Consider the following 60,948-nt stretch of genomic DNA (forward strand, 5'->3'; position numbering starts at 1 on the left):
AGCTGTTAGGAGTGTGGTTAGGGGACAGCCTTCAACTGTTAACACTTCCAAACACATCTCAGTTTTGTTACGGAGGTTGTATTTTTCTTGATGTGGCTCCAGCCAATGACTGAGCAAGACTGTGTTACAAGGGCCAGGCCAAGCCAATTTATTCCAGTGTGGGACTCTTCATCTTCGCTCTGGAGTTAACCATGGCCCATCCAGTTTCCTCCCTTTTCCTTTTACCATTTTAAATTCTGAGCCCTATTTCACAGTCTGCTTCCTGGAAGAAGCAAATTCCAAAACGACAAACCTAATCTTTTCCAGCTCCATTTAGCTCGCCTAGCTTCAACTCTAACATTCCTACCTCTATCGAAAATTGTAGAGGTGGTAGTGTGCTTTTTTTTCAGATATGGATACAAATGTTTACCAGATTCCTCTCCTATGCCCTGTATCTATCCGCTTAAATATTTAAAGACACTAAAAAGTACCTTTAACTATGGTCAAATATCTTAAATATGAAAAAGAATAGCTAATACTGTGGGACGCCTGGATGGCTCAGCGGTTGAGCGTCTGCCTTTGAATCAGGGCGTGACCCCCAGGTCCTGGGATCAAGTCCCACATTGGGCTCCCCACAGGGAGCCTGCTTCTCCTTCTCCCTCTGTGTCTCTCATAAATAAATAAATAAATAAATAAATAAATAAATAAATAAATAAATAAATAAAATCTTTAAAAAAAATAGGTAATACTGCTGTGTGGTAGGAATTACATCACATACATCAAGTATATCAACTAATTCACTTCTTAAATTCACAACTTAATCCACAACTATTCACTTCTTAAAAGTATCCTATGGGGTGGGTACTAATATTTTCCTCAATTTAACAGACAATGGGCACACGGTGTTAAGTAATGGGCCCAAGAAAAGTCATCCAGGGGTATTTCGATAGTTTCAAGAGCTAAATCTGCTCCAGTGTCTTTTATCTGTAATCACTACACTCTGCTGCCCCAAAGAGAGGGTTAGTAGCATGATTACTCGAAAATTCTAATATAAAAAAAATGTTTGGGGAAACCAGGCCTGCTATATAGAGAAGGTTGGGGAACATGATGGATACAGTTGCTTTATGAAAAGATAGTTTCCAAAACAGTAACAAGTAGTTGAACTTCTGGGTTTTGTTACTATTAAGTAAAGAATAAGAAAACTGTTCCACTGATTACCTCTGATCTCTGCATAGTCTGCTATTTCCAAGTTGGCCAATCTCCTTATCCTGAGGATGTCCTGCCAGCTGGTGCCTTATACTCAAATAGACGCATCCTCTTCTCCACAAAATTAGCTTCTCCTCATTACTTCATTTTGTGGTCCAATATCCTCCCATTCCCGTAGGCTTGAAATCTTGGAACTTAGTAGGCACTTAAGGTTTCAGGACATTTTTGCTTATATAGGTTCTTTATATAACTACTGAAAAGAATCTGGAAAAAGCGTCTGCCCTTCTTAAGCTTTTTCGCGGATAAGTGACTGCCAAGGCCTATTTTTGCCAACTGCAGAGAAAGAGTTTTGGAGTAAATTTTGCCCAAGCCTCATCACTACCAGGCTTCAGACGAGCCGCCAAGGATTCTCCGCCGCCTACGCAGAAGAACTACAATTCCCGTCGGACATTGCGACCCACTCAGCCCGAATTACAATTGTTACGCCACTTCCGTCCTCACCGGCGGCGGACGCCGGACTATGTAGTTTTAAACCGACTTCTCTTTTGTCGCCGTCTTGGAAAGAGAAAAATTGAGTCCGGACCACCTGCTCTAAATCTGGTATTACGAGAGGGTATTTAAAGTAAATTAGCAGGCTAGCATTATAAAGTGAATTTAGCGTCAGTTTTTTTATCCATTTCACGTACCGCCTTCCTCGCACTGCCGGGCCGGGAAGGGGAAGTGACGCACATCCGGTGTAATGGCGGCGCGGTGGCGCTCCAGGTAACTACCGGACTCCGTGGACTCGCCTCAGGCGGCGAGCCGGGGTGGGGGTGGCGGGCTGCCGGGCCGGGTGGGCCCCGCAGGGGGGACCAGGCGTGGGGGCCGTGAGACGGCCGCGGGCAGCGCTGGGGGTGCGCGGCTCCCCTTCCGGAGCCCGCCGGCCGGCGAGGCCGCGGCGGGAGAGCCGCTCGGCGGCGGAGTCTGCGCGGGTGGGAGGCTGCGTCCCCGCGGACGGACCTAGCTCGGGGAGGGGGGGGTGCCCGGGAGGACCTCGCCGTGTCCCCGCGCGGAGGGACCTAGTTCCCGGGGGGGGGGAAGGGTGCACGGGGAGGACCTCGCCGTGTCCCCGCGGAGGGACCTAGTTCCCGGGGGGGGGGGGAAGGGTGCACGGGGAGGACCTCGCCGTGTCCCCGCGGAGGGACCTAGCTCCCGGGGGGGGGGGGAAGGGTGCACGGGGAGGACCTCGCCGTGTACCCGCGGAGGGACCTAGCTCCCGGGGGGGGGGGGGTGCCTGGGAGGACCTCGCCGTGTCCCCGCGCGGAGGGACCTAGCTCCCGGGGGGGGGGGTGCAAGGGGAGGACCTCGCCGTGTACCCGCGGAGGGACCTAGCTCCCGGGGGGGGGGGGGTGGGGAAGGGTGCACGGGGAGGACCTCGCCGTGTCCCCGCGCGGAGGGACCTAGCTCCCGGGGGGGGGGTGGGGAAGGGTGCACGGGGAGGACCTCGCCGTGTCCCCGCGCGGAGGGACCTACTCCCGGGGGGGAGGGTGTGCACGGGGAGAACCTCGCCGTGTCCCCGCGCGGAGGGACCTAGCTCCCGGGGGGGGGGTGCAAGGGGAGGACCTCGCCGTGTCCCCGCGCGGAGGGACCTAGCTCCCGGGGGGGGGGGTGGGGAAGGGTGCACGGGGAGGACCTCGCCGTGTCCCCGCGCGGAGGGACCTACTCCCGGGGGGAGGGTGTGCACGGGGAGAACCTCGCCGTGTCCCCGCGCGGAGGGACCTACTCCCGGGGGGCGGGGTGCACGGGGAGGACCTCGCCGTGTCCCCGCGCGGAGGGACCTAACTCCCGGGCCCCTGCGCCGTGTCCCGGGCGTGGACTGACCTAGCTCCCGGCGGAGTGCCCGGGGCCCCCTGCACCGTGTCCCGGCCCGCCGTCGCAGGGCCCGGACCCGGGCCGTGGAAGCGGGACTCCCCGCCTGTAGCTGCAAGTTCCTCTCCTGCGTCTTTGCAGCGTCGTAGCCCTGTTGCATAGCTTCTTCAGACTTCATTAGTTGCTGCTCTTTTCATTCATCTGCCCGTAAATGAAGAGGTTTCCTGGTGCTCATTCCTCATCCAGGGAGCTCGCGGTCCTCTTGGCTCCTTCCGCGAGTGGGTGTCCTTACTCCCCAGCGCGGGTCTCCTCCGGTGCGAGCCCCGGATCCTCCCCATACACCTGTACCGGTCGGCAGTGCAGTAGCTGGCTTCGCTGAGTCTGCCTGCAACAACCGCCTTAACTTACTTTGACTTGATGCTCGCAGCGACTTTTTAGGTGAACAGGAGGGGAAAAATGGAGAACCGATATGCCAGATGCCAGAGAGAAGTGATGGGACGCGTAGTAAGAGCCCCTTTACGTTTGTAGGTAACTGCAGACTATAGCGATAGCGGATGGAAAAACGAGCAGATCTGGCCTTCAGAAAACCCGGTTAACCTGCTGCCTCCTTACCGCGTGTACATTTGTTTCAGGATCGCCAGTAAACTCGGGAGTTGACCTCGATTATCATCCAGCGGTGGAAAAGCGAATTTAGAATCGGCATTAAAAAAAAGTGTGACTTTGTTCGCAGAGGTGTGACAAGCAGCATCCGTAGGAGCAGGAGATGCTGGGTGATGGACTAGTAAGCCAAAGGTGCCCGTCCCGGTTCAGCACTGACTAGGTCTGTCCCTTGGGGCAGGTTACCTGACATCTCTAGTCTCAGCTTCTTCACCTGAAAAATGTGGGTGATGATATCTAACTTAGTGAGTTGTTTCAAGGATAAAGAAAAATCACGCATATTAGACCCCTGTGCACACCCACCGCCCGGCGTGAAAGGTTAGTTAGCTCTTGTTACCGCTGTGATACAGTTGATGAGTTCTCTTGCCTCAGTGCTTTTCTTGTCCTTTGGTTTGGAATGTTGCCCTTGCACTTTAAGCTCCTGTGCCACTTTCCTGGAGCATCTCCCACTTCATTTGGCCGGCATCTGGTTAACTCCCCCCCCACCCCACCCCCCCAGTGTTTGTCCGTTGCCAGGTGTTGTACCTGAGACCATCTAAGAGAGGACTCATTTATAACGCCACTACCGTAACTGAGACTTTATTTTCTGTTTATTACCCACATGTATCTAGACCGAGTTTTGTACGACCCGGTGTATCGCTAACTTGGTATAAGTTCCGGCTGGTCTAGAGCAGGTTTAAGAAAGAGGTGGTTGTCGGTAATGTAGCTGATCCCACTGATGACCCTGTGGGCTTCTTTGTTGCATGTCTCTACCATTTAAATTTGAACATTTTAGCACGGGATGTGACAAAACAGACCTCAGGCATATCAGTCTCCACAAACTTCTGGACTAAACCTGTAGCCTAAGTATTTTATCTCAGCATATACATTTCCTAAGGGAACATTGGAAGAGGTAATTCATTACCTACAACAAGTGCAAATTTTCAAAGCATTTTTCTTCGAAAATAGTAGATCAGGAGAGGAAGCAATAGATTAATGCAAACTTTTGCTATTTGTAGCTTAGTAAGTCAGAGAACAGATACCAAAAAGATGGTAAAGGCTGCCTTGGCCTGGAGACATTAGGACTCCTGTGATTATAGAAGCTAATGGGAGCCAAATTATGCAAAGAGCCCAAGTGTCCATTGAGCGATGAATGAATAAAGATGTGGTATCCGTATATAATGGAATATTATTCAGCCATCAAAAAGAATGAAATCTTGCCATTTGCGATGACAGGATAGAGCTAGAGGGTATTTTGCAAAGTGAATAAAATCGGGAAAAATACCATATGATTTCATCTGTGTGGAATTTAAAAAACAAAACAAATGAACATAGGGGAAGGAAAGGAAAAATAAGATAAAAACAGACAAACCATAAGAGACTCTTAGCTATAGAAAAAAACTGAAGGTTGCTGGAGGGGTGGTGGGTGGGGAATGGGCTAAATGGGTGATGGGTATGAAGGAAGGCAGTTGTGATGAGCACTGGGTGTTTGTTAAGTTATGAACCACTAAATTCTGTTGCTGAAACCATTACTACACTTTATGTTAACCAACTTGAATTTAAATAAAAACTTGGAGGATAAAAAATAAAATTCATCTTGGGAAAAAAAAAAAAAAGCAACTAAGGGAGGAAGAAACTCTGTGAAGATTCCTATATTTTTCTTAACTTTGGACCTAACTCAAATGGATCCGGATAGACAGGAGTTCAGCCTTTCCATGTGAAAGATCACCCTTTGAGTCCTTCTCTCAATTTATCAGTTTTATTGTAGATTTGGTGACAGGTGCCCTGTCAGTTGTATTGTAGATTTGGTGACAGGTGCCCCTGTAGTGGAATATAGTGCAGTATATCTAGGGGCTACTTCATCATTTCTCTGGAAGCCACTTCCAAGTTTTCTTTAGAACTTCGAATGTGGTTTACTAAACAGCTCTATAATTATCAGAAAGGCCACTTTCAAAGCTCTGCTGTTAGTGTTGGCAGAATGTATTCAGCCCATAAACTTATTTACACAGCGGAGGAATACAGTTTTTGGGTGGTATGAATGTTTGAAGGCATGAAGTATACTCAATAATTAGACCCGGTTTTATAAATTGAAGTAACTGCACCTTCAGGGTCAGATTTCCTCTTGCGATGCCTTTAAAGGAACTTTTTAAAATTTTTTTAATTATTTTTTTAAATTTATTTATTTATGATAGTCACAGAGAGAGAGAGGCAGAGACACAGGCAGAGGGAGAAGCAGGCTCCATGCACCAGGAGCCCGATATGGGATTCGATCCCGGGTCTCCAGGATCGCGCCCTGAGCCAAAGGCAGGCGCCAAACCGCTGCGCCACCCAGGGATCCCTAAAGGAACTTTTTTTAAAAATATGTATCAATAGGGAAGTCTATTCAGGCAGCTATCCAGGTTAACATGGGGTGAAGACGGAGGATGACGCTTGATGGTAGTGCTGTCTTGACAGAGTTGATGACAAGCAGCTTGGGGGTTCCCAGAAGTTAGGGTTGATAGGTGATATAAGTCTATAGGTGATATAAGTCTACCTTGATAAAGCAGCTGTCAAAATATCGTTATAGGGAGTTCTTTGTAGGAAGAAATAGGAATAATCATTAGAATTGTACACTCCCCCCCCCCTATTTAATTTTAGAATTGGAACCTATGAAGTGGCAAGCACTGTCCTATGTTCTTGATACACACTAGTGACCAAGAATCTCGAGAACCCAGTGTCTCATACAAGGTCTTTCATGCATTAGCTTCATGAGTCTCCTGTTCCATTCCAGTACTGCTCAATCTTTTGTGCACATGCTGCACGCTACACAAACAGCTGAGAATCCCCTAAACCCTTTTATATTTCAAGTCTTTACACATGCTGATTTCATTGCCTGAATGACCTTTTTCCCCTTTCCATATGGGAAGTGACCTTTCCCCCTTTCCTACTTGTTCTTCCGGATTCAGCTTCTAGACCCACTTCTTTCTGTGTGCTCCAGACTTTGTACTTCCTCTTTTCTGGAAGTAGTATGTCTAGAACATTGCTACAGCTCCTAGACTTCTCTGAGAATAGGAACTTTTCATCTCTTAGTCATCAGTGACTTGCATGTAACATGTATATTTCACCTCACTATACAGACACCACCTTTAACCCTCTAAATTTGTTTCCAAATAGGGGATAAAGTTAAAAAAAAAACTGGAAAAAAAATAAAAACATGACCATACTGCTCTTTTTTTTTTTTAACCTTATATATTTTTTTTCTATAAGTTCTGTACAACTTCTTTTTTTTTTTTTTTTTTCCGATGCAAACACACGAGGGTTTATTTACAAGCTCGGGCTTGGGTCCAAGTGCACCCGACACAGCGGAGCAGAGACTTAGGCCCCCAGACTAAGAGGCGAAGCAGCTTTCTAGGGGCCACTGGCCCATGGGATACGCAGAAAGTTGCACAGTCATGTTGGTCCACACGCAGGTGGCCGATTGAATTACACCTTAGCCTATAGTATCCACTTGAGCTGGCCTAGTCTGTACAACTTCTTAATGTAAGTATCAGTTTTGGTTCCATCCTCATGTTTTTAGTTCCATTTACCTGTTTGTGTTGAACAAAATTTCTGCATTTTTATGACCTCACAAAAGACTCTTCTGCACAAATTCAAACTTTAGCACCAATGAAAAAGGAAGCATTCAGTGGGTAATAAGCACTAGAGCTCTTTCTTTACTGCAAGGCTGTTCCTTTACTCTTATGTGGTGAGGGTTATCGTGTAGATTTGAAATTTAAGATTTTATCTCTTCTTGTGATGGGGAAAATGGATGTAAGTTTAGCTTGATCACTAGACCAAGGAAACCCATTATGATAATATTTGTTCAATGAATGAAGATGCTAGAGTTAATGAGGAAAGTAAAATCCTGTTGCCATGGGGTTGAATTGTTAACCAAAGGGTATATGGACAAGATGAGGTGGGCTTAGGAGGATGTAAATATACAAGTGATCAAGGGTGTACCAGTAGCGGAGTTCTCCCTTAGGATTTGTTTTTATTCAGTAATTAGAGGGAGTGCTATTGAACAACAATCATGTGGAAACAGTTTATTGATACTTGAGCCATTGAGACAATTTCCATTTTAAAAACTTAGAAGATAACTTGGAAAGCATGAGATAATATTGAATATATTGTAGTTGGGTGTGCTTTTAATTTAAGGACTAGGTTTCCCTGTGGACAGCTTTGCAGATATTTAAAGGACTCTTTTATCCTGTATAGGTGGAATATGATGGAACTTGACCAATTAGAAGTATACATAGGTAATTAATATTTTAGAGACAAGTTGGGAAAGTTCTTAGAAACTAGACATAAAGAAGACCTTGTGAGAAATCTTATTAGAGAGGTCGAAAACAATTTGCCTTCCTCCTAAATGGAATTAAGGTGTCTCATTGTGGAAACTTTTGAAACTGAGAGCTATTCCCCCCTGCTTTCTATATACAGTGGCAGAGAGAATGAAGAGGAGCAGTAGATTTGATTCTGTGTCCTGTTTATAAACTTGAAGGTAGAATTAATAGGATTTGGTGACTGATTGAGAGGAAGGAAAAGGAAATTGTCACTCAGCTGGCTTTGTAGGTAATATCTTAGAGGAAGAGGTGGTTTGAGGAGAAGAGGAAATGATGAGTACCAGTTGGACTTCCCTAGTTCTGAGGGCCTTTGGGGCATCTACATGAATGTTTTTTCCTATAGGCATTTGGACATAAAGATTTGGAACTCTGTAGAGAAGCAGAAGTAAGAGTCATTCTTGTAAATGTTAGTTGGAAGTGTGAGGGTGGAAATGATGTCCCAGAGAGAATATGGAGAAAGGAAAGATAAAGACTATTCATTGTTCATTTTATAAATATGTATTGAGAGTTGTCTCTGTTGGGAAAATGACAAAGAACAAAACAGACAACATGAATAAGCAAACATTAAACTCTACAGGATAGTAAATGTTAGAGAGGTGGACAGGAGAAGGGAGAGCAGGAAAATCAGATGAATGTGGTGTCCCTTTAAGTTGAGTTTCGAGAACTTCAAGAAGAGGGATTTAGCAGTACTGATTGCTAGACCAATGTCAGGTAAAAGAAGGAAGTGGTCCTTGGGTTTAGCAACAAGGAAGTTGTTGTGTAACTTTAATAAGTACTATGGAGTGGTGGAGTGGAGAACTGAATTGTGGAGTGTTAAGAGAGTAAGTAGTTAATGGAAGGTTAAGAATTGCAGGCATCAAGTGTAGACTCATCTATCAAAAATAACTTCATAAACATTTGACTGTGTAGGGAAAGAGAATGGAACTTAGGGGACAGGATAAAGGGAATTTGCCCCATAAAATGTCATAATTTATATTTGAGTCAGGAAAATAGTTCAATATCTAGAATTTTTTTTGAAAACCAACTAGATTGGAAATCAATACTATGAGTCAAAAAGTGGACAGAAATTTTGAAACAAACCAAATTGACAAATTCCTGCTCTTTCAGAGCCTACATTCTGGTGAAAAGGAGCACACTGTAGAGGTCCTTCCTATGTACCAACAAAACATTTTTTTTTTTAATGAAGTAGCATACTGAAATGATCATATCACATTTCAATTTCTTTAAGTACAGAACAATATGGATCAGCTTCATGGTACAGGAAATGAATGAGGGACAATAACTCCCCTCAGTTTATAATGATTAATTTTTAGTATGGCTGTTGGTATCACTGACTTCATTAAAACGTTAAGAACTTTTAGATTTGTCATCTAAGTCTCACTGTCTTAAGATGTCCCCAAATTGGGATTGTCTCCCCTACAAAGAGTCAGAGACTAGTTAAAATTTTTTAAAAAAAATATTTTGTTCATTCCTATAAAAAGCCAAACAGTACCCAGGGCCTATCCCTGTACTTAAATATGGGAATCTTCAGTCATTCAAATGGTTATAAATCAAAGAGCACACCTTATGTATGCATTGATAGGAAGCAAACCACAGGGAGTATAGGTATAATTCTTTATTTGTTATTCATGGAGCCAGAACAGTTTTGAATTCAGAATTTTTCAGATTTTAAAGAAATACAATGTATTTCCCGTTAACATTTTCTAATTAAACATATTAGTATTTCTGCAGTGCATCAAATGGAAGAGTCACATTAAGTCAGGTTGATGCCAAATGAGTTTCCCATGAGCTTAAGAAAAATCTTTAAGTTGTGCTGAGCATAGCATAATGTATAGAATTCTCGGCTCCCTGTGTTGTACACCTGAAACTAGTATAACATTATGTGTCTACTGTATTTCTATTTAAAAGAACGAACGAAAGAAAAAAATCTTGTGTTTTCAGAGCTTTTCAGATTCACAATTGCAGGGCAGGGATTGTTACCTGTACGTGGTGACTTTCCCTCAAAGTGATAGTGTTTGGGTGCTTTTATTTTCTTGTAATTGTGAAACTATGCTGGTACCAAATTACACCATTTTCCCTATGTGACATATTATGGGGCATATTTCTCACTCGTGCATATTTTTAAAAATTAGTAAGAAAAGACAGCAAGAAAGCCCTTTTCTTAAAAGGTTTTTCCTTCAAAACAGATTTGTAAAGGCCATAGCAATCTTGTCATAGTTGTAACATGTATAAGTTAAGAAATGTGACCAATCTGTTTTTCATTATCTGTTCCCCGAGAAGGAAAATCACCAGGTGGAAGGGCCAGGGGCTTAGGTCCTGTTTGGAGTTTTCTTGAGGATTCCATGACCACCGCCATCACCACCACTCCTCCACCATTCAATTTTGCATTTAGAACATCTTTAAACTAATTTTTCTTTTGAATACTGTTTAATATTACCATTTTCCATGTTGAGCAACTAAGGTTTGTTTAGTGTTGTTTGTTTTTTTACTCTGTTATAATGTTTGAAGTTTGCCAAGTGTGTTACTATGTAGAATGCTGAGGAGCAAACTAAAAGGAATCTACTTTGTTGACTCCCTTTGAATTTATGATACTAGGTTATAGGAAGTTCCTTTAGCATTGGTTGAGAATGCCTAAGGGACAATGGTGGGAGTGCTCAACCAGTCATTGAAGAAGCAGTGCATTTCAACTGTTAGTAGAGTATGTTTGCATCTTCTGAATTTTTGAGATAATTGCGGAATTTATAATTTCATAGTTTCTAGTTAACAGCCTAAAGTGCATCCTACAAATGTTATTGAACATTCTGCTTTCTGATGCTTGCAGAAATTGATGGGAAAATAATTTTTAAACTACATCTCCTTATTATAAAATACTCTCCTTTTTCAGGGGAGCAGGTGTGGTTTTGCTGAATTGCTTACTTGTGACAAGGAGAGAGAAATTTAATAATTCATCATAAAATCCACACAGTGATACTAAGAAGAGCAGTGAGGGCTATAAACTCTAGATAAATTGCTCTCATTGCAGGAATTTCCAATTAGTCTAAGTATCAAGCTTGCACATGTTGAACTCTCAGAATTTCCCTCTGGGCATATTCTGTATAAATCTGGATGATGATAGGACTTTATGCATTTTTTGTTAGAGCTGTAGTAGCGTAGCAGTCTACTTTATAATACTGTCAATTTCATAGTTACGTTTTGGGACATGGAAGTCTTAAGAGATTGTGCTTGATTGCCAGAATATAATTTTTGATGACGGTTGAAGGGTAGAAAGGGAAAGATAACACTGGTCAGAAAGGAAACTCACTAAGTTTAGACAAGTAAGGTAATTTGAAATGAAATACACAGAAAATCACTGTGTGTGTGTGTATGTGTAAATAAATTTAGAAGAGAAGCTGGGTTTCAGAACCAAGAAGGATAGCCAAGGAAAACATTGAATCTTGCACAATAGAGTCAAGTAACTTATTTGCTTATACTGTACCTGGTCATAGTGAATTCTAGTGATGCTGATTAAATAAAGGGAACCTTCAAAATACTGTTTCGCATGTTTAAAAAGAAGTAGGTCAATATATTAATATCAAAACCTTTGCTATCTGGAACTTGGGAAGAAGGGATCAGTTTAGGATAGGAAAATTTTCTGGATAGTAGAGACTATATCGGTTTACATTTTATAGTTTACCAATTTGGTATCAATATATTAATGTTACCATTTTCATTGGGAGGCAATATCACATGGTTTTGGCATCAAATAAACCTTTTGGATTTTAGCTCTGCCATTTACTAGCTATAATTTACATGGACACATTGCTTCAACACTGTGAATCTCCTTTCTCCCGTTGAAAAATAAGGTTAAAAAATAAACAAAGCAAGGTAATTATGAGGATTGATTAAGAAGATATAAATGAAATGTTTAATGTTATATCTTTATGGCGGTGGTAATTTATCATTGCTTATCGTTGCTGTTATTACCATAATTTAAGTTATACATTTCGGACTTCTAAAACAGGAAGTATATGTACTTAATTGGTTAATCTCTGATATCTCAGGAATGTCATTGTAACGTGCTATAGACTCTATTAATGTCAATGGTAAATTAGTTTGTTGAAGAGCTACTGTGCACGTTGACATTGGCTGGTTTTGAACAGTGATGGTTAGCCTACATTCACCACTGCACATCAGCTTTGGGACACTCACCATTATATTATTTTAAAATGACTTTTGTATCAATGGAACATATGTTTATATAGTTGAGGAAAATACTTTTTTATTTTTTGAGGAAAATACTTTTAAAACGTTTTTTTAAGATATATTTATCTTAGAGCATGTGCACATGCATGCAAGAGAGTGAGTGGAGGGGCAGGGGGAGAAAATCTTTAAGCAGAAGTCCACTGAGCATGGAGCATGGGGCTCAGTCTCACAACCCATGAGATCACAACCTGAGCTGAAATCAATAATCAGACACTTTACTGACTGAGCCACCCAGGCATTCTAGAAAATGTTTTTTAAAGTTTATATATTATTGGCACTAGAGCTAAAAATATCTCCATTATCAACTTGGGCACAGGTTTTAGGTAACGGGATTTTGAAATGAGTCTTATTTCAGGTGCATACTAAGATAAGCTCTCTTGGATAGAAAATAGTAATAAGTGTTTAAGTAATTCCCAAAGTCCATATCCCATCCTATCTTATTCTTCCCCTCAAAAAAAACCATGATGTAAATATATTAATAATGTCATCAAGTTCACAAACTAAATTAGAAAATGTTCTCTTCCATTTTTTCATCCTTTATGCAAAATAAGAACTTCAGTCCAGCTCCATTTTAGAAGTTGGGTAGAGTTTATTAATTAATTGAGTGAACTTAAGTTGGTAACATAGGTTTTTACTATATAAATACATCCCATTTTAGAGAAGGGAAATTGTTCAGTTCAGGATCTAAACCCTTATACATAACATTAAATCTGTTAAGTCTTTTTTGTTCAATAATAGCTATCCTGCTTCTCTTTCTTTCTTTCTTTCTTCATCTTTTGTCCACCATGGCATTGAATTAAGAAACTCGGCCATTTGTCTTGTATATTAATTTACCACCAGTGAATAATCACCAATAACATACCTAATTAGTAGTCAAAGTTAAGTTTATTAATTTGCTGCAGCAAGGGAGACAGCATGCTCTTGAGGGATCTTGGGGTGCCTCTAAAAGGGAATTTAAGAAGGGTACGTAGAAACTTGGTGAGACTAGAAGCAGTTAGTTATCAAATGGTCTTGGCAGGGATTATACAGAGTGTGTAACCCAGTGAGTTGCTGGAACAGTAGATGCCATACCTTTAGAAAATACACGTCCTTGCAGACATCATTTTGTGGTCTGTCTTTGGAATAGATGGGTCTAAAGTAACAGGAAATAAGAATGTGACCTTGCTAATCCATGATAAGTATATTGTGACTTAAACTGGCATAATAATTCTGTTTTGCAAATTAGTGGAATCCCTTTTACAAGTAGTGATTTATGTTTCATTTGTCAGTTCTCCCTTTACAGCTGTCATTAGGGTTATTTTTAAATTTAATACCCCTGGTTACTCAGCCTGAGTTGCAGAATAGGCCATTATCTTCTAGAGATGTGATCAATCCATAGCTATACTGTTGTTTAGTGGGTCATGATCGTGTGTCGAGTTTGTGATTGTTGTAGTATCTCTAGTACCAGTTTTTCTTGCTATTTATGTTAAGTGATCACTTGGCATCATGGTGGCTGCGCTGCATTTAAAACTCTGGAGATCTCACATTGGTGATTGCAACATTGGCAAACTCTAGAACCAGGACTATTACATTATCCTTTATTTCCCATAATATGAACCTTTCTTAGAAAATAACCAAATGACTTTTCCTGTTAGTTGGGACTGAGTTATTTTGCTTTGTCAGTATCTGAAGAATTAACACCATATCTAGAGATTGTCAAGGACAAGGATCTTGAAGTACCATCATTAAAAGGCCTAAATGTCTAGTAATCATTTATGTTGTCCAATGTGTGTCCACTTAGTTATAATGTTATATTAATTTTCTCAAATCCACTAAGCACACTTGAAGTGCTCAGTAGTTACATGTGGCCAGTAGCTGTTGTTTTAATGAAGTGGCCACACACAGCAGAGAATATGAACCTTTCCATCAATGCAGAAAGTTCCATTGTACAGATTTAGAAGCATCAACCAACGGAGAGGCAACACATACATAACCAAGAGGATAAAAATCAAAAATAAGCCAAGTCATTTCTAGCATCAAGGGAAGGAGAGCCTTATTCTGATAGCCTTGGGCAGAAGTAGTTTGCAGTTTTCTGCTCCTGGACCCAAAAAGTCCTGGAAATCAGTCACCGGTGATGTGTGGTGGTAAAGATGGCAGCGGTATCCATCAGGTTATTTTCTGTAAATAGTAAACAGTACTGGGTAGAGTCTTTCACAGATTTCTTTTGAGGTTTCTTCTGTACAATTCAATTCTTAATGTTAGTTTATAGAAGGGGTTTTTAGCTGAATGAAGGGAAGCAGAAACTCCTGTAGACAATAAGTGACTGATTAGTTTATATGATAATATTAGAACAGAAGAGAGTGGAATCCTCCATGGAGATATAATATAGTATCAGTTTTATAAGGACTTAGTCACTGATTATCCTGAAAGTAAGAACAAATAAAGGACACTGACAGTACCCTGGGATCATTCCCTGAACCCCAAAGGCAGATGTTCGGGACCCTTGGGTGGCTCAGAGGTTGAGTGTCTGCCTTTGGCTCAGGGCGTGACCCCAGGATCCTGGGATCCAGTCCCACATCGGGCTCCCTGCAGGGAGCCTGCTTTTCCCTCTGCCTGTGTCTCTCCCTCTCTCTCTCTCACTCTCTGTCTCATGAATAAATAAATAAAATCTTTAAAAAAACAAAAACAAAGGCTCAAATATGGAGCCACCCAGGGGCCCCTTCATTTTAAGAATATTAAAAGCATTTTATAAACATTTTGTCATCTGGATGACTCCATTTCAGTGCTTAGATTGTGTTTGTGCCCATGTTGCAGTAGGTAATGTTACTTTAATTATGGCATATATCTTAGACTCCCAAAGAACCTGTGCGGTGGCAGTCCATGCAGATAACCAGGGAGAAGCTCTCCCTATGAATTGTGCCCAGAATTTCTCAGATTTAAAAATCACTGATACTGATATTCTTTTGCATGCATATATATGCTTCTTACCAGTGAGAAAGGATTAATATATTTGGAATGTGTATGTCCCCTTCCAAATGATTTATGACCAAGTCCTTCATTATAAGGAGGTAGGGAACGAAGTCTCTGTATTTTATCTAAGTAGTACATGGTTTATGACAAATTGAGACCCAAGACTTCTTATCCAGTTAGAAAGCTGAGGAAACCTGGGGAAGAGTTGGATATTGGAAATACCTTGGGGATGGTTTCATAGAACCAGCATGCCTGGGCACCCCTCCACCCCCCAGCACACACCTGATATAGTAAGTCAGGTGAGGCCCCATATAGGTACTAGTACTTCTATCACACAGGTGTTTATGATTTAATATAACATAATGACTTAGGAAACCAGTTTCACATTAATGATCTGAAACTGGCATGTACAAAAAAAAAAAGAAGAAGAAGAAGGAAAAGCCCAACAAGCCACTTTACTTGAGTGGCTTAGTGCTCATCAATATAAATTTACTTTTTGTAACTAGAATATAAGCTCCATGTGGACAGGGGATTTTGTTATGGTTGTTCACTGCTGTCTACCCAGCACCTAGAAAGATGTCTGGCAAAATAATTAGAAGTGTAGTGAATATTATTTGGTTTTGAATCATCGTATATATAACTAATACTGGGTGATAAAGATGATAAGGATTTGTTAGAAATGATATGCTGGTTGTGCTAATAAGAGTAAAAAAACAATACCATTACCTTTAAACATAAGTTAATTGAGTAAAATTTTGAATTTTATGGCTCTATACATTTATAGCTATAAAAACAGGACCTTGAAAAGAGTCATGTAAAAAAAGAGTCATGTAATTTGTATATTATGGCACTAAGTCATCTTGTTGAGAAGGCACATGAGGCCTAAAACCTATCCGAGACAAGTTCGTGCCTTCAGGATTACATCCACCTGAGAGGAGGGAGCAGTAGCTTCTGTTAAACAGTTTTGATGGGGCAGCCCTGGGTGGCTCAGCGGTTTAGCGCTGCCTTCAGCCCAGGGCGTGATACTGGAGACTCAGTATCGAGTCCCACGTCGGGCTCCCTGCATGGAGCCTGCTTCTCCCTCTGCCTGTGTCTCTGCCTCTCTCTCTCTCTCTGTCTCTCTCATGAATAAATAAAATCTTAAAATAATAATAAAAAAAAGGTTCATTAATATTTGATGTAATTAGCAGAGTTAGATTTAGGTCTGCCATCTTTTTTTTTTTTTTTGTCCCTTGTTTTTTGTTCCTTTGTTCCTTCTATCTTGTCCTTTTAAATTACGTAAATATTTTTTTAATTGCATTTTATCTACAGACTTTTTAGCTATATTCTTTTACATTACTTTTTCAGCCACTGCTCTAGGGAACACAGTATGTATCCTTAACTTTCCACAGGATTCTTAGAATTGATATTAACTACCACTTCACAGAAAATTTAGAGGCCTTGGATCACATAGGCTTATTTTATTTTTTATTTTTATTTATTTTTTTAATTCTTATTTATTTTTTTTTCTGGGTGCATGCTGGTCATTTTTTTTTAATTTATTTTTTATTGGTTTTCAATTTGCCAACATATAGAATAACACCCAGTGCTCATCCCATCAAGTGCCCCCCACAGTGCCCGTCACCCAGTCACTCCCACCCATCTCCCTTTCTACCACCCCTTGTTTGTTTCCCAGAGTTAGGAGTCTCTCATGTTCTGTCTCCCTCTCTGATATTTCCCACTCACATTTTCTCCTTTCCCCTTTATTCCCTTTCACTATTTTTTATATTCCCTAAATGAATGAGACCATATAATGTTTGTCCTTCTCCGATTGACTTACTTCACTCAGCATAATACCCTCCAGTTCCATCCATGTCGAAGCAAATGGTGGGTATTTGTCATTTTTAATGGCTGAGTAATATTCCATTGTATTCATAAACCACATCTTCTTTATCCATTCATCTTTCGATGGACACCGAGGCTCCTTCTACAGTTTGGCTATTGTGGACATTGCTGCTATAAACATCAGGGTGCAGGTGTCCCGGCATTTCATTGCATCTGTATCTTTGGGGTAAATCCCCAGCAGTGCAATTGCTGGGTTGTAGGGCAGATCTATTTTTAACTTTTTGAGGAACCTCCACATAGGCCTATGTTAACAACTCCTCCTATACGCTACCTATCATGTATAGTTCATCTACATACACTATAACCCCTCCAGATGTTAATTTTTGCTTTAAACAGACCTATGTATTTTCAGTAAAAGAAAAAGTAGTCTTTTATACTCCCTGAGAAAGTTACCATTTCCAGTGTTCATCCTTTCTCAAGTCTCCATCTGGTATCATTTCCCTACAGCCTGAGAACTCTAGCATTTCTCATAGTACAGGTCTGCTGGTGATACATTCTTTTTCTCTTAGTTGTCTTTTGTTTGTTTTAATCAGTAAATGTCTTTATTTTCATTCTGAAGATTCTTTTTGCTGGAATTCTAGAAGGAGTGTTTTTATCTGTCAACACTTTAGAGATTATCTTCTGGTCTCCTTAGTTTCTGATGAGAAGTCAGCAGTAATTTGAATGGTTATTTCCCCATATGTAGTGTATTGTTTTGTGGGTTTTTTTGTTTTTTGTTTTCCCTCTTGCTTTTCTCAGGATTTTCTCTTTATCTTTGATTTTTAGCAGTTTGACTATTGAACATGTGTATGACTGTGTGCATAGGCATGGTTTTCTTTATATTTAGGCTACCTAGAATTCTCTGAGCTTCATGAATCTGTAAATTTATACCTTTTGCCAAATATGGGGGAAATTTGGCTATTTCTTGAAATATCTTTTTCTATTCATTTTTTTCTCTTCTTGGGTTTTGATTACACATATATCAAGTCTTTTGATATTGTCCCACATGTCCCTGATACTGTTCATTAATACTTTTTTTGTCTCTCTGATTTTAGATTGGTTATTTGCTGTTGATCTTACTTCACATTCAACTTTCTTTTATCTCCATTTTGCTTTAAGTCTAACCAGTTAATTTTTCACTTCATATATTTTCTGCTTCTGAAGCTGTTTGGTTCTACTTTCTTTTTCTTAATTTTTGTTTGTTTTTGCTGAACTTTCCTATTTTTATTACCTTGCAAGCATGTTTTCCTTTTCACTTTTGAATATCCTTTAAACACCTATTGCCTGGGCACCTGGGTGCCTCAGTGATTGAGCTCTTTGGCTCAGGTCGTGATCCTGAGGTCCTGGGATCAAGTCCCACATTGGGCTCCCCACAGGGCGCCTACTTCTCTCTTTCTGTGTCTCTCATGAATAAATAAATAAATAATCTTAAAAAAAAAAAACAAAAAACAAATAAAAACCATGTATGCCAATTCTAACACCTGGGCCATCTCAATGTTAATCTCCTTTGATTGTCTTTTTTTCTTAGGATTGGACCAGTTTTCTGCTCAGTTATTTTTAATGGTATCCTGGGCATTGTTACTGTTATATTAAGACTGTAGATTCTGTTTCATTCCTCTGAATGGTGACTTTTTAGGGAATTAACTTGATTAGACTTAAATTGCAAGTTCTGTCTCTTAGGTAGCTGTTCATATCACAGTTCACTTGTTTGATCCTTCACAGTACTCTGTTTTGTACATGTGTTGGTTCAGAAGTGATCAGAGATTTGGGCACCTAGGACTCCACTCTTCTGGCTGTCTCCCTGCTGGGAGTCCCCTAGAGGCATGTTAGTATAACTGCAGCTACAAATACAGAAGTGTTAGTGTGCTTTAGATTACAATTGTCTTTTATAGATTGTTTGTAAATAATCTCATATATATTGCTTTTAATAACACTGATACCATGCTAACTGCTGTAATAGAAACTTTTCTTGACTTACTGATTTGCGTACATCCCTGTCTGCATTAAATGATAGTAGCTGTATGTCACTTTATAGTGTCAAGATTATATGTATGGTCTAGTGGAAAGAAATTTAATTGGGTATCCTTAGGCTAATATTCTAGTTATGGGTCCACCACTAACTGGTAGTATATTAAGACATTGAAATGACTTATCTGACCTTCACGATTTTTATCTTTAAAAAGGAATTGGACTAGTCTATAATCCTTTCTGGCATTAAAGTTTAACAATTTTCCTAATCATAGTCAATTATTTTGTTACTGGGCAAAATTCTTTCTCTGTATTCTCTACCTCTTTTAATTCTCTTACTCTATTTCATTTAATTTTTGTGATTTCATTACCTTACACCAAATCGTAAACCATTGAGATATGTAGTTACAATTAAGTACTCAAAAGGTAGTTCTGTGTTACCGTAACTAGCAATTTAACATTTTTTCAAAAATTCCTAAAATGTAATAGATGGATATTGAAAAAAGTTTTAGCATTTAATGTTGGTGACTAGGTTTCTTCTGAGCCAAATGCTTAGTTCTCACACCTGCATATATCTGAAGTCACGTGCCTTTTGATAGATTATGTTAAAATTTGATTATTTTAATTTAACACCTTATATTTCTCTGCATAGCATATTTATTTCTGTGATCATTATTACAAGAACATTGGATATTTTGTTCTTAGTTTGTATAGAAACATGTTATTTTATACTCAGTTTATATAGACTTGTATTATTTCTTCTGTTCACTTGAATTTTACAATATCACAGTACTGTTTTATGACATAGGTATAGGTCTCCCTCATGAAAAACAATTTGAATAAGGTTATCTAACATCAGTTATTAAATTAATTTTTGTTCTCATTCATTAGATTGAAATACCTTATGGTGCTTAATAAGCCCTTATTATTTGCTCTCATTCAGAGTCTTTTCTATGAATGTGTTCTTTATACATTGTTATATGGAACTCTTTAAGGATTTTTAAAATTTTTATTTAATTATTGACTATATGTATCTACTAATTAAAAATAAGATGGTCAGATGTTCATTGTGTATAAATAATATGTTGTTATTTCACATGTATTTAATCAGTGTTAACAAAGCTTTCTTTGGTATACCTTACAGGTGACATTTGCAGACAGAAAAGGTAAACTGTCAAGGAATTCATACCATTTGGTACCTGTTATTTGGACCAAGTTAAGGAGTTTTTGATTTTTCAGATCAACTGGTAACAGAAAATGAAAAGTAGTGTGGCTCAGATAAAAGTAAGTGTTTGAAATTTGTAATTATAAATTATTTGTAATCAATTATCTGCCCTTTAATCAAAAAATGTACTTACAGGGATCCCTGGGTGGCGCAGCGGTTTGGCGCCTGCCTTTGGCCCAGGGCGCGATCCTGGAGACCCAGGATCGAATCCCACGTCGGGCTCCCGGTGCATGGAGCCTGCTTCTCCCTCTGCCTGTGTCTCTGCCTCTCTCTCTCTCTCTCTCTCGCTCTCTGTGTGACTATCATAAATAAATAAAAAAAAAAAATTAAAAAAAGGAAGTGTCTAAAAAAAAAATGTACTTACAGAATTAGGACATTAGAACACAACAGTAGGGTGGCATCATACAAAGATCTAACTTACTCATTTTTAAATGTACATAAGTGGTCAGATGGAAGCAATAGTGTGCAAGAGGACAAGTGAGAGAACCTACAGGATGTGTGTGTTCGTGTGTGTGTCCATGTATGCACATATATGTATCATTGCACAAATCAAGAAAGTACATGTGAATGAGCACATGCAAAAGAAAAATAAGTAACAGGCAGGGAATTCCACTATTCTTCTTAAAGAGCATAGTTTCCTGAGTGAGCATGAAATGGAAGACAAGTATGTCCTTCCTCAGTTAATCATAATTTCTGCATGTCCATGTACAAGTGCACCTTTCATTGGATATTTTATATGCATAAACAAGCTCTTTATGCTGTCTTTTAGGCATTATACGCTCATTTGTTGAACAGATATTCACCGAATTCTTACTATGTCCCAGTGACTTCTAAACACTTTAGGTAAAATGGTGAACAAAACAGAAATCCTTGGTCTCATGGAGTTTGCATTCTAGTGGGAGAAGACAAAATAAATGATGAACTTACTCCATAAATAATTTATATGGTATGGTACAGTGTTAATAGCTAGACTCATGCTGCAGACAAAGGAAATAGGGTAAGGTTGATCATTAGCATTGAAGACTGGAATTTTTGATAGGGAGGGCCACTGAAAAGGTAGCCATTTGAGCAGACACTTGAGGATATGAGGAAGTTAGCCATGCAAATAACTAGAACAGTATGCCAGGCAGAGGGAACAGCAAGTATATAAAGACAAAGAATCTAGTGTGGCTGAGGCATTATTATAAGAAAAGCAAAATAGTAGATGTGCAGTCAGAGCTGTAAAAGGAAGCAGTAACTCCGACTACTTTCAGAACTGTTCCTCTTCCTATCAGTGGACATTGCAGGAGAGCACACCATTCCACTTCTTTTCAACTGCACAGATCTACAAGCAGACATATCACTCTCTGGGTCTTGAAGTCTGTGAAGGGGAAGGTGTATTTTTATTTAATTACAAATCTAGGCACTGCTCCCTTCCTTTATCCTCCACCAGCTCTTTACCCCTAAACTTCCTTCTTAAAGAGAACCAGTAGACTGAGCTTAACAGTAGACAGCAGGTGCTAGGCCTGGTGCCTGGTCAGTGTTTAATAAACTGAACTGGTAGACTTACAGACTGAGGCAGGCTCAGCTGCCATCTCTTCTAAATTCTGGCAATTGTGATACTGTCGAGTGTAAGGCTTGGTAGACCCCCAGCCCCTGCTTGCCTATCTCTTTTGGGAGTTGCTCACTGTCTCAAGCTAGACCCATCTGTCAGTAGATACATTGTTCTGAAATCTGCCTCTTTGGGACTTGTACTCTTTGGTCCAAAGGCACTTAAGCAGTTACCTAATTGTGAGCCTAGTAGGTAGCGGACTGTGCTAAGAGCTGGGGCCATAAGGAAAGAGGAAACCTGTGTGGAACTGGCCGTTGATTGAGCCAGAGGAGACAAGCACTCAGATGTAGCTGGATACTTTTTACACGGAGAGAAGTGTTGAGTCATTTCAGAATCCTCTTCCTGCTCCTCTTGTACTGTGCTTCTCCACCTTTACCTGCTGTAGTCCCAGTGGGTCCTCAGTGGCTTCCCCCCAGCCTAGGAGTGGGCATCACCAGTCAGCATGCCCTTCAGGCGGAGCAGCTCAGCTCTCTCTGCCAGTTCTGTCCAGTTGGCCTCCCTTTCTCCATCCTGTTAGCCACAGGCAGGCCCTCTAGCTGGGTGGGGCCCATTTTTACCTCAGGTGAAGCTCAGGTCTTCCCCCTTGATGTTCTGAGGACTGGTCTGCTAGGTTCGGGAGGGTTCAGCTGAGGATCCCTCGTTTTTTCCGTTGAGCCTTCCTTACTAGCAATTTCCTTAGCTGTCAAGAATCAAGCTTCCTTCTTGTTCCAACCCTTCTACTCCTTACTTTTAAAGACTGGTTCCCTGAGCCTAATGGATGCTCAGAGGTCTGGACTTAGGCTCCCTGCTCCACTTACCTTCTCATACTGCTGTCTGTATATTGTTAGAAATTATAGGTAACCACATGGTGTAAACATTTGTTTTTGCCTAATGAACAACTTAGAGAATTTTTATTTATTTATTTAATTTTTTAAGAGAATTTTTAAAGGTAATTTTGACAGTATATTATTTTCAACACCACTCTGACTCATAATCTGAACTCTATGGTAAAGGAAATAGGAAAATTCAGGTTATTATTTGGATGACATTTCCAAATGATTTTTTTCCCTCAGTGAAATCCTGTTCATCTACCAAAGCCCAGTTCAAATCCCCCTCTCCCCGCAGTGATCCCTCAGTATTCAGTTTTTGTTCCCTACTCAGGATGTCCTGTTAGCACTTCTTTGTGTGCCACTCACGTTAACTTAATCATATTTACAAAATCCTGATTCACGACTTCAATATTTTTGGTTTTCCCCCCTTGCTCACAACAGATGTTGCGGAGATGTGTTAGAAATCATTAGCACAGAACTGAGGCCTTCTCCCTAATGTAATCAATAATTGCTGTGCCTTGTAAAAGAAAAAGTAGACTGCAGTTTTGTTCTCTGTCTGTCCCCCAGCCCCTTCCTCTCCTCTTCCAGTTCTTCCTCCTTTTTCTTCGCTTTTTCTCTGTTGCTCTCTCAAGAATATATAATCTGATTTATTTAATCGTGGAAATCTTCACAGCCACCTTTCTACCATAAGATCATAAGTTCCTTGAGGGTTTTTCCTATCTTATATCCTCCGGACTATCTACACAGGAAAGGCTGCCTTATAATAAATGATCAGTAAATACTATGTTTGGTGTTGCCATGAATCGAATCAATTTTTTGCTTCATATCTGATTTGAGATCTTGATGTCAAGTTTCATGGAAACCTATGCCCTACATATTAAACAATTTTATTTCATGGTGTTGCTAAGTGAAGTAATTTTTAAAGCTTTCTCTTATATATGTTAGAAACAGGATTTTAAGATGGTTGCATTCAGTATAAGATAGCGGCCAAGCTATGGCTACCATAATTTACAAATTATGATTACATGCCTGTTTACCTACATTAGATTAGTCTAGTTTGTATATACTATTAGAAAAATTCAATAGTTAATGAGGCTGTCAGCTTTATGATAGATAATGTTAGACTCAAACTTCTGTTAGTCATAAAATAAGAGGAAGTTGGAGCTTGTTTACATTTCTATGCAGTATAATTTTCTATTTTTAAATGTTTCTTTTTTCCCATTAAAGAGACAACCATGTAATTATGCAGAAAAAGTTGCTCATTATTTGATTTCCTTTTCCTCAGTTTTTTTTCTTTTTCTTAGATTTTAAGGTAATGTTACTTTTAAAAAACATGCTATTTTCCCTTTCTTATAATTAGGTTAGTTAAAATTATTTTAATCCTAAAAAAAAAAAAAAGCTGGTCAATATGAATGTTCACCAGTGATGTAAAAAATTTACCTATTTACAGAGATAAATATTTTGGCTTCTTAACTGTATTTGGATTTTTAAATTAGGATTTGTTCTAAAACTGGATGGTTCATGTCTCTGTCTCCTGTGACATTGGTCTTCAGTTTCATGTTACAGTGAAGCTACTTATTTGTATATCTGTTATTTTTCAAAGGATTTGGCATAGGAGCTCTCTGATGAATCATGTTTTCAAATCTGTAGAGCCTCACATAGTGCCATACATATCAGACACTAAACAATATTTCCTGAAAATAAAAATGAATTTTCGTATCTGTAGTAGCATCAGTTTCTTCTAGCTGTTTATTTTATCCAGATTTAGTAACCTCGACTAAAGTGGTTTTTATAAGCCAAAGTAGATTCGGGGAGATAAAAAAACTTCAATATAACCACAGAAGTGAACTCTTCTTGCTAGAAGACATCTGGCCCTTAGTCGTGTTTTTCACCAAGAGAAAGTGTTTATAAAAATGACATTCTGTATATTTAAAACTTATTACATAGGCATAAAGTATCAACAAAGTGGCATCGAAAACTTGGGAATTACTTTCTTCTACTTGAATATTTTTTGGTTAAAAAAAGTATTTGATCCATAGTGAAAACAGACGTCTACCACAGTATTTACCTTGGAGGGCCTGAAAATTTTGTTTTATTTTATATACTGTTTCGATACAAAATTATTCTTATGATTAAAAAAAAGTTTTGAAATAATTGGTAAAGCACTTCCAATTTTCTGAGGTGTTTCATTTTCTGTATGTTTTTAACGTAATTTTTAAAATGCCCCCTCTCCTATTTTTTCCCCTTGAAAGCATTCTGGTCATGACAGAAGGGAAAACTATAATTCCTATCAAAGAACGTCCTCTCCAGAAGACAGGTAAATAATTTTATGTGCTCCTGCAATTTAAATTTTTTTAATAAGTCTAAAAAATTAATCCTTTGGTTCCTCAATTTAGGGTGAACAGTTTCTTTTTGATGGTTTTATAATATTGAATAAGCTTCAGGACAAATCATTCTTAAATGACTGTTTTGGGGTTTCTAGTAAATAAGTTTAGATTTTATCTAATTTTGGAGGTGAGAGAATAATATCAGCATGTCAAATACTACATAAAAGTTTTATAAAATGAATACTAAATGAAACACTAAATGAAAGTTTATAAAATGGAAAAGTGAGTTGAAATCTTATTTTGAAGTGCTGCTTTTACTGTTACTACTATCCTTTACATAGCTCTTTATAGATTTCAGAATTTTTTATATATTATCATATCTTTTGATTATGTTAAAAGATCTAGAAATATTACTATTAATGTTCATCAGTCATTTATAGTAGTACTTCAGTTATTTCACTTAGTGAGCTATGACCATTAAATCTAATTTATGAAGGGAGAAGCATCCTCTAAACTTTCTTTCAGTGGTCTCATTGCTTCCTTATCCCAAATGTACTTTTTTCTTATTGCACTCTATTGTCTCTAAAAACTTTGTTTCGTGGGCATTGAGTTAATTGTCATCATTTGTAACTGCTTAGTACCTTTTGCCAGTCACCTACTTTCTGTCTTAAAAAAACACACAACTCTTCACACGCACAGACACACATGTATATATGTATGTCTGTATGTTACATAAATTAATTTTAACGTATACTGTCGACCCCTGAATAGCCTGGGCTTTAGAGGCTGACACCCTCCATAGTTGAAAATCTGCGCATAACTTTCGACTCCCCAAAAACGAACTACTAATATTCTGCTGTTGACCAGGAACCTTACTGGTAACATAAACAGTAAACTAATATTTTTTATGTTACCTGTATTATATACTCTGTTCTTGCAATGAAGTAAGCTTGAGAAAAGAAAATGTTATTAATAAAATCACAGGGAAGAGAAAAATACATTTATAATACTCTACTCTCTTAGAAAAGATTCATTGAACCCGAACAATTCGAACCCCCACAATTCAAACTCAGTTAAAAGGTTAACTGTATATAAACTATAAATTACTATATTACTATACTATACTAATATACCATGTATATTATTATATTTGTGTACGTATTTAACTTCTCTTAAGATTCTCTGACTTTATGGATATTTAAAGTTCAAATGGTAGATCTCTACTGTCGTCCTGTTTGCTAATAATTTCAATCTCTTCTCACTGCTCTTCAGTAAAACAGGTTCAAGAATAAAAGCTGATTTTTTTTTTTTTTTTTGGATGTCTTTTGGAGTGAATTAAACTGATCTTTACGGAGGCCAGCCAATGACACTGGTCTCATTTGTTCATTGCTTTGATAAAATGAGCCAGCTAGTCAAAAGGGGTCATTTCATTTGCAGGGTGAGCTTTGTTCATGCTAACTGTATATGATATCCAGTTATGGATCTTTTACTTAAGACAGTATGAATCAGGATGACAGGTTTGGTTTTGTGAACTCCAGGGGTGGTTTTGTGGACAAGCTGAAAGCTTTTATAATCAAGAGTAAATGAAGGGTGTCAACAAAATAAGCTGTTTGTTAAAACCAGTTTGATATAAAACGTTGTTTAGTCATAGAGTTGATTTAACATTACCAATATATGATTTTCCTAAGTATTTATAACAGTAATTTTCATCATATAACTTTGGTGTTATTTTATGTTAGATATGCAGAACAAGAAAGATCCCCACGGGATAAAGATTACTTTGATTACGGCAGGTCAGACTATGAGCATTCAAGAAGAGGACGTTCTTATGATGGTAGTGTGGAATCACGGTTAGTATTGGAAACTTTAACTATAGAAAAATCATATTTGTTTAAATATTCTTTGCGCTTCTTAAAAAGAAAACTGTAATAATAGCAACTAGCATTAAATGCGTGTTCTTGTGCCAGGCTTTCTAATAGGTACTTCATGTGAATTAACTCCTTATTTTAGTAAATACATGAAGTAGATACTGTTGTGTGTTTTATAGATGAAGAAACTGTGGCATAGAGGACATAGAGGATTTAAGTCATGTATTTGTGTTTTAGAAGCATGTCCGTGGCAAGTCCAGGTCTATCTGACATTGAGCCTAAGCTCTTATTCATTATATGGTACTGTACTGCATGAGGAGTTGGCAATGTGAGTTTTTGAGATTCTTTACTGAATGAAATTGTTTATAAGATGTAGAATGATCGAGATTTACTTCCTATGTGATGGCACTGGGACACTGAAAATTAAGTTACCAATCTAGTTTTTATCTAAATACAAATTATTTTTTGAGCCTTGGAGAATTTGACTACCCACCCTATTAGTCATTCAGTTTCAGAAATTTGTCTACCATAAAATTGTTCACAAAGGTCTGTATCCTTTTGATGCCTCCCTCGTATTAGCCACTCCATGCCTACCAACACTATACCCCCACTAAAATGTTTATAAAATTCCTTGGTAGTTTGGAGCTAATCTCATTATTTAATATCTGCAGCCTAAATTTTCTTCTCACTACTTACTTTCTAATATATACCCAAAACTAAAATGTTAGCTTAAATTAACCTCCAAATGCCAGGCTCATCTTCCATCACTGTAATGACCCCTCATAAGAACCAACTACTGCCACCATAATGAACTAGGCATTCTGCAGTTTTTCTCAAATGTTGTTAAAACTCTTACAAACTAGATACTATCTTTCACAATTTAAAAATTTTTTAAAAGTGGGTTTGAAGTGATTACGTAACTTACCTGAGGTTGCAGTTGCCTATCTGGTAGACAGTGAAAGTGGGATTTGAACTCATTTGACTCCAAGGCCTATTTTTTCTTCTATAATCTCTATTATTTCATTGTAACTGTTTTGGGTCCTATGTATATAGATAAGTCTCATTTGATCCATACAGTCACCCTGTGAAGTGAGCAGGCTGTGTACTATGTAGAAAATAAAAGCTAAAAGTGTGAAAGCACTGGAAGAGAAATATTTCTATTTAGACTTGAAGAAGCCTCTATTACTTCTGCACTCTAAAGGAACAAACAGGGAAATTGTAAAGATGCAATTTTATCAGCCAGCTAACAGTCTTACCTAGTATTTCTCAGAAGAATCCTAACCAAAGCCAGTAAATCCCTGCTGTAGTTCCTCTCTTGGAACATACTATAAGAAGCAACTCAGTTGCAAATCAGTGCCTAGATTTCCGTGGACCTGCCTTTGTGACTAATTGGGATCTCTATTTGGAACCACTTTTTTCCCTTTTGTTCACTCTGTCTTCATGAATACAATGGTATAGTTAAGTTTCAAAAAAGCTTCTCTGAATCTAGGTGGCTAGGTGATTGTGTTTCTCTCTTTGTAAGTTGTATTACTATGTAAAGCTAAGTGGACAAACTCTTCTTTCAGGAAAGATAGCACAAAAGCAAGAATTTACTTTTCCCTGTTCTTGATTGTTTCAGAAAATAAGACCTTGATTGTTTTTAAAATGTTAGCTTAAGAAAGGATATTCTCCTACAATAATAGGGAAGAGTTATGGCTAGAAAATAGTTAATTTTTTTTTCACATAGTCTGAAATAACCAGATGCTTCTGATATTCTAGGGTTTTAAATGCCAGTTCTATCAAGAAATAATTTCAGACATTACAGTTTTTTAGGTCATTTTTACTCCTAGGTTGCCATTATAGGAGATAAACTCTGGTTTCTTTATATAGCTTATCGTGTACATCGCGGGCTAAATTATCTTCTTAAAACACTGTTTTCGGGTAGCCCTGGTGGCGCAGCGGTTTAGTGTTGCCTGCAGCCCGGGGTGTGATCCTGGAGACCCGGGATCGAGTCCCACATCAGGCTTCCTGCATGGAGCCTGCTTCTCCCTCTGCCTGTGTCTCTGCCTCTCTCTCGCTCTCTCTGAATGAATGAATAAATAAATAAATCTTAAAAAAAAAAAAAAAAACATTAAAAAAAAAAAAACACTGTTTTCATGTCACTCACTATCACACTCAAACTATTAATGATTCCCTATCAACTCCATTATAAAAAACTTAGTCTTTTGCTTGGTTTTTAATATCACAGTCTGACTTGAACTCAACTACCATTATACATAATTTTTGTTTCCTGACTATACTGCTTATTAGCTTGAACAGCCCTGCTTCACTTTTTAGTAGTTATTCTGTTTTCCACTAGTTGCAGAATGCCTTCCTTCCTCCTCCACCTTCCCACCCTTGCCCCAGTATAAATTTTGTCAAACCTTATAGCCCTGGTTTAAGTTACATTTTTACTATGAAGCACTTCCTCATCATCCCAAACAACATTCCCTTGTCTGAATTTGTGGCCTGCAAATGGCCTCACTCATTTGGTATGCAGCTTATTTAAGAATGTAATTTATATTGCCTTTTCTCCCAGAAGTAGGGACCGAGAAAAACGGAGAGAAAGAGAAAGAGATACGGATCGTAAAAGGTCGCGGAAATCCCCAACTCCTGGGAGAAGAAGCCCAGAACCATCAGTAACCCAGACTTCCTCTACTCAGGATGAACCTACCGCAAAGAAGAAGAAAGATGAGCTGGATCCTCTTCTTACTCGTACAGGGGGAGCATATATTCCTCCTGCAAAGCTCAGGATGATGCAAGAGCAGATTACAGATAAAAACAGGCATGTCAATATCACTAAGTATACAAGGCAATGATACCCTGATTGAAAAAAAGTCAACTATGGTCTGAATTAACCTTGGATATTCAGTTTGTATCATTAGTCCCTAGTGGTAGAGACTTCAAATTAGATTTCTCTTCTTTATTCCATAAGCTCTTTTTTTGGAACTCTGCTTACTATTTGCCCTGACATTAGCTCAATAAAGTTGTATACATGCCTATTAGTAGTGTCCATTTTTCATAGATGATCAAGAGTATTATTGATAATTTTAGAATTAAAGTCAATCTTTCCAATTGTACCAAACCAGGAAATGGCTAATTTTTTCTGTAAAAAGACAGACAATAAATATCGTAGGGTTGTGCGGTGTTCTCTGTTGCAGAGACTCAACTCTGCTGTAGTAATGAATACAGCCTTAGATAATATGTAAACAAATGAGTGTGGCTCTGTCCCATTGAAGTTTTATTTACAAAAATGGGCTGTAGGCTGCATTTGGGTCATGGATGTAGTTTGCCAACCCCTATACTAATCTATGAAGTGAACTTGACTATGAAATGAAGTTGAATTTTCTCTATACTTTTGTAGGCTGTACCATCCTAGACTGTAATTTAAGTCAATCAAAATTCATATATGAACATTCACCCTCAAAATACCTTTGCTTCCTTTTCAAGATAATTGAGATGAGAGGAGCTATGTATGAAAGTATAGCTAAGTTTTCAAGACCTTTTTCTCTAGTGGAATGAGAGGATAATTACAATAAGTATGGTCCAAGATTGAAATGGTCACTCAGTTGCCAGTTGGGTAATAAAAGGATTGTGATAGAAGGTAAGCTACACTTTAAGAAAAATATTTCCAAGTGACAAAGTATTCCCACATTTTTCATAGATATTTTAATGGCAACTTGAAAGTAGTTGAGACTCTTATATAAATGAAATCTAAATTTACTTCGTGAATTAGCTTGAAGTAGAAATGTTTCTTCATATTTATATGAAGTATGAATATTTGAAATAAAATTTTTAAAATTTATGAGCTAGAAAGGGACATTAGATAACATTAAATTTAAAACTAATTAGTAAGTCTCTCCGTATGTGTCCTATTCCAGTGCATGATAGTGATGCCTGCAGTGTTATGTTTAGAAGGGATTTGAGATGGCTTCTTGGTTAGTAGGAGCTTCATGAGCTCTTAGGAGAAGGCAGGAGGGGCAGCATTAATGAAAGAGTCATTGTCTCCAAACCAGGCCAAAACAATCCTAATTGAAAAGACCAGAAACACTGTTAGTAAGTCAAGTCTTACTACCTTATAAATAAAATGGGTGGAGAAGAGTCCCCGGTATATGTGATTTTACACAGATTCCTTGGAGATAATTTTATATATAGTTTAAATCTGCTCATGTTTGTAAAAGGGACAAGGATAAGTAGAAGTCTCTTAAGAAAAGTCTATAGACTGCTTTTAGTAGATACTAGGTGAGGGAAATTGTAGACTTCTTAATTAGGAAGTACAATTGTACTTGATTATATATATATATTTTTAACCAAAGTTTAATAGGAGAGATTGTGATTATGTATCAGCAATTTTATTATTTAGGGTAGTTGTTAAACTATTGATCTTTATTTCTCAAATAGAAGCATACCAAAAGGTTAGGGTTGTGGACTGCTGGAAGTGTTGCACCCACCTCAGATGTAGGAGTACATGATCTATAGGGAATTTAAAAATAATATAATTTTAACTGCAAGTCAGTCTGCTTTTTGCCCTTAGTGTCTGCTGAGAACAATATCAGTGATAAAATATTCTTCCCCACTAGGGCAGACTGTTCTCACCACCTCTCCCTTGGAATACTGCTCCAGAACAAGGATTCTTAACCTACAGATCTTCAGAAGGTCAATAAGTAGAATTTAGGCAGTCCATGAATGTAAATGGAAAGAAAAAAATTGCTGCCTTATTTTTACTTATCTCTAAAATTTAGCATTTCTCTCAGGAATGTAGGCACCAGATCGTGGTATTAAGACTATTCACTAAAAAAAAATAAAATAAAATAAAATAAAAAAATAAGACTATTTACTGCAAATATCTCAAATATTCTTTATGGCCATGCTGCTTGGAAATTAAGTTATTAGGCCTGCCACCACTTCTTGTCATTTAATGTGTTAAGAAACACAAAGTATATTATATCAAACTTTTTTCTCTTCATGCTTTGAAAACTATTTGAATAAGATTGGTATCCTTTGTAATCTTACATATTTATATATATGTTATTCTAAAAAGTCCTTCAGCTTCACTAGACTGCTAGAGAAGTATAAGGAAGAAAGAAAAGATTTTCTGCAACTGAAATCATACTCCACAGAGAAATAAATATAAAAACCATAAAAAAAAAAACATATGAACTGTAGATCCTTAAAAGACCTTAGGTGTTACTAAGTTCAACCTAAACAAACCCATCTAGGCTAAATTATTTACCTAAGATCTAAGTTAAAAAAACAACCCATACAGATGTGGGACTACTGCCTAAAAGCAGAGGTTCTTTAAAATGCAACAGTCTTGGGGATCCCTGGGTGGCTTGGGTTTAGCACCTGCCTTCGGTCCAGAGCGTGATCCTGGAGTCCCACATCGGGCTCCCTGCATGGAGCCTCCTTCTCCCTCTGCCTGTGTCTCTGCCTCTCTGTCTGTGTCTCTCATGAGTAAATAAATAAAATCTTAAAAAGGAAAAGTACAAGAGACTTTCGGTCCCATGATTTCCATGTGACTTTCCCTTTTCCTATAATTCTTACCATTTCTTTACAGTTTAAAATATTTAATTTTGTGTTCTTTATCATACTTTTGTGAGAAAAGATATAAGAAAAAATCTTTATGGTTTGTATTTGGATATTTCATATTACAAAATTTTTTTAAATGGTCATTTTAAAATATTTAAAGACAATTTTAACTAAATGAGGTGTTATAATGTAAAATAAGTATGTATTGAATCTAATAAATGTTATAATTTGCAATATACATAGACATAAGAATAAAGCATTCTTACATATCCTTATATAATTTTATTATGTTACTAAAGGGAAGTGATCTGTAGATGAGTATATGTACAGAACATTAAATACAGGTTTAGGTATTAAGACAGTCATATATTTTGCTGCACTTTGAGGTCATTTTGTGAAGATAATGTTAAAAACAAAGGAAATCTAAGTATTTTTTATGTTCTTATACTCTCTGGTTATTATAATTGTTGACTAAGTTTTCATCTTTATTAAAATCAATTCTTTTTAGCTTAGCGTACCAGAGGATGAGCTGGGAGGCCCTAAAGAAGTCAATCAATGGTCTTATCAATAAAGTCAACATTTCTAACATAGGTATTATTATTCAAGAACTTCTTCAGGAAAATATAGTTAGAGGAAGGTAAGCATCAGCTGATTTATAGTATTTATGTAACAATTTTTCAAATGAGCATAATAGCTACGTGACTAATAATCATTGATTTGTTCTACTTCAGTAGTAATTGAGCATGATTATTTAAAATGCAGTTCTTGTAAAAAATGTAAGCTACTAACAAATAACTTGTACTTCACTGTTAGAAATTGTACAGTTTTTGCTCTTTGAAAGGTTTGATGTCACATACTCATTTTTGTGCAGACATTTGTTTACTGAATACTTCCAATAATTTAAACTCATAAAGAATAATGAAATATATATATAAATTTCTAATTAAAGCAAAGAGAATATAAAAGAATTGAGAAAGCTCAGTAATAAATTTTAGAAAAGCGAAAGGGAATGACAGTCATGTTCTGTATAGTTTTAAGTGGTTGTGATTTTAAAAGTATCCAGAAATAGAAATATTTTATATTCTGTTTTTTATATTAGAATCTGAGGGATGTTTTCCTCTGTCATTTCACATGACTGATTTATCATCCCCAACACATTAGTGAGGGGGCATATAAAGTAAGATGTAACGGGATATAGAAAGTTGACCAAGAGGCAGCTACTGTCCTCAAAGGTAGATAGTTAGAGCTCTCCCATTTTAGTCAGAAAGCAGCAGAAGCTATATGGGTTGCCTAAGGTCTCACAATTCATAAGCTCAGTTTTCTTTTCTCATTTTTTACTCTGTTGATTTGTCAAAGCTAAACAGTAACTATTAAGACGCTGTTTTCCTGCCTTTTGGTAGTCCAATAAGTATGTGTCATTACATTGCTAGAAATAACTCTTCAGTTAGCTCACTTTGCATCTCTCCTCCTGTCAAATGCATATAGAACCATGCTCATTTCAAAATAAGTTAGAAGTGGACCCTTGTTGACTCCTTTTTTTTTTTTTTTTTTAAAAAACAGGGGCCTGCTATCCAGATCTGTTTTGCAAGCACAGAGTGCTTCTCCAATCTTCACTCATGTTTATGCAGCATTAGTGGCAATTATAAACTCAAAATTTCCACAGATCGGAGAATTAATTCTCAAGAGGTTAATTCTTAATTTCCGAAAAGGCTATCGAAGAAATGATAAGGTACATCTGATGGGCTTGTAAATCAACTGCCACATAGGGACAGACTAATAATCTAGTATCAATAATGATAAACAGTGTTGATTTCTACATAGGAATTCTTTTTAAAAACTGCAGAACATTTTTTTGTTCCATTAAATATATTAGCTACTAATGATGAGCTAAAAAATGATGGCTGTAACTGTACAATTATAATTATTTAGCCAGAAATGCCACTATTTCGCTTGTAATAGTTTTTATCTTGTAACTTTCTCGTAAGAAAAAAATTATCCTTGTGTGCTACATATTTTAATAGCGTGTAAGTAAGCTATAGATTTAGTGATTAAATGAAAATTCGTTTTAGTTTATAGATTAACCTTGTCTCTACCTTCACTTTTCAGCAACTTTGTCTTACTGCTTCAAAATTTGTGGCACATCTTATTAACCAAAATGTGGTAAGTAATTCTCAAAATTTGATGCCACTTCATTGACAATCTATTTTTGTTTTGCCTTATAGTCTTTGAGAAAAGTATCTTGGATGATATTTTAGTTTTAAAATGATAATAAATGTGTTTAATCTTAAATATAAAAAGTAATACAGAACAAGTATTTTATGAAATTAATCTGACCGTTAATATTGTACATGGTTATTCAACTACAAAATCCTTAAAAGATTATAACTTAATCATATTTATGAGACAATGAAGTTGATATTACTTCCACTTTTTCTTTTGTATCTGTTGTTCATAAGAATGTAATACTATCTGATATCATATAAAAATCTTTTCTGCACAACATGGTATATAAAATCATATATTCTTAGAATCAGTTTATAAAATGCAAATTAAGTAATATTAATCTGTTTTAATTACAAGTAATTTTGTCTTTTTATTGTTCAGGTTTTGTATTTTGTATTTATTCATTGCTCCAGTCATCTATCCATTCATATATTTGAGTTTTGATTTAGCTTCTGTTTAAACTTCAAAATGATAAAATTGCTCTTATTCATACTCAGAGGTTTCCTTCAGATTTATATTATGTTTAATTATATGTGTTATACTTTGAAGTCACATTTAATCTTATTTATCCACCATCAATATTTTAATTCTTTCCTATATGAAATTATTTACCATATGAAATTCTTTCCCATGTTCATTCTTAAAAACCTATTAGATTTTAACCTCGCAAGTTAAATTATTGCAGTGATACTTGCTTCTTCCATTAAGACCATGGAAACTTAATTTCACATATCTATGTGAAAGCACAGAAAGTGTTAGTTTTTGAATATATATTCACTTATATTGAAGATATTTTTTGCATTGCCACAAATCTGTTAAAATGTTAACTATTTTAAATCTTCCCCTGTGGTACAAGGCAGTGTTTTCTTAGCACTGATGTTAGATTGTTCCCTCCCCACCATCCCCCCCAAATAAAAGCATATGTATTTTTGATGTTATGCTCAATCAATGGAAAGGATATTTTCATAAGTTAAGACATAGACTATTTCCTTCCCCATCTCAAAGAAGTGTCCAAACTTAGAAAGGCATATATATGACATCTTGAAGATGCTTCCTAGTACATTTCTTTTTCACAGCAAAGCTTCTCAGTAGAATTTTATTCCAGCCCTACCTGGCATGGTTTTGAAGTATTAATTTTTGAATGGGGGCCAGTGTCAATAACTTGATATAGTAAATTAAAAAAAAAATAGAGGGAAATATTTCAAAACTGTCTTTGTGTACCAGAAATAGTTAATATATATTCTGATAAAATTATCCATGTAATTTAAGAACTTATTTACTGTATAACAAAATTGCTGATAGAATGAACTAGGAAATAGACATAAAAAGTTGTGGTTGTGAAGAACCACTTTTTTACTACACATTACATTTTAGTTCTTATGCACATTATAAAAAGTATAGTATTACTATTCTATAGTGATTGTAAAAAATTAATACATAATTTTTTAACTTCTGTTTTGAAGCTACTTATGGCATTTCCTGTAGACATTATTTCCTATATATAATGTGTAAGAATTATTTCTTTTGGAGATAGTTGTAGTAAGTGTACTAAATTTAGACTTTTGAATCAATCATCTAGAAAGTTTTAACAGATATAATGAAAGTGAAAGAAAAATTGTATCCCATATTTGGAGTATTTCTGTATGCATTCTAAAATTTGGTCATCATGTACAGTATTATTGCTTCAAAAACCGATTTGCTAATTTTTTAAATTACTATTGATAGTAGGTTAATATATGTGAAAGCATTTTCTCTATTCTATATGTCTTCATTCTATTTAAGGCACATGAAGTTTTATGCCTAGAGATGCTCACTTTGCTCCTGGAAAGACCAACAGATGATAGTGTTGAAGTAGCTATTGGTTTCCTCAAGGAATGTGGCCTCAAATTAACACAAGTGTCACCAAGAGGAATCAATGGTAAGTATATGCCTTTGGTTTGACATTGAGCTTCATTTGAGTATTATAATATTTTTTGCTTATTTTATTGGTTTTTTTTCTTTCACTTTCACTTTAGCTATATTTGAGCGCCTCCGAAACATTCTTCATGAGTCTGAAATTGACAAAAGAGTTCAATATATGATTGAAGTGATGTTTGCTGTACGGAAGGATGGATTCAAAGACCACCCTGTTATCCTAGAGGGACTGGACTTAGTGGAAGAAGATGATCAATTCACCCATATGCTCCCTCTGGAGGATGACTATAATCCAGAAGATGTTCTTAGTGAGTTGGATGGTGGGGGGCGGAGGAAGTTGGGAAGTAGGACACCAACAAATGTAAATATAGAAAATAAATAATTTTTAACTTATTTTTTCAAGATGTTTTCAAGATGGATCCTAATTTTATGGAGAATGAAGAGAAGTACAAAGCTATTAAGAAAGGTATGTAGAATTTAATAATCTATTTTGGATAAGTAGAAACAATTTGTGTAGTTCTATTAATACTAATAGAAAGGTTTAGATTATTGACCTAATGAAATCTCTGCTCTTAGGAAGCCATTCTCCTCACTATTTTCCCATGCATCATTTTTCTGTCTAGTGCTGTTTGTGGTCTACTTCATTCTAAATTATTTACCTTATTATCCCTGTCCTCTTTCCCTCTATTCAAATCATACAGACCTTACTTAAGTCTCTTTCCTCTTAAGAAATGTCCGTATAGGGGTTCCTGAGTGGCTGGCTCAGTTGATTGAGCATCCAACTCTTGGTTTCAGTTCTGGTCATGATCTCAAGGTCCTGAGATCAAGGTGGGCTGTATGCTTAGTGAGGCATCAGCTTGAGATTCTCTTCCTCTCCTTCCCCTCTGTCTGTGCATTCTTGCTCTCTCTCTCTCAAATAAATCTTAAAAAATAAAGTCCCTATATTACTAGTGGCCTTTATTTTAACTTCACTACCACGTACGAATTGGTGCTTAAATTGACACCCAGTTTAATATTCAACTAGATATTATGCTTTATGATTTCTTGAGAGTAAGTTGATATCCTGATAAAATCAATCACAATTCCAGATAGGCTATTAGTGCTCGAAAAATTAATAAATTAATTATTATTATTTTTATGTCATCAATATATTATGAGCACTAACTTTGGATAGACTTTGGTTTGTATTTTGTCTGTGCCATTACTAGCTGAGTGACCTGGAACAAATTACTTGTTTGACGTCAGTGTTACTTGTTTGTTTAAGGATAAGTAAAAAATATTGTGCTTTGTATTATCACAGGGCAAGTATTTAGGTAATGCACTTTTTTTTTTTTGACATTTGTGTCATTTTTCTTCTAAAGCTAATTTTCAGGGCTATCTGTATAATTATAATTTTATGGGTTCATTTCCCTTGAGTTGTGATTTTATATGAGAAGTATTTACCGGTTCTAAATCCTCTCCGGAAGAGAGAGCAGGAGCCCTAGAGCTCTGTCAATCTCCTGCATTCTGTGCTGTAGTCAGGCTTGGAAGTAGAATGAAATAGAAAGTAAGATGTAAGCAGCTTTCCATTTCTATGAATTACTATAAAAATCCCGGTTTCAATAAATAGATTACTCTCCTCAGGTGCCATTTCCTAGGGGCATTTCGTTGCAATAGCCGGATTCTTTTTGCTATTACAATTCAGTTTCTTAACATGAAGAATTCCTTAGACCCATTTTGCCTTCTTATGAACTTTCTTTACAGTATCACTCAAAAGATGCTAAATGTTCTTATGAAATTTTTATCATACCTCATATGAATTTTTTTTTTTTAACTTAGGAACTCCTCATCCATTTCTTTAGGATATCGGTGGTTGAACAATGCTAGGAAAGTAGTACTTTCTTTATTGTAGCACTTAAGCTCTTTGAACTTAAGTTCCCTTTATACTCTAGAAAAGTATTTAGGACTTCAAAGAGCTTTTTTGTTTTGTGGGTTACATCTGTTGACATTTACTTTATTAGAAATTGAAACTGATAATATTAAAAATACTGTATCATTTCAAAATTACAGAAACAGTATTCATATTATAAGTTATATACTTTTATGAAAATAACTACTTTGTGAAACAAATTTAAGAAAAATGGCATGTTTTATATTTTATACAATTTAATGTCTGACTTAATAGAAAATCGATTTTCATATTGTTTGTGATTTCAGTCTATTGCAATAAGTTGTTTTGATTGAAGTATATGAAGAAAATAGGTAATATGAGGTTGGAAAAGAGATAAGTATTTTAATAGCCTTTTCAGATAATGTGTATGTTTTTCCTTAGTACTATGCCAGTATTTAAGGCTAATCGTTTCTTAAAGATTAAGTGGAATGTGAAACCTGAAACAATATTCATGAATCTTCATATTCTAATTCATTAAATTCCATTGGCCTCTCACTTTGAATGGATCTTTTACCCATGCTTGATTTTCCAACATGTTCAATTGGTCATTTAGAAAATGCCCATTCACCCAGTTATGCATGTCTTCTAGGTGTTAACATGTTAACATTATCAAAATTAAATGAACACATTAACACAATATCAAATCACATTTATTAGTATCACCTTAGAGAAGTCTAAGTATTGGGAAGCTGTCAAGCTTGGAGGAATGGATACCACTTCTCTAATTTTCTCCTGAGAGCTCTAATTTAATCATGGTAGTAAATACTGTTAATTATTTTCCTTGAAGTGACATTCTCACTTTGTATTTGGGAAAATGTCTGCCAAATACCTAACAAGTAATTCTCTCTTCTATCAAGTAAAAAGAAAAAATCACTGATTCACCTTGCAAGTCAAAGAGTTTCACAAGTGCTTTTCTTTGAGATAACCATCACGTGACAGTGTGCATCTGTCTTTAACAGAAGGGCTGTGTACGAATTCATCTTTTGCTACTCAGATGATTATATATGCTTACATTTCGGGGTGAGATTCAGTGAAGTTAGCAGTTCTCTACTCCTTCCTCAAAGGCATTATCAAGTCAAACTGGCTCTTCTCCCACCTCTGAGAGTATGGCAGTAAAGAGCACAGTGATGGCTGGTGCACTTTGGTGCCTTGATTCGTGCTCCGGTTGCAGCAGCTTCAACCCTCATTGCTTTTGGACCTTTGTAGAAGGCAGCACAAAGAAAGGCAGATAATGTCTGGGTATTGTTATGAAAGTAGTTGTGACCTCACAAATCACCTGGCAGGTGTCACTGATCCCCCTGGGGGGATCAGACTATATACCTTGAAACCACTGCTTCGTTCAGTTAATGAAATCCAGTTGTCATTGCTAAGTAATTTCAGTAAGTAGATTCTCAAGTGGAGAGATGAGGAGAGGATGATGTAAACGACTAGACAATTCATTTGACCTTCATTCTTTCATGAAATGTTCTTCTAGAACTGGCATAAAAAAAAATGGCCACAGCAGGAAGTGGGCACAGCTTTAGTAATTAGCACCTTAGAGTGACCCAGGTGCACTTGAGTTTTAGGTCTTACAGCATTTGGGAAAACAGCAGGAGTGCCTGTCTTCCTACTATTGAATACTAAATAGTTTCCTCTCTTAAAAGTCTGTCTAAGCCACATTATGTAATAGGAAACTAGACACTTTAGATTATTTCTTGAAGTCACATTTGTCAGAAATATTCTTGGGATTTGTGTGTCAGCTAAGGGCTGAATGACAACTTTTCATTTTAATAAAATGATTTATTTTTCATAATGTGAAGTTTACTGAGAACATTAAATATTATATGTAGAGCCTGTATAATGCTCACTTAAATATAAGAACTTGGAGTTTCCCTAAAATTAAGTTCACTCTAAAAATTTATCATAAAAACTCTGATTGTAAAGGAAATGCAAAATACAGTGTTAGCCAGCTTTATAAAATCTTTTATCATATAACAGCACACACCATTGGGCAAAATATAACATTAGTTTTTCTCATTGTTTGTTGTTGTGTTTTTTTTGTTGTTGTTTTTTTGTTGTTGTTGTTGTTTTAAGATTTTATTTACTCATGAGAGAGAGAGAGAGGCAGAGACACAGGCAAAGGGAGAAGCAGGCTCCATGCAGGGAACCGATGTGGGACTTGATCCTGGCACTCCAGGATCACGCCCTGAGCCTAAGGCAGATGCTCAACGACTGAGCCACCCAGGCATCCCAGTTTTTCTCATTTCTCAACTATTAATATGATGACTGGCCTTTATGTTGTCTCTTATTTACATCATTGTTTTCATCTAGTTTTAGACGTGAGTTGTATTTTAAGTGATTTTCCAGATGAAGTGTTCATCTTACCAATTTTTTAAAGGCTTTTAAACTTATGCTTCTGATTACATATGGAATGTCTTGAGATTCATTGTAATGTTCTATTTAATAGGTATGTTTTAGAATAAAAATCTCATTATTATTTATTCAAAGTAAACACTAAATTATGCACTTAAATTTTTCTCTCTTTGTCTTTCAGAAAACATTTGTAGCCTAAATTCTTGCTTTCTATATCTAGCCTTAGACTTGTATAATAGAGTGTCTCCTTTCTGATGCTGAACTAAAATTTTTTGACTCCAGTATTCTAGTTTCCATTTATAATTTGTTTTTCTGGTGCTCTTGCTCTTTTGGAAAACCTTCATCTACTTTTTGTTGTTCTTCTCATCCCTTATTTTATGACCAGTTTCTACCTGGCAGAAGAATGAGGATGCCTGGGTGGCTCAGTGGTTGAGCATTTGCCTTTAGCTCAGGTCGTGATCCTAGGATTCTGGGATCGAGTCCCACAACAGGCTCCCCATAGGGAGCCTGCTTCTCTCTCTGCCTATGTCTCTGCCTCTCTCTGTGTGTCTATGTCTCTGCCCCTCTCTCTGTCTCTCATGAACAAATAAATAAAATCTTTAACAAAAGAAAAAAAGAAGAAGGATACATATGGCTCTCTGACCACCTAGGCAATAATATGAGGCCCCTGTGCTCACTTTCTTGGGTAATAAACTGTAGCCACTGTGGATTTTGGTGAACTGAGAATTATCTTCTCAGAATGAGATTCATGTTTATCACTTTCTCCTTAATATTTTCCTATACTGTGTTCTTGTAGAAATTCTTGATGAGGGAGATAGTGACTCAAACACAGACCAAGATGCTGGAAGCAGTGAAGAAGAGGAAGAAGAAGAGGACGAAGAAGGAGAAGAAGATGAAGAAGGTAAAAGTATGGCTCGTTCAAATACTACTTGTCAAATACTCTGAAGTTTAATTCTTAATGTAATCCTCTAAAATAGTGGTTCTGGATCAGTGGAGGTCTGGCGGCTGCTGCTGGCTTCTGATGGGTCAAGGCTAGGGATGCTGTTAAACATCCTACAAGTTATAAGACTGTCCCCTTGCCCCCGCCACAACACGGTATTACCTAGCTGGAAATATCAGTATTGCTAAGTTGAAAAACCCTGCTCTAAAAATATTAAACAAGGAAATCATTTTTTAATATCAGCATAATTTTGACATTTAATGCCTTTGAGTATAAACTATGAATAACATGCATTCATGTCGAGTAATTTCTGCAACCCTGATATGAATGTGACAGATGAGAGTGGCAAGGTATTTGCTATTCATTTTGGCAAAATAGAGAGGGGGAGGCCAAAATCTGTGTTTGTACAAAGCAGACATGATGTACTTCTCCTTCAGCTTTGATTGCTTTATTTCATAGAAAAATGAGCTCAGAACTTTATTTTGGTTAAGTCTTAGTTAAGACATTAGAACATACATAAACCTGGTCATTATTTACTTATATTACATATTTGAAAATATTAAAAGTATGTCTTTCCATTCTAGGACATGATATATTTTAGTTTTGTCTTAAAGTGTAATTATTCTTCTACAACATATTTAATAAAAACAAATTTAATTTTTTTCAGTGTCTTTCTTACTTAAAACATTTCCTAACTATGTACTACATACATTAAACTTTAGAATTTCTTTGTTTTCTGTGAAAATACTGTTCAAATAAAAACTATCAAATATTTATAGGGGAAGAAAATTCATTAGATAAGAGAAAATTTTGACAAACACACATATTTATATTGAACCCATCTAGTCTGTCATGATCCAGTGTTCTCTGAAACTGAATTTCTATCCATAATTTACCATTCTTCCAAATTATCAAAATACTGTTTATAGCTCTAAAAATAATATTTCACCAAACAACAGCATGAGTGCTGCCTCTTATAATATCTAAATGAGCAGGAGACACAGAAACAAAAATAATATTTCTGGCTTGATTTCTGACTTCTTTGAACTGACAAAAGTTATTAAAATACTCTAAGATGCAGAAGACAAGAAATGGATACTTTGAGCTCTGCAAATGCTTTGGTGTAGAAAGCAGTGTAGAAAAGAGTATTGTTAAACTCATAGATTCTAAATATTTATGAAAAATTATCATCTAGAGATATATTTTCAGTCCTTCATGTTTATTTTTGTAGTTTCATAACTTCATTATGTTTAATTTCTTTCAGGACAAAAAGTGACTATTCATGACAAAACAGAAATTAATCTAGTTTCATTTCGGCGTACAATTTATCTTGCTATTCAGTCAAGGTAAGAAGATACTGCCTCTCAATTGATCCTTTTTTTTTTTTTAAGATTTTATTTATTCATTTATTTAAGAGAGACAGAGAGAGAGAGAGAGAGAGAGAGAGAGAGAAAGGCAGAGACACAGACAGAGGGAGAAGCAGGCTCCATGCAGGGAGCCCGACATGGGACTCGATCCCAGGTCTCCAGGACCACACCCTGGGCTGAAGGCGGCACTAAACCTCTGAGCCAGCCGGGCTGCCCCAATCCTTAATTTTGATAGGGGATGGACAAGAATGGGATTTTTAGAATCTGATGACAGAAAACTAGATATTCTCAAACTATCTGCCCAACCTCATAGATCCCTGCTGTTGCTTCTTTGCGTCACAAGAAAATTATCTTTACTTATTTGGAAGGTCTTATTGTGTTACATAATTAAATGGATTTTTTTTTAACTGTGTCATTCCTTATAGTTAAGTATCACTAATAAGAACCTGAAGATAATTCTGTATTATAGAGCTGGCACAGTATATAATTATAGTGAAGATATATTATTTTTTTATTTGGTTTCTAATTCTGATTCTAAGCAGAGAAGCACAGAGATAACTTTTGGATGCTGATTTTTTTGTGTGCACATGGAAATGAATATAAATGGAAATAGGAATTAGGAAGGTTTTGAGGATCCTTTGAAGTAATGTTAAGTAAGAACTACTGTGATGTCATGTGAATATCCTATTCCCTTTGAAGGCTGTGAGTTTGGTTTGGAAGAGAAATAAATGAAATATTAAATGCTTAGTACATCTGTTTTTTATGCGAATCAACCTATTGATTTAATGGGCACAGTGTTTACATTTTGCACTGGAGGAGGAATATTTTCTCAGTTTTGTTTTCTTACTAGGTTTTGTATATTTCCATTTAGTATGATGTAATAGCAAAAATGATTCATACGTAGGAGTCATCCTGTTTTTATTCTGTCTGAAAACTTTTTGGCTTAGATTCATCTTCAGAAAGATGTTAAAAAGCAAAACATTAGCTAGAAATATTTTTGGTTTATCCTTACCTATTTCTTTGCCTTTCACATGAAAGAAAAATCTATTAACTTTTTTCTTACAAACTTAAAGTGGAAAATGAGAATTTTTTTGTTATAGGTAAGAATTCTTAGAGTTTGACCTTTATCCTTTTCTAGAAATTCAACAGTAATCTGTTGTAAACAGCAGATTTACTGTTTTAATATTGCTGTTAACTTTGAAGAGTTACAGGAGAGTTCTTTGAATAATTATTTAAAGGAAACTGTTTTTTAGTTTACCAAACCTTAATAATCCTTGAATCACACAAAAGATTTGAAAAATAAAAGCATTAGGTGACAATCACAATTATAGAGTAGTACCAACACTGGTAACAGGAACACTGTTTTAGGTGTTGGTATTTAAGAGTTCTGAGCCCCCCGATGCCTAGTAAAAGTAATTTCTATATGACAAAGTTTACGATACTTAATATCTCATACATATTTTAGGAAAGAACCTCAAAGACTTTGATAGTGGTTAAAGGACATGGTTGGGGGATTCATGTAATGGGATCTTGAAATACAAAGTTATTGAATAAATAACACTCTAGACTAATAAGTGCTATTGTTAGTCATTAAAACAACTGAAATGAGCCCCCCCCTCCCTCCCAAAGCAACAGTACTCAGTACTAATGGTTTTAGTGAGATACAGGTACAGGGAATTTAAGTGTATACACTCTTCATGGAAAGCCTTTTGATAACATGAACCAAGGGCTTAGTGTTCATACCATTTGACCATTCTCTGTTATATTTCTTAAAGAAATATATATTGATAGAGAATTATATATAGAATTGTTCATTATGGGGGGGAAAAAAAGACCATCAATACAAATAATCCAATACAAATAATCAAATGTCCATTTTATGCCACCATTGAAAGTTAGGCTAATGGGAAATTATTATTGATGCAGGCAAGTGGTCTGACTTAATGTGAAGTAGGGCAAAAATTGTACAGACTGTATAGTACTGCACCAGTAGTATTATCTTAACTGTTGAAATAGGTAGACAGATTCTAGAAGGAATGCATTAACATGCCATTACCAGTAACATAAACAATAGTTGTCTTGAGAGGAGATTGGATTATAGATTTTTTTGCGTCTGTTTTCCAGTTTTTTGTATTTTTCAAAAGTCTTATGTTTATAGTTACAGCAGCCTCTACCAAATATAAATCAATAACGGAATGTAATCAAGTCAGATGGCAATGAGGGCATTTTATACAGTTTGTTTTTGGAATTCTTGCACACAAAACTAAGGTCTGACAACTGAACTGTGTGGTGACTTTATTTTTTTTAATTTCTTTCCTTTTAGACTTGTTGACTGATCTCACTTAGCACCCTTACCTTTTTTTTTACTATCCTGGCTTCTAAATGACCCTCTCTCATTTACACAAAACAAAATCAGACAATTGGTTTTGTTATTGAAAAGTAAACATTCTTGTTTGTTCTTGTTTTTAAATGATGTTCCTCTCTGATTTTGCATTTTTGAAGCTGTAGCATCAGAAGGAGGTGGGACTATCATTTTCCCACCAGAGTTTCTTAGATTGGAAATATTAACAAAACCGTTAGTAAACACAACTGAAAAACTAGCATCATGTAAAATCACTTTTCTTACCCTTCCTTCAGTCACTGTTTTTATGTGTTGCACCTGAAATTCAGAGAGGCCTGGGTGACTCAGAGTTTGAACGTCTGCCTTTGGCTCAGATCCCAAAGGCATGATTGCGGGGCCTGGGATCAAGTCCTGCATCAGGTTCCCTGCCTATGTCTCTGCCTGTGTCTCTGCCTCTCTCTCTGTGTGTGTCATCAATAAATAAATAAATTATTCAAAAAAAAAAAAAAACCTGAAATTCATTTGATTTAGCAACCAAAAGTAACTGAAATATCAAGCAAATTTAATTCATTTAATTTTTACATTTAGTACAACTTCAAAACAATCTTGGTGTAGGGAGTTAACACTTAAAACAAGAACAAGAAAAATAGACTATCACATAGCTAACTTTCTCACTGATTCCTGTCAGATAAAGGGAAGTTATAAAATATTTTTAACTAATTCATTTTTCAGAAATTGCAGGGTTTTTTCATGCATACTAATTCTGTTTTTAAAAAATTAGAATTAGAAAAGAAAATATCAAATCTTTAAAAATACTTTTTGGTGATATTGCTATATTGTTGAAGTTTATCAACTACAGTTTAATATTTTAATCTTCGTGCCAGATACTGTTTAATATTACCTGTTGTGAAAGCTCTTTCTGATATATTTCTTTTTTCATTTTAGTTTTTTCTTTTTAATTCCATTACATAGTACCATCCTGGGTCATTACTCTCTTATGCTTATGAAACTCAATAAATATCAGAAGCTGAGGAATCAGATGAACTATAAAACTAAATTCATAGTCATCCTATTTCAGTGGCTGATTATTTTATATGCTTGTTACCAAAGAATGAAGGTTTGAACAGTCTACAAAAAGCGCATATATATTAGCATTTTTCCTGAATTGAACTCACATTAAATTTGATAATTCTCTTAAGCATATTGGAGATTTTTTTTTTTTTAACGATTTTATTTACTCATGAGAGACACAGAGAGCGAGAGAGAGAGAGGCAGAGACACAGGCAGAGGGAGAGGCAGGCTCCATGCAGGGAGCCCGATGTGGGACTTGATCCCAGGACTCCAGGATCACGCCCTGGGCCGAAGGCAGGCGCTAAACTGCTGAGCCACCCAGGGATCCCTTCATATTGGAGATATTTTTAATGAAACTTATATGAATGTAGTATAAAAGCAATTTTGTTTTCCTTATAAGTGATTTTGGTTATTTACTATATATATATACTTAGTTTTTGAAAATGTAGAAGCACTGTGTTTGGGTATGAATCAAGATAACTTATAAATGTGGTTAAGCACTGGATGTCATGCTGGGCTCTGGAGCATCTTTTACCTCTTCCTGACTTGGGTCAGAGATAAATGGAAATATTTAGCAATGTCATAAAAATGTGTCTACTTTTTGTCTATGTATTTGCCCAGTTTGGACACTTTATATAAATGGAATCATACTTTATGTGATCTTTTATATCTGACTTTTTCACTTCATATAATTCAGAGTGCATCCATGTTGTGTGTATCTCAGTAAGTACTTCATTCTTTGTAGAGTTAAGAGCAATGTCTTTTCTATATACACAATTCAGGACTATGAAGTTACAGTAAAAAATTTATTTAAAACCATTATTAAAATAAGGTCCTTGTATGATTTAACAATGCGGTGAGTTTTTAACCTAACTCTTATGACTATTTTATCTCTACAGTTTAGATTTTGAAGAATGTGCTCACAAATTGCTGAAAATGGAGTTCCCTGAAAGCCAAACAGTAAGTCAATATTTTTTTTCTATTAGGAAATGATATTAGTTATAAAAATGTTTAAGACAGTTAATAGGTATTATGAATTGAAACAATATCTATAACGTCGATATTCTGAAATTTTAAAATAACTTAAAACTTAGTTCTGAGGTGTTTCATAAATGCTACTCATTGCAGTGAATTAAATGGTCTGCTTTCATGGGATGTGGGAAAAGGAGCCAGTCTCTCTGACCCACTGCACTTTACATAAATTTCCTAGTGGTTGCCTGTAAATCAAATGGTAGCTTAAAATACAATAGGAAACTTGTTCTTTAATGAATTGCCTAGTCTGTCTTCTTAATGTACTAAAGCATTCTTTTCTGGTAGAAATTATAATGATTACCGCACATGTTGCTACGTTGCTTTAATTGGCTATAGAAGAATCTGTCTTTTTTTCTTTTATTCATTATCTCAGCAAAATGTATTCTGCGTACACTACATGTCAGACACTCTGCAGGGTTTCAGGAATTCAGTAATCCACAAAGTATATTATATTAAGCCCCCTCTTGATGGGTGGAACTCATAATCTTATAACTTAGTGTATACTTCACTGTTAAAAGTATCATAGAACCCTAATGCCAACAATAATAAAGACTAGATTGAGTAGGTTATCTTGGGTGTTTTTTCAGTTGTATTCTTACGTATATTCCTCCCTGCCCATCCACATTTTAAATCCTTGGAACATGAGCCAAGGCTTTTAGGGTTTTGCTTTTCACACGTTGCTTTACTTGCTTTACTTTATATATTCAACTCTAGGCTCTTTGGTTTCTATTTCTAAAAGATCTTGACTATCTGATCTGTTCCTGTTTGGTATAAGTGATTTGCCTTAAGGCTTTAATTATGATCTGTTATGGGAATTAGCAGACTGTAGCCCAGGCCCACTACCCGTTTTTTGTGAATAAAACTTTAATGGTGGAATACAGCCGTACCCATAGGTTGGTGTATTATGTATACTTGTTTTCACCCTATGGCAGCAGAATTGATTGGTTGCAACAGAAACCTTATGGCCTTTAAAGCCTAAAATATTTACCATCTGACCTTTAATTTAAAAAGTTTACCAGCCTTTTTCTAGATGACGGATTTCTTCTTAATCCTATGGTATGTAATTTTGAGAAGAAATTGTTCTTTTCAAATGTAAAAAGTTCTTATTTCCCTCTTAAAGTTTGTTTATTGGTATATTAGTAACAGTGTACCTATTGGTACCCTGGGTGCACTTCATGTGTTCACTTTTGAAAGGAAATAAATTAGTGAATTAACCTTTAAAATTATAATTGAAACTGAAATTACTGTATGATCTTTTCACATTATTTGAGGAATATAATTAAGTCATTAAGTTTTATTAATATTAATTCAGAGGATAGTTGTTCTAGAACTAATCTCAACATATTTTGATAGCAATTGGAAGTGTCTTCGTGCATCTATTTTCATGCACTCAAAAGACTGTCCTAAAATTGCTATAATATTTAATTAAAATCTTAAAATATTTAATTATTATAAGCCACAGGGAATAACTCTTATAATTGCATTTAGTCTAGGGAAGAAAGAAAGTTGTTTTGCAAGTAGCACTGACTTTATTAGCAGTGCTATCAGCATAATACCACATTATATTGTTTAAAACCTGATTAACTGTTATGTTATTGTAAAATACAGTTTTGGTAGAAAGAGTTGAAAATGCATTTTAATATATCAAATTAACATAATATTGCAGAACTCCGAAAAACCTCATTTTAACTTTTTAGTACTATATTAAATTTTGACAAAGTATATCTTTTCAGGACTTACACATTAGTAAGTGTTTTTATTTAATTGAGGTGACTTGTGACTAATCATAAAAAAATAATTTAGCAATGTAATGACATCTAAAAACAACTTCATATTGTGAATTAAGGCCTTTTGAGTATACTGTTTTATACGTAGATGATCAGTTTCCAGAACAGTGGTGTCCAATAGAACTTTCTGCAGTGCTGAAAGTATTTATATATATTCTACACTGTCTAATACAGTAGCCACTAGTCAGTCACATGTGGCTTTTGAGTACTGAAAATGTGACCGAAGAACTAAAATTTTAATTTTATGTAATGTTATTTAACTAATTAGCTAGAGGTTACCATGCTAGACAGTATAGTTCTAGAGTCTATTCTGTGCTTCTTTGGGACCCTTTGCCTCCCTCTTGCACATAGATATATGCAGTAAATATTATAGACCTGAGCTTTAAAAATACAATATTTACTTAGGTTATATCTCATGTTAAATATGACAAAATGTCAAAATTGCTAATTGAAAATACAAAGGTAAAATTAAATAGCAGTAAAAATGAACTGAAAGGGTATAATATATATGTATATAATTAGATGTATGTGTGTAACACTTATTTTGAGGCTAGGAAATCCAGCTATAGAGATACTTCTTCTTTTAAATATATTTTTTTATTAAAGAATATCTTTTAAGTTAACATAGCTGTGTTTATTTATGGTTCTGTAAAGACTCATGTTCTAGCTCTTCCATAGTAATTAAATACATTCCTTAATTAATTGAGCTTAAAGGTGTTTAACTGAATTGTTAGGTGGCATATTGATGATCTGTATTTTTAAAGATTTTGTGTAAAGTCTTTTTAGAAAATCTATTCAATCTCTTCTTGGTGTTATCTGTTTCATATAGTAGATTTTCTTGAAGTAGTTCATACTTAATATGAATTTAGAATTTTATAATCAATCTAATTAGCTTAGATGATAATGGAAACTGTCAGCCAGGCTGAAGGCTTTGAAAGACTGTATAGGCTTGACATAGATTGAATCATTTGGTCTTAGTAACATAAGCTCACAAAGGTTCGGAAGTTCTGTATGCTTAAACCCTTATTTATAAATTCAAGCTGTCTCTATCGTATTGATAAGTTGTCATATAGTATAGCATGGATTGTGTTTTGAATCATTAATGCAATTTTCCTTCCAAATAGAAAGAACTCTGCAACATGATACTTGACTGCTGTGCCCAACAAAGGACATATGAGAAATTTTTTGGCTTATTAGCTGGGGTGAGTTCAGCCTCATTCTTCTTGTTGGAATTTTAATAGAATCACTAAGGGAATCCTTAACATGAATATTGTGAATTAATGTGTCTGTTTTGTGGTCTTGTCTAATGTAATAGCAAATCTTTGCTCAAAACTGATCGCTCTTTCCTTCCTCGGGTTTCCCATCCTCTGTTGTTTCCTCCTTTCCTGCTTCATTTTGTAGTGCCTTATTAGCATTGCATATGATTCTTCCAGAACTTTCTGAAATTCTATATGCTTTGTAACAATTTCCCAAAGAGGACAATTAAATGTTGCCTTTTCAAAATCTCAGAACAGTTTCTGAAGTCAAGTACATGTTCAGGCAACACAAATAGACCATGAGCTAAAATAAAATAAGTTTTTAAATCTAAACTCTACCCACGGAGAAGTATATTTGTATAGTATGCAAATGTATGTGTCTATGATAAGCTACCTGTATAATTTTGTTTTAGTGTATAAATCCCAGGTAAATAGGGATGATATATATTACCTTCCCTTTTAAGCATTCCATCATACAGCACAAAAAGATTGATATGATATATAAAGTGTTTACTAATTTTTGATTCAGTAAATTTAGGAGGATCTGATATGCTCATAATGGTATTGACAGTCAATTTTTAGTGGTGTTGACATTCAATTTTTTTTAATTTATTAGCGATTTTGCATGCTGAAAAAAGAATACATGGAATCCTTTGAAAGTATATTCAAAGAACAGTATGATACCATCCATCGCTTGGAAACAAACAAATTGAGAAATGTTGCTAAGATGTTTGCTCACCTTTTATACACTGATTCACTTCCATGGAGTGTAAGTAGATGGGTTGATATTTATACTTCTTTCCCAATCCCATTATTCACGAATAGGTATTAATGTATAATATAATCCTACTTTTCCTATGTAGGAAAAGTACATTAAAATGAAATATGTAGCAAACTTTTACTGTAATGACTGTCTTTGAGATTATATTCATATAACACAATATCAAAAAGCTAAGTAAATAGCATGAGTGTAAGAACTACAATACCATCCTAAGCGATTTTAGCAGTCCAAACATCACAGTGCTTTTTAATAGTGATGGCTAATGGTGTTTTCAGGAAAAACAGATTTTCATCTTCTCTCTGTGCGCACACATGCACATACACACTCATGCTCACATACAACAGTAGTTTGGTGGTCATGCATCTTTTAGTCATAGTTATTTAGAACAAGTTAAGATATCCGTGATACACAGGTGTGTACTGGATTGGAATTTGAAACACATTCATGAAGCTGGCATTTATTGTACAACTGCTGTTCATCCAACAACCATTCATTCAGTTACCAACTATATGCCCAGTCACTTGAGAGAGATACTGGGCATCCATAGTGAATTATATATGATCTCTGGTTTCAAGGAGCTTATTACCATAGAAGAACTACATAAGGTAAGATAGATATGCCCATAACGCCAATACAAAATAAAACGTGATAGGTTCTAAGAAAAGTGAAGTTGAAAGAAAGAAGTTGCATCCAAGAGGAAAGAGAGAAGAGGATCACATTGTAGAATACCACAACCTGATGGTAGAATGAAGCAGCAAAGTGAGCTCATAACATTAGGTAGATTATTGTAATGTAAGTACTAAGTATGTCTAGCTGCATTGATAGGCACTTTGTAAGCTGACCTAGGAGCCTGATCATAATAACTTTTTTCTTCTTTTCCTCCTCGGGGAATGAAAATGAAATCAAGGTTTTAAATAATCGAAGCAAATGGGTTCCTGGAACACAGAACTCATAAAAACTGGAGGTTCCTTGTATTTTTATTTGTCTTAAAACATCTCTCCATGGCTTCCATTTTAAGCCTCAATCTTAGCATTCACAACAAACCATCATTCTTGCTGTCTTTACCCTTCTTGTATATGTACTATACAAAACTATAGCCTAATGCTCTAAGTGGCATTTTGCCCCAAACCCTTAGACATCCACATTTTGATGAGTGAGTTTTAGAAGCTAGTAATCTTTTCTTCAGCATTATATACTCACAGCAGGATATATCTCTGCTATAAAAAGCACATTACTCAAGAAAGAATGAACTCTATTTCTGTAGCATCTTAGCATTATGAAAATTATCATGGAGAGGTAGTCTTAAATTTGGCCAAGAAGTATTACTTACTAGGACAAAGAATGATATTCACAGATCATTCTGTAGAGACACTTAGAGTCATAAATGTTGGTCATTTTGTCTTTTGAATAAAATAAAATCGTCTTCTCATTTTAATTTTCAGGTTCTCGAATGTATAAAGCTGAGTGAAGAAACCACTACGTCATCCAGTAGAATTTTTGTTAAGATATTTTTCCAAGAACTGTGTGAATATATGGGTCTTCCTAAACTTAATGCAAGATTAAAGGATGAGTAAGTTTATCATTATGCATTTTTCATTCTTACTGTCCTCAGGAATTTTCCTTCCTTGTAGCAACAGAAGTCTACCCTTGGTTGTAAAAACAAGAGTTAAGCCCCTAGGACTTTCTTCATCCATTAATCACTACTCTTGAGTCTCATGTTCTGTGGCACAGGACAACATGCAGTTTTTAATGATGGATTTTAGTTCCAGTGGAAGAAACACAGAATTAATGCCTCTTTTAGTTTAGTTTAGAACACACTTTGCATTTTCACTGGAGTTTTCTAGTAGTGAGTACTTACGGTTTTATTTTTATTTTTAACCCTAATCTTGAGCCTTAGAAAATTAATTTTTTGTTATCAGTGAACAATTGTGAAGATATATAGATGACTCAGTCATGTAATGAATAGTTCAAATTATGACACTGAATGAGGGTCTTGTTCCAGGACTATCCTATAAATCCCTATCTCAGCTTTCTTCTTTCTTGTTTACTCAGATTACCATTGCCACTCACATTGACTTCTACTTCATTCACACTACTGAATCATCCTTTCAGATTTCCTAGTGACTACCTGCCAAGTTGAGTACTTTTTCTCAGTCCTCATGCCCTTGGGCTTTCCAGCCTTATTTACCCAGTTGACCATTTGCTTACTGTGGCTTCTCTCTTCTCATTCTGTCTCACTCTTCATGGTCTCTACTCTTCAGCCTACCTCTCCTCTTTGCCACAGTTTCAATTTGTTTTCAAAATGCCCTCTCTGGGTTATTCCATCTGCTCCCCTTGGCTTCATAGACTAATTTTTGGTCCCTGTTTATGTCACCAGGTTTATCTCCTTCCTTCTCACAGGCTGCACCACCATTGCTCAGTGCATTCATGTTTCCTTGCCTCTGTTTCCAGAGCTAGAAATCCCCTCTCTTGGTCTATCCAGCAAACTCTTAACCATTCTCCTTATATGTCACTTTTTTCTATGAAAGAGTTTGTCCTGGTTCTACTGGTTCATCATTCAGTGTAGCACTCCGAACCATGTCCAGACCACTTTGTATTCATGTTTTGTTTGTTCCCCTCCCTAGAAGTAATGATTATATGCAGCCTTCATCCATGATTTTTCCCTTTAGTTGACTATTTTTACCCTATCCTTCAGTGCCATACACAGTGCTGCGTGTGTTTGTGTGTCTGTATGTGTGTATTTATATATAAATAAAACAGAGAAGATTTGTTTTTACTTGGTCTTATATATGTTCACATACTATATGTGTGTGTGTGTGTTATTATGCAATATATGTATGTGTGATGTATGAAAAAGTTTTTAAAAACCTCTGTGGGGTGCCTGGGTGGTTCAGTCAAGTAAGCGTCTGACTCTTGGTTTCAGCTCAGGTCACAGTCATGGTTGTGAGAACGGTTTTGGGGCTCCATGCTCCGTGAAGAGTCTACTTGAGATTCTGTCTCTCCCTTCATTCCCCCCACCCCGCATGCACACACACTCTCTCTTGCTCTCTCTCTCTCAAATAAATGATTCTTTTAAAAAACCTCCTCTGTTGTAAGTTTAATAAATTATGACTTGACCCTACTCATTTCATTTAGATAGCATATTGCCTGACCTAATAAATGATATAAATCACTTGATTCTGTTTCATTTATTTAATAATACATAGAAAATCTGAAAAAATGACTGTATACAAACTTTGCCTTTTTATCATTAAGCAATATATTCTGTTTTGTTCATTTTTTTTCTTGTTTTAGAACCCTCCAGCCATTTTTTGAAGGGTTATTACCCCGAGATAATCCAAGAAACACTCGGTTTGCCATCAACTTCTTTACTTCTATAGGTCTTGGAGGTTTAACGTAAGGATAATTTTCAGAATTTTATTTCCATCTTAAAAAATTATCTCACAGTTGCCCTTGAAGCAGACACTAACAGATTATATCTTTAATTAGGGATGAATTGCGTGAGCATCTCAAAAATACACCAAAGGTCATTGTGGCACAGAAACCAGATGTTGAGCCAAATAAGTCCTCCCCTTCCTCTTCCTCTTCTGCATCCTCCTCTTCAGAGTCTGACTCCTCTGCCTCTGATTCGGACAGCAGTGACAGCAGTTCAGAGTCTTCCAGTGAAGAGAGCGATTCTTCATCCAGCAGTAGTCAGAGCTCTGCTTCAGGTATGGAAACTCATTTATAATTGATTGGGCTCTTTTCTAACAAGTTTATTGCTGATGATGTTTACACCGAGGGAAGAAAATAATTTGATTGTTTAATTATTTTAGAGTTTAGTTGTTTAAAAGCCACAATTAATAATATAAATGATCATCTATCGCTGCTGGAGTCTGTAGTGAATTGCATCATTTATAATGCTAGGATTACCTATTGGAATCCTCTTCATAGAAATGAAGATATTTCTTTGGCAAAATTTGTTTGAGTGATGACTGAACTACCATTCATTTATAATGCCTTTATGCCAGCTTATAGCTTTTCTGGCTATTAAATTTTATTTATTTCCTGTGTATTTTAAAGAAATTTTAGTTTTTTAATTTAATTAGTGAGGGTTTATATTAGTCATTGACATGTGCCATGCATTCAGTGCATACTTTGTAAGTGTACAGCTACATAAGTTTTCATGAAGAGAAGAGAACCATGTGCTCGCTGCCCATACCAGGAGTTACCAGTTACTGCCACTCCTGCCATCCACTGCCTCATGGCAGCTGCTGCTCTCATTTGTAATTCCATAATTAGTTGTGGCTGTTTTTAACCTTTTTTTTTTTAAGATTTTATTTATTTATTTATTTTTTAATTATTTGAGAGAGAGAGAGAGCGAGCAGAGACACAGGCAGAGGGAGAGGCAGGCTCCATGCAGGGAGCCTGACATGGGACTCGATCCCTGGTCTCCAGGATCAGGCCCTGGGCTGAAGATGGCGCTAAACCGCTGTGCCCAGGGTTCCCTGTTTTTACCTTTATAACAGTGTTTATAAACTCCTTTATCCTTGGCTTATCTTTCACAATTACTTTGTGAGATTCATCTGTAATATTGCATTTAGTTATAGTTCATTCAGTCTTACTGCTGTATAGTTTTCCACTGTATGAATATGCTGCAGTCTATTTACTCAGGAACAATTTAGATTTATAAATAGTCCTGTGAAAACTGTTATTCATATTGGGGATATATATATATATGAAATTTACACATGTGCATTTCACCTGGGTTCGTACTTAGAGAATCTCTGGGAACCACTGGGTTGTAGGTTATGTATTTAGCTTTAGTAGATACTGCCAGTTTTGTTTGTTTTTAAAAGACTCCGTGAGAGTCTTTTTTTTTTTTAAGATTTATTTATTTATGATAGAGAGAGAGGGAGAGGCAGAGGCAGAGGCACAGGAGGAGGGAGAAGCAGGCTTCATGCCTGGAGCCCGACACGGGACTCTATCCCGGGACTCCAGGATCGCGCTCTGGGTCAAAGGCAGGCACCAAACCGCTGAGCCATCCAGAGATCCCCGATACTGCCAGTTTTGCACATGGTTCTTTCAGTTTACCTCCCATCAGCCACGCTTGAGAGTTCCAGTAGCCCCCATCCTCACATCACTTCAGTTAGCTATCTTCTTCATTTTAACCATTTTGGTGGACATGTAACAGTATTGCATTGTGGTTGTAATTTGCATTTTTCTTGATCACTAATGAGGTTGAGCACTACCTTTTTATTGGCCATTTTCCTTTTGTTATGTGGCTGTTCAAGTCTTTTGCTACCCCCTTCCCTTTTCTTGTTTTATTATCTCTTCTATAAATTTGTAGGAGTTCTGTAGTTTTCTGGATATGTATCTTCTGTCACATACAAACATTGCAAAGAGCTAGTTCCATTCCATTCTTGTCTCTCCAGGCCTGTTCAGGCGCCAGATCTCTGCTGGTCTCTCTGACCCACAGCAGCAGCGCCGAATCAGCAGATGCCCAAAGGGAGAAAGTAGCTGTGGAATGTCAGCTTACCTCTCTATGGTCCTGCCTTCTCTTGAATCTTATCTTGGCCCTTATTCAACTTACAAGGAAATTGCAAATAGTACAGAGAATTCCCACGTAGCCTTCACCCAACTTCCCGTAAAGTTGGCATTTTGTGTAACCATAGTTCAATTATGAAAGCCAGGAAATTAACATTGGAACAATACATTAAATAAATTATTACTTGAATTTCACCAGTTTTTCCATTAATGTCTTTTTTCTTATTCCAGGATCCTACTTGAATTTGTTTCTTCTTAGTCCTCTGTAACCTGTGATAGTTCCTCTCTGGCTTTCCTTGGTTTTAATAGCTTTGATACTTTTGAAGTCCTCTGTTCAGATATTTTTTCCAATATCCCTAAATATGGAGATCTGTCTGATGTTTTTACATGATTGGAATGAGGTTATGCACTTTTGTACAGAGTACCATAGAAATGATGTATTCTTAGTGCATCTTGGAGTTCATAATATCGGTATGTCTTATTGGTGATATTAACTTTGATCACTTGGTTAAGGTGACATCTGCTGGATTTCTTCATGGAAACTCCTTTTCTCTATAGATTAATATCTTGTAGGGAGATAATTTGATACTTTGTTACGTCTCCTCTCTCTTCTCTTTCACTCTTCAATTTTAGCATACATCTTTGGATCTCGTCTGCAGCACTTAACTACTATGGTGTTTGCTAAATGTGATTTTTCCATTTGTCTTTTTTCTTCTACATTTAATAACTGTATTTCTTCTTTAAGAAAGAGTTGTCTCCCCCTCCCACCCCCATTTATTTATTAAGTATCTTTTATCAGTGTGAACTCAGTGGCTATTCATCTGAATGAATGAGTTAAAGTCCATTACTATCATTTATTTTGTTGTTCACGTCATTTCAGCTTTGGCAATCAGGAACTCCTTCACGTTGGCCCCTGTGTTCTTTCAACATACCCCTATCGTTTTTTTGAGCACTGCCTCTCTTCATAACATCTCAAGTTGTTCAAGATCTTTAGTGCCTTTAAGCAGAAAATTTTAAATCTTTCTCTGGCATTTCTAGTTGTTCTCAGCAGGGGCACTGGTCTCCACAGCTTTCTCCTTTCTCCCTGGGAATGGAAATACAGTAGTAAAGGATTTTTTCAAATGTGCAATTTTCTGAGATGGTCTGTTGTTTTCCCCAGGGTCAACTGTTTTTTTTCATCATAGTATCTTAGTCTAAAAATAAGAGATAGTCTAATTGTCTAAAATGCATATCATTTCTTATTTTTTAATGCATATTCCAGAGGCAGGAAAAAGTAGGTTGGAAGGTTGAACACTCTTGTTCTCTGGCTTGTTGCACTTAAAAGAGTATTACATACTGTTTGGCAGCCAGAATTGTGGGACTCTCAGTGTTTTATATTAGAACAAGATTGCATTTGCCCACGGGAAGTCTTATTCTTGAATTAAATATATTAGCATTGTTCATTTAATATTCACCTCTTTTAATTCTAAAGAATTTGTTATTTCATGGTATCTGTTTTGAGAACAGATGATAACACAGCATGAATTGCTGCAATAAGGAATCTTGCTGATTCAAAATTAATTTGCCTTATCATCCCATTTTAGCACAGAGCTTTCAGTTTTATTGGTAAAATATTAAGTAGCATAAGAGCAGTATGAACTGCCCCAAAATTAGAAAATTGTAAAGCAAATACCAAAGGCTGGAGAGATTGCATATTATGGTAGGGCTCGGAGTTTTGTGTCAGCAGCGTCCTGAGAGTGGTGTAGAGTTGGGTCAGAGAGACATTGATTTAGCACACAGCCAGATGGTTTCTGCTTGGGTAGCTGCAGCTCAGCTGAGCGCTTGATAGAAACCAGAAAAATAAATCCTTAGTGGCAAACCAATGGACTGTGCCAAGGATAGGCATTTGGCAGGAGAAATACAGGTTGGTACAGTGAGATTTGGGTGGAGATAAGGCAAAGGTAGGCAGTTTTCTGTATATATACGAATTTGACAGAAACTTTGGTCGTCTCAGCAACCTTGATTTATGTACTCAAAAGAAATAACAAAGATAAAGTGATTAAATATGTTTTATAGCTTAAAATTTCTCCGTGATTATTTAATATTTGTATTTGTTGATTATATCAGTAAAAATTGTTCTAGACCATTTCAGAACGGTTTTTCTCAGAAATCAAGCCTTCATAGCTCTCATAAAAGTTCATGATTATATGTCTTAACAAGCTTCTTCTCTTCCTGGTACAGATACTTCTCCCTGATAGCACTGGAGAGCAGAGCTGTTGTTTTTGTAGGAAGAGGCTTTTACTTGAAAAATATATATTCATGCTGTTAAACAAACTCCATCATCCTACTCCCCCACCTTTAGGGAGTGATGTTACTTGCATATCTGATCACTGTCTTTTTATTATTAACATGCCAGATCTGACATATTTCATATGACAAAGTGCACATGGGCTGGAGTTTTTGAATAAAATTTATAAGTGGAAATATATACCTGTTAGTCACTTTATAAAAAATTTTACATTTGCTATAGTTTATGTCAAGTTTCTGTTTACAGCTTTGAGTCTAAGGATCAAAATGGTACTTTAGTAACTAATGGTGATATGATATATATTCTTAAAAATTACTCATCTTGTACAATATTCTGACATCAGACTTTCCATTCAATCAGTTTAGTTTTGCATCCAGCTTATCTGAATTAATAAACCTACAATAGATCAGTAACTATAATTGTTAAATTATGAAATTAAATATTAAAATAAAACCTAACTATTTCATTTTACACATGCAGCTAAAGATAGAAGAAAGAAGGGACAAGGGAACAGCAGAAGTAAAGAAGTAGATAAATTGATCAGGAAACAACAAACCCACAATAGGAAACAAGAAGAAAGAAAGCCAGAGCAAAGACATCAGGAAACAAGGACTGAAAGAGAAAGACGGTCAGAAAAATATAAAGATAAAAATTCACGGGATCCAAATTGGAGAAATCCCATAACAAAATACACTTCAGACAGAAGTGTTCCTTCTGAACGAAACAGTTACAATAGAATCGTGAATGACAGAGACCAAGAAGTGCACACAGATTTGGAAAATAAGCATGGTGATCCCAAAAAAAAGAGAGGAGAGAGAAGAAATTCTTTTTCCGAAAATGAGCACAGACAGCGAAATAAGGACAGTGAAAATGTTGTAAGAAAAGATAGATCAAAGTCAAGAGAAAAGACTAGAAAATATTCAGGCTCTAGAAGTGATGAAGATAGGTATCAAAATGGTGCCGAGAGGCGATGGGAAAAATCTAGCAGATACTCTACACAATCCAGAGAATCAAAGAAACATCAGGACCGGCGAAGAGAAAAATCTCCAACAAAGCAAAAAAAATAATTCTACAAAATTACAGAAACTGAACATGCCTTATATTCAGTTGAGACAAATTATTTTTTACATTAACGAACTTTATAGAGAATTCTTGTATAAAGTACTGGTTTGTATTTGTACATTTAAAATTTTTTTTCATTTTAACATGTTTTATAATTGATACATCTCAAGGCCCTCCACATAAAATTATTTGAGAAGTTTCATTAGAGAGGGATGTAATTCTTGCTTATATTTTGTTAATAAAATGATCAAATGCTCATTGAATCAGTGATTTTTTTCATTGACAAAATTTTTTCTCCTGATAATGTTTCCAATCGTTTATAGAACAATTATGATGAATTATTAGTTGCTTTTTTTTTTTTAAATAACAAGAGATCAAGATAGATGAACCATTTTAGTGTAATATTTTGGCTTTGTTAATAAGATGCTATGAACATTTTTTAGGAGTCACTCTTAAAACAGGAATTATTTCAAGTTTCTTATTATATCTTGAACAAAGTTAGGTATGTGTAATTTTCTTTAACATGTGTTTTGATGAAGCTAAGGATCTTTTAAACAGATGCACAGCTCTATTATTTGGAACTAGGACTTCTCTCATTGATAATATTTCTTCTCTAGATTAACATTCTTTGTGATTAGTGCTTTTTCTCAACCTTGAAGTTAT

General features: G+C 36.1%; 1 protein-coding gene across 5 annotated transcripts; it reads left to right on the forward strand.

The window, feature by feature from the left end:
* The first annotated feature begins 1,751 nt into the window (after positions 1–1,751).
* CWC22 (CWC22 spliceosome associated protein homolog) lies at positions 1,752–60,548 on the forward strand. Of its 5 annotated transcripts, XM_055308325.1 has the most exons (21): positions 1,886–1,947; positions 3,666–4,008; positions 20,194–20,333; positions 24,927–24,991; positions 26,741–26,851; positions 29,427–29,672; positions 32,925–33,053; positions 33,977–34,145; positions 34,523–34,576; positions 36,422–36,557; positions 36,655–36,861; positions 36,957–37,019; positions 41,632–41,742; positions 43,040–43,121; positions 47,454–47,514; positions 50,498–50,575; positions 51,246–51,398; positions 52,853–52,980; positions 54,705–54,806; positions 54,900–55,120; positions 59,704–60,548. In XM_055308325.1, the coding sequence occupies exons 3-21, from the start codon at positions 20,307–20,309 to the stop codon at positions 60,288–60,290; spliced, it is 2,730 nt and encodes a 909-aa protein (XP_055164300.1). In that variant the 5' UTR covers positions 1,886–1,947; positions 3,666–4,008; positions 20,194–20,306; the 3' UTR covers positions 60,291–60,548. The 5 variants fall into 5 exon arrangements, with proteins under 5 accessions (XP_055164301.1, XP_055164300.1, XP_055164303.1 ...); XM_055308326.1 differs by lacking the exon at positions 3,666–4,008 and having other exon boundaries at positions 1,752–1,947; XM_055308328.1 differs by lacking the exon at positions 1,886–1,947 and having other exon boundaries at positions 3,079–4,008; positions 29,430–29,672.
* Positions 60,549–60,948: the final 400 nt, after the last annotated feature.

This window comes from Nyctereutes procyonoides, unplaced genomic scaffold (genome assembly GCF_905146905.1).
Source record: "Nyctereutes procyonoides isolate TBG_1078 unplaced genomic scaffold, NYPRO_anot_genome, whole genome shotgun sequence".
NCBI lineage: Eukaryota > Metazoa > Chordata > Mammalia > Carnivora > Canidae > Nyctereutes > Nyctereutes procyonoides.

Bases quoted from the DNA above. Each gene is read 5' to 3' on its own strand.
- CWC22 (XM_055308326.1), top strand. From the start codon at position 20,307: ATGAAAAGTAGTGTGGCTCAGATAAAA. The intron at 41,743-43,039 runs GTATGGCTCGTT...AATTTCTTTCAG, and splicing joins AGAAGATGAAGAAGGTAAAA to GACAAAAAGTGACTATTCAT. The intron at 43,122-47,453 runs GTAAGAAGATAC...TTATCTCTACAG, and splicing joins TATCTTGCTATTCAGTCAAG to TTTAGATTTTGAAGAATGTG.